The sequence below is a fragment of the Henckelia pumila genome, chromosome 3 (assembly GCF_033568475.1).
Source record: "Henckelia pumila isolate YLH828 chromosome 3, ASM3356847v2, whole genome shotgun sequence".
NCBI classification, from domain to species: domain Eukaryota; kingdom Viridiplantae; phylum Streptophyta; class Magnoliopsida; order Lamiales; family Gesneriaceae; genus Henckelia; species Henckelia pumila.
Genome location: NC_133122.1, coordinates 57,348,619 through 57,420,707, shown reverse-complemented (window position 1 = coordinate 57,420,707; position 72,089 = coordinate 57,348,619). Strand labels below are relative to the sequence as shown.

Sequence of the window (72,089 nt, the reverse complement as noted above, 5' to 3'; positions counted from 1 at the left end):
ACATATTCACCAAGCCTCTACCGGACGCTAAGTTTTCATATTTTCGAAATATTCTTGGCTTAGTAGATTTAAGTTAGTATGCATGTGTTTAGGGGGAATGATTGTCAATATGACATTAATAGATTAGCTGTTACGTTGCCATAAATATTGGCATATCATCCGCCTTTAACTAGTCTCTGACAGGCTTCGTACTAGCAGCTTGGTGCTTTGAACCAAATGACATTAATTGGGCGCCGTGATTATGCTCTTCAAAACTTTTTGAATTTCAAAAATACTTTTCATGACATCACCCTATGGCCCATAGGTTCCTATATATACTTCTTTACATTCGTATATCAATCTTTCACCTTTGCTAAAAGCTTTCATATTGTATTAAACACATCATCGAATTACTCTCTAGATTTTGCTTACTCTCTGCTCGAGTTCTTATCTACAGCTATCATGTCGATCCAGAAGACTTGCCTCGCAATCAACTTTGAATCCGTTGTTAAGGCAAACAACGCAGGAATATCTGAGGTATTCACCATGCTTGAAGCCTCTGGACTGAAAAAATTTCTGGAATGCAGCGCCATCTGCGATTTGCCTGTTTTGAAGGAGTTCTTCGCAACCGCTCAAATCGAGCATGGGACTATCAAATGCTTGATCAAGACAGAGGTCTACTCCTTCAATCAGAAGTTCTTCGCCAGCACATTTGATCTGCCCTCCAGGGGTTTGACAAAATGCACGGATCTTCCAGATGGTAACTGCTCTTATTGGTTGAAGGAGTTCTCAACTACTGATGCTCCGATCAAACTGCCGGCCCAGAAGACATCTCTCAAAGCTCCATTCAGGATACTGACTAATATCGTGGCCAAGAATCTTCTGGCCAAGGCTGGATCTTACGACAAGGTGACGCTGGAGAAATTTCAATACATGGCTTGTATTGCCTCCAAGATCAACATAAACTGGTCAGACATTCTGTTCAATATTCTATGTGAAATGATCAGGGGCAAAGGGCAATCCGAGGGATTTTCTTTGCAAATCTGCCACATCTTGGGCGTCCTTGGAGTGGACTTTTCCAAGACTGAGCCTCTGCATCCCACCAAATGGCTCAACAAGTCTACGATTCTCAAATTCCTGAACAAGAAAGAGACTGCGGTCGACACCTTGCCCTCAACCGCAAAGGTTATTGCTATCCCTCAACCGCTTTCAACGGTTCCGGTCGTGGCCAAACCAGTCCATACCAAAAAGTCTGCCAAGCGTCAACTGATCATCGAATCTGACTCTGAAGATGAATCACGTGAGAATGTTCCACTGATTCAAGCTTTCAGCAAGTCATCCCCTTCGGTCTCCAAAGCAGCTGTGTCATCCACGCCTGCAGGCGAGAAGAAGAGGCAGCACAAGAAGCTAAAGTCTCTTTCTGGACTTGCTCCTACCCTGCCAACGGTCGAGACTACTACCGTTGTTGCTTCTACTGCTCCTCGTCCTACAAAGGGTGTGATAATCCGGGAAGGTGCCTCATCAGCTCCTGAGGTCACTCTAGCTGATCCCAAAGACAAAGGGAAAGGTGTGATGATCTACACACCCAAGGCTCAACCAGCAGCTACGATAGAACTCAATATGATCATCTCTCACGTGCTCCGTACTGTCAAGCGTCATCTACAACGTTTTGACAGATGGCATCACTCCCGCACTCACTTGACACTCGCTCAAATATTTCCTAAATGGAAATCTCTAAACGTCATTGAGCAGAAGATGCTTCTATTTGCTAATACTGAAGACATCGTGGAGGCTCTGGGAAGAAGACATCTCATAGACTTGAAGCTTCGAGGAAGCCTGCTATCTCTGCTAATTAATGAGCGTGTCAAGAATTTCAAATCCAAGAGTCCTACCACTGCCGATGACTTTGTGATTTTGACTGGACTACAGGATAGTCTACGTCAAATCACTCAACTACTTCAGCACTTCCAAGCTCTCAACAATGTCAAAACACCGGCTTCAGCAGCCTGTTTACAAGCTTATGTGCTGGAAGCACAAGTGATGATGAAAACCTTTCTCACTCAAGATCAGGGTGAAGAAGACGTCTATGCTCTCCCTTCTTCAGATGGGATTCTGACTGATCTCATCACTGCTGACCTCTTTCAATCATCTGCTCTAAGATCGAATGTGGCAGCATCTTCATCGGTCGACCCCTCCTCAACCGCAGTCCAAGCAGTTACTCAACCGGAAGCAGTTGTGATTGCTCACTCCTCTCCAGTGACGACCGCTCACACTTCTCCCGGTCATTCACAAGATGTTTTAGAAGTGGTTGCACAAGAGATACCTGTCACCTCTGTGACAGAGGCTCCTTGCAGTAGTGAAGCAACAGTGCCCCCAACGGAGATATCAAGCACTATTGTATCACCTGCATCTCCAGAACAGCAAGTGACTGATGCTGTTCCAGCACTTCAACCGTCTCCATCTACTGAAAAGTTTATGAAAGATCTCATTATGGATGAACCAAGTGCTGATCCTGGTACTCCACCAACCATATTGGCTGCAGTCGAAACTATTACATCTCCAACTGTACCATTATTGGAAGGTCCATCGGGTAGCTCTCCAGCCAGTTCACCCGCACCACATCATCGTGAGTCTAGCCCGGTTTCACCAAGAAATGACCCAGAAGGGCAAATGCTTCAGACTGATGATTCTTTAATTGAAGCCATGGCCGCAGCTCTAGATCATACCTTGATAAATCGGCTTCATGAGCTCATGCAAACGGTTAGGTCCTTCTCTCAAGACATAACAAACTCATCCTTATCGGTCGATAATTCACGCCAGACGATGATTCGGCATTTCGAGACCGTGTCTCGAGATCTTGCTCGTCTGTCCACAGAGATCACTAATCATCATCGGACTCAAATCAACACGCTCTCTACCGTCTCCGAACAAGTTATCCGATCCGAAAACCGCCTTCATAAGCAGTTGAATGATCGGATGGACACTATGCAAGCCACTCTACTTGCTCAAATCGATGCAAAAATAGACACTATGCAAGCCTGCCTTGGCACTCAACTCACTGAGGTCATCCTTCGACTCAACCAAGGTGATGCCAAAAAGGGGGAAGAAGAGCAACGTAAAGCAGCAGAGGCAAGAAGACGTGAAGAAGAGTCCAGAAGAAAAGAAGAAGCCGACAGAAGAAGAAGAGAAGACGATAGGTCAGGAGGAGCCAGTTGGTTCAAAAGATGAACAACTTATTTGGTTCAAAAGATGAACAACTTATCTCTTCTTTACTTATCGCAGCTGCATCTTATTTTTTCTGTAGGTGTAATAAAAATGCTTATTGTACTTAATGAAATTCATTCTCTCAATGAAGTTCATTTTAATGCTTTCATATTGTTCTTGGAGCACTTAAGTTTTGTCATCACCAAAAAGGGGGAAATTGTTGAATCCGATATTTTGGTGATAACAAATAACAACTCATTGTATAGGAATGTGCTGCCAACCATTGTATTTCAGGAATCTACTACAACTTCTACCGAAAGCTTGTCAACAGCCTTTGCTCTCGACCGGCTGAAGTCACAAGCCTATCGACTGGCTATCAAAACCAGCAGAGGATAAATCTATCTACCGGAGGCTTGTCAACCGCCTTTGTCTCTCGACCGGTTGAAGTCACAAGCTTATCGACTGGTTATTCAAACCAGCAGAGGACAAATATCTCTACAGGTAGAATGCCAACTGCCTATCAGGATATCTCAAGACAAGTACCTGTGACAAGATGTTCTTTGCAAGATCTTTTATTAAAAGCAGAACCGGCGTGTCAGAAGATATGTTGACTCCTGCAATCGAGACAACAGGTTGCACCAAAATGGCAAAAACACAGAATGACTACAGATAAAGCATTCGACCGTTTATTCCAGTTTTGGACCCTGGAAGTTGTCTGCAGTGTACGATCTTCATGCAGAATCATCAATGCATTTATGAGCATTAAATGTGCATTCAATGCAACATCAGAACGTTCAAAATAAAGACGTTGATGATTGACCTATATAAAGGGAAGATTGCTCAAAAAAGGGTAGTAGACAAAAAAAAAAGAGACAAGCAATTCAGAAAAATCTCAATCAACTCAATCACTTGAATAATATCAGAAGTCCTCATTTGATATACTTGAGCACACTTACAAGATCATTCATTTTTGCTGCTCAAATAAACCCTCGCCTACAGTTCACATATCTGATCGTCAAGGATCATCCTAGGGTTTTCAAGCCTCTCGACCGCTCTGCAGTTTGAGAAGCTCAACTCAACTATACTCATTGTTGAAGAGAATTGAAGCTACTCTGAAAGCTTCCACCAGTCTGATAAGAACTGAGAATCTTATCTGTGTAAATCTAGGAGTTTCGGATTAGGCATTGGATAAGTCCTAAGTCTGAAGTGGGTGTATTACAAGACGTTGTAATAACCAAAGTCTTCTAGTGAATTCCTTCCTAAGTGGAAGAAGGGGAGACGTAGAAGGATTAAGCCTTCGAACTTCCATAAATCGTGTCTTAGTCTTTACTGCTATTTATCTTACATTCTGCTCATACATTGCATTATAAACTTTGCATCACTAAAACCTCTGAACTATTTCCGCACTATTTAAGTTGTTCAAACCGTTTTAGAAGTTGAGAAAACAGATTAAGTGAACTAAACCTCACTTGATCATTTTAAAGAAGAAGAAGAAAAGTTTCAGAGTGTATTCACCCCCCCTCTACCCTCTGAACCGATCCCAACACTCTTTTATTTCTATTTCTGATGACTTTTTTGTTTTTATATATAGATAGATATAGATATTGAAAAATTAAAAATTGAGTTATCAATATTACGTGCAATTTGAATAAAGATATTCTATTCTTTATTAAAGTGTTGAAATATGATTAAAAATTATTTTTTGAAAACTTGTGCTCTATATATTTTTTAATTTTATTTCATAAAATTTAACATTTGATCATATAATATTCTTGGCAGATCACAAAACTCATATGAGACGGTCTCTCAGGTCAATTTCGTAAAACGTATATCTTATTTGGTCACTCTAAAAAAATATTATTATTTAATTTTATGAAAAAAATATTATTTTCAGTATAAATATGACATAATTTTCCCGTTTCATGGATCGATATTCGACTTACAAAAGACTTACTCTTGATAAATATATGTGTATTGAGTAGGTGGGAATTTATTCCAATAATTGATCAATATAGAAATCAAGACCTTAATTACCACGTTTCATAATTTTGATGTGGAATGAGTTATGTCATATATAAATGATACTCTAATTTGCATAAATGAGAGAGAACTTTGCATTTAAAAATGGGCCAAGACTAAGATATACATGAATCATGATGAGTTATTTTTATCATCGTGTTGTTGAATACCAATGCACGTCCCAAAGTTTTCAACATGTCTAGTCATTAATTAATTCACTCATTCACGGGTATTAGATTGTTCAAATTATGTAAGATATCTTCCAATTTTTTATTGAAATTTTCTGGTCTATTTGTTTATTGCGATCGCTGTTTCATTTTTAATGTTTTTATTTGACAAGTGATTTGTACTCAAATTGATCATAATTATTTTTTTTTTCATACATTTGTATTTAGATTATGATTATTAATTGTTTTATGATAAAATTACATTATTTAGACTTTGTTAGTTTGATGATTCATATACTTTTCGTATTATGTATTAATACATATCTGACTCGTGAGATAAGAGAGTTTGCATTCTTTTTTAGTTTAAATTTGTTTTCTTTTTCAATGGCATCGTTTATGCCTTCATTTTTAGTTGAAAGTATTTCAAATTTTGATTATTTGATCAAATGATCATATCAATATTTAATAAAAAAAATTTGTTTATGACATTCTCCAAAAAAAAATTAGCCTAAGACCTTCCATTTTTCGGATACGGTCCCACTCATACGTCTAACATACACTGCAATATCAATTAGTAGAATAGTTATAGAGCTCATTGTAAAGATGAATACAAGATATAGAGTAAATATTTTCATCATTAATTTCACACCAACTCCATTATCAAATAATACATTATATTATTATTTATCTTGAAATATTTTATTTAATCGATAATTGTTTGGATACAAACTATATCGTATTTTTCCAATTAAAGCAACAACACTGACTGAGAGGATTTCTACGGATAAAACAGCAATAGCCTGCGTCGTACTCCAGGTTTTTGCAACGTCCATTACAATTTTCATACAAACTACAGGGCCCCACAGGGACTATCTCAACTTTTCGCCCACCTGCGCATTTATGCAATGTTATCACCCTTTGATCAGTATGCACACAGCAACAACAGAATATAGCGAGTCGGGAGTTTAATTCTCTATCTTTAAGACAATTTTGCCCGCCTAGGTGCTTACGGGTTGATCAAAATGTCTCTCAAGATAGAACGCTAATCACCAACTTCGGTTAGTAGCACTACAAAAACCGAAGAATCTTTTAAACACTCAAAGTGCTTAAGAAACTCAGATAAAACTCAGAAATATGAGTATGCAAGAAGAAGAGAAGAATGAAATGAGCGAGTATGAATGATCACAGACGGGGTTTATTTATAGATGTTGGAAGGATGCCTCGGACAGTCGCACCACTTCGATGCATGTATGGCCGAAAAGTTGCAATGGTTAGGACCGAAAGGACGCACTCTTTTAGTCGAAAAGACGCACTGGTTCGTACTGGCGGCGGCGCGCGTGTGGCTAATGGTTCGAACCTAGCCTAGATCGGGTCGTCACAAATTTATTGATTCGAAACTTACCTCAAATTTATACAGAAACATTTTTTCACCGTTTGGGAATATTTTAATTTGTTAATGGAAGATAAACATTTGCAAAATATTTTTACTATATTAGCACAATTTCTAGATCTGATAGAAATTTTTCAGTCAATAATTACATATATTTTATTTTTACTCTAATAATTCATAAACAATAATTTGATGTCTTTAAAATATTCTCAAAGTTCACTATTATTATTATTATTATTATTATTATTATATATATATATATATATATAATTAAGTATTGACTTTATAATGCATAAAATGTTATAAGGACTCAAAATTCTATTCTTTATTAAAGTGTTGAAATATGATTAAAAATTATTTTTTGAAAACTTGTGCTCTATATTTTTTAATTTTATTTCATAAAATTTAACATTTGATCATATAATATTCTTGGCAGATCACAAAACTCATATGAGACGGTCTCTCAGGTCAATTTCGTAAAATGTATATCTTATTTGGTCACTCCAAAAAAATATTATTATTTAATTTTATGAAAAAAATATCATTTTTATATAAATATGACAGAATTTTCTCGTTTCATGGATCAAAAGACTTACTCTTGATAAATATATGTGTATTGAGTAGGTGGGAATTTAACAATAATTGAATATAGAAATCAAGACCTTAATTACCACGTTTCACATGTGGAATGAGTTATGTCATATATAAATGATATATAATTTGCATACTAAATGAGAGAGAACTTTGAATTTAAAAATGGGCCAAGACTAAGATATACATGATGAGTTATTTTTATCATTGTGTTGTTGAATACCAATGCACGTCCCAAAGTTTTCAACATGTCTAATCATTAATTAATTCACTCATTCACGGGTATTAGATTGTTCAAATTATGTAAGATATCTTCCATTTTTTATTGAAATTTTCTAGTCTGTTTGTTTATTGCTATCGCTGTTTCATTTTTAATTTTTTTATTTGACAGTTGGAGTGATTTGTACTCAAATCGATCATAATTTTTTTTTTTCATACAATAGTATTTAGATTATGATTATTAATTTTTTTATGATAAAAATACATTATTTAGACTTCGTTAGTATGATGATTCACATTCTTTTCGTATTATGTATTAATTAATACATATCTGACTAGCTCGTGAGATCAAAGAGTTTGCATTCTTTTTTAGTTTAAATTTGTAAGGGCAAATTGCATATATCACCCTTGTGAAATTCCGTGTTAGATAATAACCCTTTGTGAAAATTTTTTAAGCTAATAACCCCCTGTGATTCTAGATTTGTAGCATACACACCATTTTCAGCTAAAAAATGACGAAAATACCCCTATATAAAATAAATGATAAATTAAATAGTTCATAAAAGTCGATGGCATTTTCGTCATTTTTTAGCCAGCAGGGGTGTGTATGCTACAAATCTAGAATCACAGGGGGTTATTAGCTTAAAAAATTTTCACAGGGGGTTATTAGCCAGCACGGGATTTCACAAGGGTGATATATGCAATTTCCCCAATTTGTTTTCTCTTTCAATGGCATCGTTTATGCCTTCATTTTTAGTTGAAATTATTTCAAATTTTGATTATTTGATCAAGTGATCGTATCGATATTTAATAAAAACAAATTTGTTTATGACATTCTCCAAAAAAATTAGCCCAAGACCTTCCATTTTTGGGAGACGGTCCCACTCATACGTCTAACATACACTGCAATATCAATTAGTAGAATAGTTATTGAGCTCATTGTAAAGATGAATACAAGATATAGAGTAAATATTTTCGTCATTAATTTCACACCAACTCCATATCAAATAATACATTATATTATTATTTATCTTGAAATATTTTATTTAATCGATAATTGTTTGGATACAAACTATATCGTATTTTGCCAATTAAAGCAACAACACTGACTGAGAGGATTTCTACGGATAAAACAGCAATAGCCTGCATCGTACTCCAGGTTCTTGCAACGTCCATTACAATTTTCATACAAACTACAGGGCCCTATAAGGACTATCTCAACTTTTCGCCCACCTGCACATTTATGCAAATCAAAATTCAAAGTACTAGAAATAGATTAGTAGTAAAATTATATATACCAAAACTCTTATTAGACGGTTTTACGGATCAATTTTTGCGAATTAGATCTTTTATTTGACTCGCAATAATTATTACTTTTACACAAAATAATATTTTATTATGAATGGATAAGGGCGAGTCGATCTCAATAATTAATTAGATCTCTGTGATCGTCTAACAAGAGTTTTGTGGATAGTATTAAAAATGTAATCAATTTAATTATTTTATCAATTAATCAAGGATTTTTCTAAACATTTACCAAGATCATCACTTCCAATATTCGAGCTCGAGATTGCCATTGATACCGTCGCCAAGCAAAAAAAGATGCCTAGAAAATGAGACCTTCTGCAGTAGTAAGCCATTTTTTTTCTCTCGATAATATTTTTGGAATCAATTGAATACGTAGTTAATTTATTGATTCGAAACTTACCTCAAATTTATACAGAAACATTTTTTTAACCGTTTGGGAAAATTTTAATTTTCTAATGGAAGATAAAGTGATAAACATTTGGAAAATATTGTTACTATATTAGCATAATTTCTAGATCAGATAGAAATTTTTCAGTCAATAATTACATATATTTTATCTTTACTCTAATAATTCATAAACAATAATTTCATGTCTTTAAAATATTCTCAAAGTTCACTATTATTATATATATGTAATTAAGTACAGACTTTACAATGCATAAAATATTACAAGGATGTTCTTTTCCAAAAAAATCAATTATAAATATGTTATTCTTCACTCTAAAAATTAGTTCACACTAAATTTTTATTATTTACTATCACACTTATTTAAAAGAACTTAAAAACTCTTAAATCTTGCAACATGTTTTGGGAGTTTATATGTTATCAGATCTTCTGTTAACCTATTGTTGGTGGTGATGCAACTAAAATATTTTAACCGTATGCAAGCGCTATATTTTGATTGTCTAGTTTTAAAAATAACAAAAAAAATTAACAAGAAAATAAAATCTTAATTAAAATAGAAAATATACAATCAATAATTACATGTGCTTTTTTTTAATATAAAAAACACTATTGTTATAAAATTATTTTTATTAACTACTCGGTGTATTATTTTTTTACCAAATAATTCAAATTAAATACTTTAAATAATATTTTTATTACGTACAATAGATCGATGCTCTAATTTTAGGACAGAGGTCAAAAGAACAAACATAGATCGATGTTCTATTTTTTATTTTTTTTTTGAACTAACGATCGATGTTCTAATTTTTCAAGCTTCTATGTTTGTTCTTTTGGTGATTTTAGTCCATTACAAAATTCAATTTTAATTTTAGGGAGTGTTTGATAGAACTTTTAATGCTTCTTAGCTTCTAGCTGATAGAAGTGTTTTTGATTGTTTGTGAATGTTAAATTTTGCTTGAGCTTAAGCTTTTACAACTTTTACAAGCTAAAATTTGATGCATTTCTTAGATTTTGATTTTTTGTTTAAGGTATAAAATTACAATTTGACATATATATTCTTAATAAACTTCTCATATTACGAGAGTGTTTGGAGAGCTTTTACTTATTTAAAAGTGATTCTAGAAGAGATTATTTTGAAATTGGTAAGAAGCTAAAGTATCACGTGTTTGAAAATAGAAGTTGAAAGCTAATACAAGCTAAAGTTTAGTGTTTGGAAAATAATTATTTTCAAGCTTAATTTTTTAACTAAATTACAACCATATATACCTTTATTTGATTATTTAATTTTTGATATTCACATTATAAAAAATGAGTTTATATATTATTTTACATTATGAATTTTACATCAAAAATATTTTATTTTTATAAGATGAATACTTTAAACAATATATAAGATTAATAAAATAAAAATATTAAAATTAAAAAATTTGTAAAAATATACAAGATATGTACAAAAATGTATGAATATACAATATATATATATATATATATTTAAATAAATGCTTGTAATAATAATGCAAAATTTTTTAAAATATTTTTTAAAAAAATACTTGTAATAATAATGTAAAATTAAAAAAAATTAAAAAAACTTGTAATAATAATGTAAAATATTAAAAAAATAATAAAAACATATGTAATATGATAAGTTTATTAAAATTAGGGGACATTGCATATATCACCTGTGACGCCCGGGGCTGAGGAGGCAGGGAGTGATCGCCGGTGCCAAGAGGTTGCACGGACAATGAGCGGCTCCTGGTAGGCTTCTAGGCGGAGGGAGACATGAATGAACCGATCCCGTGCCGGAATGAGAGGGGATTCTGAGACTGTGTAGGTATGGGACTACATAGTTGAGAAGGGCTTAAAAGATTTCATATGTACTATTCATATCAAAAAGGTGCATCTTCTTTTCGGAAGCTCATCACATAAGAACTCCAAAGTTAAGCGTGCTTGACTTGGGGAAATTATAGGATGGGTGACCCCCTTGAAAGTTTCTCAGGGTGCGTGTGAGTGAGGACAAAAGCACGCTGAAAAGACCCGTTTTGATACAGTGGGTCGTTACATCACCCCTGTGAAATCCCGTGTTTGCTGATACCCCTTGTAAAATTTTTTTGAGCTAAAAACCCCCTGTGTTTTCGGATCTGTAGCACGCGCACCCCTCCTGCTGTGTTTTGTGGCTCACGCGCCGATAGATGCGAAAATGCAAGGGTTTTTTATAAATTTGATCCAAAATACCCTTAAATCATACCCATTCAGTTCGGCCATTGAACTTGTCACCTTCATCTTCTTCGATCACGACTCCGGTAGGATGCATTTCCGACATTCCTTGCTTGCTTTAGACTCCTCTTCACCTCCCCTAAAAGCGTCGACATTTTTATCTTCATTTTTTTCCCTCAATATGTCGAGCTACAGCTCCAATCTTACGTTGGTACTCACCACGAAGCCGATTAGTTTTCCTTAATTTCCGACCAACTCCGACCACCAATCTTCCAAAGAAACCCCGATCTGTGACCCTCTTTTCCATACGAACAAAACACACACATCAATTTCCCCGATTCGTACTTCCTTTGGGAAGATAAGATATGGGCAATTTCGTCATTTTTATGGTAAAATTCTGAATGGTATGCGTGTGCTACATATCCAGAAACACAGGGGGTTTTTAGCGCGCTCAAAAATATTACACAAGGGGTTATCAGCGTACCCGGGATATCACAGGGGTGATATATGCAATTTTTTCTTAAAAATATATATGTTAACTTGTAATTTTATACCTTAAACAAAAAAACAAAAGCTAAAAAAACATCAAATTTTAGTTTCTTGCTTTTGGGTAAAAGTTGTAGAAGGTAAAAAAGAATTTAACATTCTCAAACACTCAAAAACACTTCTATGCAGCTAGAAGCTAAAAAATACTTTGTAAAAGTTCTACCAAACACTCCTTACATATGATTTTATTATTTTTTAAAAAATATTTTTTAATGTTACATTATTATTACAAGTATTTTTTATTTTTTTTTATTTTACATTATTATTACAAGCATTTTTATAAAAAAAAAATGTTTTTTAAAATTTTACATTGTTATTACAAACATTTATTTAAATAAATATATATATATATATTGCATTTTCATATATTTTTGTACATATATCTTGTATATTTATACAAATATTTTCATTTTTAATATTTTTATTAATCTTATATATTTTTTCAAGTATTCATTTTTTAAAAAATAAAATTTTTTTGATAAAAAATTCATAATTTAAAATAATATATAAACTCATTTTTTGTCCTATAATTTGCACATTTTCCATTTTTGGTCATGTTAAAAGTAAATTTAAAATTTTTGTCATTTAACTTGCATTTTTTTTTTCGTTTTTTGGTCTTATTAACATTGAATTCGCATTTTTAGTTCTTTAACTTACATGAGTTTTTCATTTTAAATCTTGTTAACACTGAATATATATTTTTAGTCCTATAACTTGCGTTTTTTTTTTTAATTTTTAGTCATGTTAACACTTATTTTTTTATTTTTTCTAAAACCCACGCATGCACGATACAAATTTGGATTTAACAGCATGCTTAAAATACAAAATATGAATGAAAAATGTATTATTAATATTAATTAATTAATGTAGCAGTAACAACCCGGTGGATATTGAGGGCCCGGAGTTTTGTGGATACAAAGTCCGCCCTAATATTAATTAATTAACGTAGCAATAACAGCCCGTTGGATATATAGGATCCGGAGTTTTGTGGATACAAAGTCCGCCCAGTGGAAAGCCAACATCCACACAAGTTTGATTGCAAATCAGGGGTGTAACACACGCACCTATATATCTTGCCAGATGTTTTACCCCACCTATATATATATATATATATATATATATATATATGTTCACACAAATCCAACATAAAAAATGTCAATAATATATATATTTTTTAATAATGATTTGTGAAATAAAATAACAAATATCGACATATAGTTGTTTTATATTACTTACTCAAGTCCTCTATTTCAATATTCGAGTTCGAGTTTGAGGTTGATATCGTCGTCTTTGCGAAGCAAAAGAGGAACCCTACTATCATGATGTTAAGAGAGTGTGTGAATTCATGAGCCATTTTTTCCGTGTGTTTTTGTTTGATTGTTAAATGTGGATGCAGCAGCTTAATTAATTAATCTATTCTTCTCAACATGCATTATTTATACTAAAGTTTTGTGTTCGAAAGCTATTCATTTTTCTGGATTGCCCTTTGTCAGATTTCTCTTTTGATAATATCAATTACGGATTTTGTAAGTTGTATTGGGAAATTTTATTTAATATAGCAAATCTTACTTTAAGATTATTGAAAATTAAAAATTTGTGGGTTTTATAACAGATTTGGAGCATAATAACACTTTTTTTTAAAATGGCGTTCGTCTTTTTAAAAAAAAAAAAAATTTGTTGAGAAAAATTATTCGCTATCTATCCAATATAAACATATATTTTAATTAAGGTGAACATTTTGAAAATATTTTTATTATATTTGCACACAATTTCTAAATCATATATAATTTTTTTGTCAATGATTACATGTACATGTTTTTATTATACTAGTAAAAGTCACGTGCGTTGCACGTGGGAACAACTTTTTATTATAGATAAATGTTGTTAAATAAATGAGTTGAGATAAGAAGAGATAAACACACAATTAGTTAATAATCTTCATGATATTTTAGTAAGTATTAAATTCAATCTAATATGATCTTTACAACATTTTTTATAAAATGAGTATGAATAATCTTTGTTTAAATATTTTATATGTTAAAAGTTTAATTGAATTTATAGACGTTATTGCAAATAATGGTTGTAACAAATACTATAATTTTGTATAAATTAGACATTGAAAAAAATATATAATTTGATGTAATGAAATATTTAATAAATAAAATTTAAGAAAAAATATAATAAATAATACATAGTGTTGAAAAATTATTTTACCACTACTAATTTTGAGAAAATAATAATAATAAAGATAATGCATTCTAAACTCTAAATTAAATTACAGCATCTTTTCTTTCTTTACATAACCAATTTTCTTCTTTCACGATTTTTTTGTTTGTCATCCATTATTTATTCTTAAAAAAATTAATTTTCTCATCATATTCGATAATAATTCTTGTGATTTTTTCTCTATCAATTATTTTTATTTTTATATATTTATTCTTTGATTCTTTTGTTAGATCATGCTGAAATAATTTTTTGCAAGAGTATAAATAATTTCATTGTCTCCAATCTCCATTCTTGTGTTATTATCTTCTATTACTTATAAGTCAATATCGTTAATAATCAATGTGTTATTGGACGTTTTTCTATTTTAATTTCATGCTAATTTGTTCGAAATCTACTATTGCAATAATTTTTGTTGCTAAATTTTTGCTCGAAGTTTGAATGCTTTTGATTAAAAATGTTAACATTTTGTCTTGTATTTCAACCGTCTTATCCATTTTGAGAATAAATGTATATATTTTTTATTTTGTGTCTCTAAAATCTTGTAGTATATTGAAGTGATGTTGTCCTATAAATAAAGAAGATTTTTATTAATAATTTGTAACAATATATAGGACCGATCGCTTGCTGCTTTATCAAAAGCTATAACTGACGGTAATAGTGCAACTCAAATCTTTTAAACCGCATAACAGCCAAGCGTCATGGTTCGATTGTTTTACCCAAGGACAACTATTGCATTCAAAAATCTTCATTGCACTCCTTGTAATCAATGAGAATCGAACTCATGATCTTAGCTCTGATATCAATTGTAGGACCGATCGCTTGTCACTTTACCAAAAACTTACAGTTTCAATGTTCATCATCTACAGTCATCCCTATTCTATAGCTATATATATTAACAGTTTAAAATAATACATTATCAATAACTCATATTACCCTATAGATATAATATTTAATATCTTTTTATTTTGGCACAATATTGATTTTGATTCTATGCAATTATTAACTCGAGTTTTCATCATTTGATTGATTAATATTGAGCAAGTATTACATGTTTGGTACCATGCATTTGTTTTATTTTCTTTCTTATGTATGTATGCTCTGAATCAATATGATTTATTATGTATTTGATAATAAGTGAGATATGTTAATCAAATTAAATAAAATATTTATTTTGTAATGTTCTAATTTAATGTGTTAATTACTTGTTTTACAAGTATTGATTTATGTAATAATAATAATAATAATAATAATAATAATAATAATAATAATAATAATAACAACAACAATAAAAATAATAATAATAACATATATAATGCATTCTAAACCTTAATTTAAATTATTAATAAATATTTTTTACACCACATGTTGAATTTTTATCTCTTTCACGATTTTTTTCTATTTATCATGCATTATTTTTTCTCTATGAAAAAGTCAATATTTTTATCATCTTTATTAATAGCAATTTATATAGTGGGTTGGCCAAACGCGAAGACCCACCCGAACCTGTTTGTGAACACGTTTGGGCGAGTCTAAACTCGTCTTTCCGGGGCAGGTTTAATACAAGGCTAAGTTTAGACCCGGTTCATTATCATCTTTTTTATTGAAGTGTTGTCGTTCTTTAAATAAAATATATTTTATAATAATTTGTAATATATATACTATTTGAAAGAAAAACTATTACATGTTTAGTTTTGGAATCAATATAATATTTAACATTGCAACTAATAAAAAAAATTTGCAATATTTTCGAAACCCTCGAGTTTCAATATTTTTTATCATTTATGGTCATCATTATTTTATATCTACATTAACAGTTTAGAATAAGACATTATCAATAACTCATGTAAGTTTATAAATATAGTATTTAATGTAGTTTACCTTGTCACAATATTGATATTGAAACATATGCAATCATTACAGCTAGTGTTTTCTATTTTTTTTTATTCTTGTGCAATTATGGTCTGTTTCCTATCATGAATTCTTCTTATTTTCTAACTCATGTATGTATGCTTTCAAACAATATTATTTATTCTGTATTTGTTAATAAGTGAGATAAGTTAATTAAATTAAATATTTATTTTGTAATTTCTTATCTTTAGTGTTGATTATTTATTTTGTGACTATTTATTTATGAAAAACAAATGTAATATAGATAATGCATTCTAAATTATCTTAATTTAAATTATTGCGCATTTATTTTTCATTTTATGTTTTGAATTTTTCTCTCTCAGTTTTTTTTCATTTACCATCCGTTTTTTATTTTTCTTTGAAAGAATCAATTATTTACTCGAGTTCCCATCATTTGGTTGATTAATATTGAGCAAGTATGATATGTTTGGTACCATGCATTTGTTTTATTTAGTTTTATATGTATGTATGCTCTGAATCGATATGATTTATTATGTATTTGCTAATAAGTGAGATATGTTAATCAAATTAAATAAAATATTTATTTTGTAATGTTTTAATTTATGTGTTAATTACTATTTTTACTAGTATTGATTTATGTAATAATAATAATAATAATAATAATAATAATAATAATAAGAACAACAACAACAACAACAACAATAATATATATAATGCATTCTAAACCTTAATTTAAATTATTAATAAATATTTTTCCTCTATATGTTGAATTTTTATCTTTTTCACGATTTTTTTTCATGTATCATGCATTATTTTTTCTCTATGAAAAAATCAATATTCTTATCATATTTATTAATAGCAATTTCTATGATGGGTCTGGTCAAACGCGAAGATCCACGCGAACCTGTTTGTGAACACGTTTGGGCGAGTATAAACTTGTCTCTCTTTTGCAGGTTTAATACAAGGTTAAGTTTAAAATCGGTCCATTATCATCCCTTATTGAAGTGTTGTCGTTCTTTAAATAAAGTATATTTTATAATAATTAGTAATATATATACTATTTGAAAGAAAAACTATTACATGTGTTAGTTATGAAATCAATATAATTTTTAACACTGCAACTAATAAAAAAATTTACAATATTTTCGAACAATGTAACCCCCGAGTTTCAATAATTTTTTCATTTATGGTCATCATTATTTTATATCTACATTAACAGTTTAGAATAAGACATATCAATAACTCATGTAAGATTATAAATATAGTATTTAATGTAGTTTACCTTGTCACAATATTGATATTGAAATCTATGCATTCATTACAGCTAGTGTTTTTTATTTTTTTTATTCTTGTGCAATTATGGTCTGTTTCCTATCTTGAATTCGTCTTATTTTCTAACTCATGTATGTATGTTTTCAAGCAATATTATTTATTCTGTATTTGTTAATAGTGAGATAAGTTAATTAAATTAAATATTTATTTTGTAATTTTTTATCTTATGTGTTGATTATTTATTTTGTGACTATTGATTTATGGAAAACAAATGTAATATAGATAATGCATTCTAAACCTTAATTTAAATTATTGTGCAATTATTTTTTCCTTTTATATTTTGAAATTTTCTCTCTCACTTTTTTTTTTTTTTCCATTTACCATCCGTTTTTTATTTCTCTATGAAAGAATCAATATACACATCATCTTAATAGAACTTTTGTGATGATGTCTTTTTCTATCAATCATTTTACATTTTACTATCGTTATTATTTTATTTTTTCGTTGGACACACTTTTTTTATTACTAAAAATTTTTAGTTACAAGAATAACAATAATTTCATCGTTCCCAACTACATTCTGATATGTATCGTCTTCTATTTACTTGTATGTCTATATCGTTAATGATTGATGTAATTGTTGGACATCCTATTTTCTTTTTAATTTATTGTTTTTCAAAATCTAATTATATCCTTTTGCTTATAATGTTTTCATTGCCAAAATTTTTGATTGAATTTTCAATGTCATTAGTTAAAAACGTTTATATTTCATCTTTTATTTCAACTTTTTTTTCTATTTTGAGAGTAAATGCATATTCTTATTTATTTTGATGTATTTAATATTCATTCATTAATTGTAAGACTATCTCATAATTTTTTTAATGGTTATAGTTTTTATGAGGAGGAAAATTAGTTAACTTTTTTTAATTTCAACTTTTGTATATATGATATGTGTGTGTTGGTGTATATATATATATATATATATATATATATATATATGGGACTTGATCCTAGGGTGCGGGAAATCTGTGCACACCCATGCTCAAAATAATTTCGATTGACTTAAAATTTTTACGGTACGATTGTTTTAAAAATACGAATCCAAAGATATATTATATGCTACAAATTTCAATATTGAGGCCGGAATCGTGAAGATGGCCGGAAATAGGGTTAAATGTGCAATTTTTGGTCATTTTTATGATTCCGGCCATCGAGATTGAAATTTGTAGAATATGATATATATTTGGATTTGTATTTTTAAAACGATCCTACCGTAAAAATTTCAAGTCAATCGAAATTATTTTGAGCATGGGTGTGCACGGATTCCCCTCACCCTAGGGTGCGGGGATCAAGTCTCATATATATATATATATATATATATATATATATATATATATATATATTAAGAACTTTAAAAATCTAATATTTTTTATATTTAAATATGAACTCATGATATAATTATCTATTTCAATAGGTCCTTACATAAATTAAAATATATAAATGTTTTTTTAAAAAATACGTTTATCTTGTCTACAAACAAATAAAAATCAAATAGCTAGTGTTTCAATCTCTTAGTATTTAATTAAGATTTTTGTTGAATTTTTTTAAAAATATTTGTGTAAAAATATTTTCACTTTATCTACAAGAAATAAAAAAATAAATTATTTTGCTATTTTAATTTTTTTGAAAACTGAATCCTTATTATCCAATGTATACACACTTTGTCAATTTTGATTTTATTATTTATCTACAAGAAAAATAGAAAATAAAGTAGTTTGGTATTTCAATTTTTTTGGAAACTGAATCCTTATCTAATATACACACACTTTGTCAATTTTAACCTTATTATAATAATCAATTTTACATATAATATAAATATTCATTTACGTTTATGCCCTAACTAAAATGTTGTTTTTACTTTCATAACCCTATATATTTTTATATGATTTTTGCTTATAATGTAAATAAAAGGACAAAGTTGTTATTTCACAATTGTAAAACTTTTACCTTTTATTCATACTTTTAAATAGGTATATAGAGATATAGATATAGATTAGCACACAATTTCTAAATCCAATTGAAATATTTATTATGCTAGCAAACAATTTCTAAAGATTAAATCGATTAAATAAATTTTGTAACATAATTGATTTTTATTAGTTATATTTAATTTGATTCTATACACAGTTCGTAACTAATAAACGAATTAAAAATCTTATCTCATCTTTTTCTTTTTCTTTTTCTTTTTTCCATTCTTTGAAATTATAAATCTTATCATCTATTAGTCATGACCTCAATTCTTCCATGTCTTTCCTATATTATGTGCAATTTGAATAAAAATATTCTATTATTTATTAAAGTGTTGACATATGATTTTTTTTAAAACTTTTGGTCTAAATATTTTTGTATTTTATTTCATAAAGATTTAATATTTGATTAGTACAATATAATTAATCGCCAGAGGTATTTTTATTGAATTGGGTGCGAGTTTATTACAATTAAACTTGGAATCAAGACCTCGCCTCGATCGTTTCATATTTTATTATCTTGATGTCGAATGAGTTATAAATAATTGAAGATATAATTTATTACATGTTTTTTCAAGTTTAATTTATTATTATTTTTATTATTACATGTTTTTTTAAAAAAACAAACATAATATTAATAATATCAAAACATGAGAGAAAAGTTTGCATTTATAAATGGGTCAAGACTGAAATAAATTACTTCTCTAGGTGCAGCCCATACGTTATGGCCATAACTGACCTGGGTCCCCAAATGTAACCGAGATATATTAGGGCATCCACAATAGTAAAAAGCTTCCGAGAGTTTTTTCGTGCTTCTTACTTCGCCACATCAACGCCAACTGTAACGACTGAAATTATTTAATTTTAATCCGAGAATATTTAATTTGAGAATATTTAGAGTTTTGATTTAAATTCTAATATTCTTAAATTATTTAGGATTGAAATTGAATGAAATGAGAGGCTGAGGATTAAATTGCAATTATTGAAGATTTGAGGGACCAAAATGCAATTTTCAGATTGTACTTGGACACTTGTCTTGCATATGAGTTTAAACGTGTATGCTACTATTGTCCATCAGAAAAATCAGAGAAGGAACCGAGAGTGCAAAGAAAGGAACCCCAAGCTTCTTCTTCATCTTCCAATTGCTATATTTTGAGTTTCGGTTATCCGATTTCGATTCCGAAAAGTGTTTTGGAATCCTCAGGAGAAGGGCTATCAATTGATGTAAGTATTCTCTTGATTTAGATGATTTCGAAATTGATATATGGGGCATCCATCAGATTTCTTATGAATTGATGTAGTTGAGTTTTATGCATTGTTATATCGAAGACGGTTCAGAGAACGGATGTTGTATCAGTTTGTTATGAATTTTCAGCAATTAATTCGAAATGTTTAGCATTTGATATGCTGGGTTTTAGTGATATACAGCTGATATATGTTGTATTTGTTTGTGAGCTTTGATATAGTTGAGTTTCGGGTTGCCGAATTTAGCCGTTACGCCGCCGAACTTATGATTTGAAGTTGTTTTGCTATTGTATATTGGACTGAGATATTGCTGAATTTTAGCTGATGTTTCCTTGGTAAATATGCTATGATTTCAGTTCATAAACAGGGGACGTCAACTCGAGAATCCCGATTTCGAACCGATAGAGATAGAAGCAAGGTTGAAGCTATTTTATAATAGAGTTGTATGGTACTTGAATGCAGATTTTGATATAGGTTTGGTGGTTGTGTTGTTCAAAGTTGGATGGCTTGGAATCACCTTGGAATAACATTTGAAAGGTAAAAGTGGACTTCTATTTGAACGGGATTAAAACTCGAGATGGTTTGTATCGAGTTTCCTAAATCACATACGTATTTGATTATTTGCTTTTATGTGTTTTATGTGAATTGGTGAATGAATATAAGATGTTAATGAATGCTATATTGATGTTATACATTACATTCATTTTGTGAGACCAATTTCTTGATTTTGAAATGAACGGAAGCGTTCGATTAGACGATTTGAGGAACTATATATGTATGGCCTGAGTGGTTGAGTTAGCCTAGCGTCTGATTTGCATGTATGGTGGCTTCAAAGTCTAGAGAAGTAAGATAAGTAGCCCCATCTCGATCGGGAGTGTCGGTGGATTAGCTATGATATCTTCTTCTCGGGATCCCAACCGATGAAATGAGAGATACGTGGAGAGTAACATGTTTTAAGACATGCATTGTATTTTATTTTCTATCATGAGTTTGATATTTATAATTTGCTATGCATATTAGTTGCTTTTACTGGGAAATATATTTCTCACCGGAGTTATCCGGCTGTTGTCGTGTTTGTATGTGTGCATGGAAACAGGTGGTTCAGGATCAGGGCAAAGACGGGCTTGACGAATCGAGATTTGAGAGATTAGCGTGATGATCCGGTGTAGATTTGAAGTTGCTGTCTTATTATGTTAGTTTCAAGGACTAGGCTTGTGTAGAACTTAGACTTGAACTTTAGTTTAGAGTGTTGCTACTTGATCTTGTAATTATACTTGAATTAGTTGTGTTACTCTTACCTTGAGATGTGGATATGATCTTGTGAATAGCTTCACTCACCTTTGTTAATGAATCTTGGAACTTGTATGATGCTTCTTGTCTTTAGTTGAGCAGATATAATGAAGCAAGGACATCATTTGACAGCAGCTGTGTGTGCAGCAGATTTCTGGCCATTTGGCCTGCGCACGAGCGAGCCCTTGCTCGCGCGCGCGCAGGCCGAGCCATGGGGTTCTGCCTCATTGAGCTGCGCACGTGCGAGGGGTGACCCCGCGCGCGCAGGTCATTTAATAAAAAAAAAAAATTAGCTTGATTTCTTTAGCTTTAATTCGTGAACATTTATTTAATATTTTGATTGAGAGATTAAGAACCGGGTCGTCACACCAACTCAAAAACATAAAACCTCATTCAATTCTTCACTATAACAAAAAACTCAAACAACGTTTTTATGGACCCACACTCTTCAAATATCTCAAATATCAATTTATTTTATATATTTATATATACATAATTTATATAAATAGTTTATTTTATAAAAATTAAATGCCATGCAATCTTCAATATATATATGTCATCATCTGAGCCCATTAACGCAACAACACCAAAAGAGTGGACTTGTGTGGATAGTACAGCAATAGCCGAAGTTGAACTTAAATGCCATGCAATCTTCATTACAAAGTGGATGAGAACTACAGAGCCCTATAGGGAGTAGTTCCATTTCTCGCCTACCTGCACATTTTATTTTATTTATTTATACAAATAAAAAATTGAATAAAATTTGATCTCTATTTATAATATATTATTATCAATGAGTTTGATTTTGTTTATTAATAAATCAAGGATTTTTCTAAAAAACTTTACCAGGATGGTCAGTATTTTTTATATTCGAACTCGAGATTGCAAGTGATACCATGGCTAAGCAAAGAAGGATCCCAAGAAAAAGAGATTTTTTGCAGTAGTAAGCCATTATTATTATTATTTTGGTCAGTTATTTGATCAAAACTTACCTTACATTTATACTGAAATATTTTTTTTACTGTGTGGATTTAATCTTTGAATAGCTGTACGTTGATCTTGAACTTTATTAATCTTCATAAGCTTTAGCTATACAGGGTTGATTTATTTCTTATTAATGGAAAATCTAACTTATTAAAAAAATAAATAAATAAAGAAAAGAAAAGAAAGGATCCCATCTAATTTCGAAGCACCTCTAAATTTGCAAACTTCATATTACGTCGATTAAAAAAATTAAATAAATTTCTCCACTTAAGATGGTTAATTAAATAAATTTTTACCTAATTTATAATTTTATGTCAAAAAATTTAAATGTTCAAAATATCAGATTTTTCTCTCCTATCAATGTATTATGTACGTAGTTTTACTTAAAAAATAAATTATTTGGTTGAGAAAAATTCTTCTATATCTGTTCAATTACAAAGTTTTTTTTTTCTTTTTCTCAAGATAAACATTTTGAATTTATTATATAAACACAATTTCAAAATAGTCCTTTTATTGTCTTACTCACATAGAATTGATAAAAATATATATAATAATAAAACTGAAATTTGATAAAATAAAGGACAAAAATTGTAAAATGACAAATTTATAGGGCCAAATATACAGTTTTACGCAAAAAAATTGTGTGCTAGAATTAAAGAAATGAGCTGGATGTCGGTGTGTGAGAGATGAAATTTAGAGGGTGTTTGGGGGAGCTTATAAGCTCTTGAAAACATCTTATAAGTTGTTTCAGAGTTTATAAGCTCTTTAAGTTTGTTTGACAAATTTTTTGTCAAACAACTTAAAAGCTGTCAAAATAAGTTGTTTGACAGCATATAAGTAGGGATGACAATGGGGCGGGTCTAAACCCGCCCCCGCATCAAACCCGCCCCAATGGGGCGGGTCTAAACCCGCCTAAGCGGGTCCACAAGAGGGTCCGGGGCGGGTCTCGGGTTTGGCCAAACCCGCCCCGCCAAAGTATTATATATATATATATATATATATATATATATATATATATATATATATATTTAAATATTCATGTATATATATAAATATAAAATATATATGTAATATTAATAATATATAATTATATTATTATACTAAATAATTAATATTTTATCCATAATTTGAATGTGTAATATTATTGGATTGAAATGAATTTATTTTATTATGATATGTTTAGTATAAAAATAAATCATTATAATGTTTTTTAGCTAATAAATATTAATTAATTGCAAGTTATTAAATTTAAACTTGTGAGAATAATTTTTTTTTTGTCTTAAATATTATAAATCTATATTTGAAATTAAATTTAATGATATTTGTAAATTTTTAAATTTTTTATTTTTTTATTTTAATAATTTTAAAATTATTTAATTTATGGCGGATCCAACGGGTCTAACCAGGATTGGACCCTCCGGGTTCGCGGGGCGGGGCGGGTCCCGAGTTTAGCCAAAGCCGCCCCAGACCCGCGCCCTTGCCATCCCTACATATAAGCTGTTTTTAAAAAAAGCAAGGGGATGATACTTTTTTAAAAAAGATCTTATTTTGATATTTTACTTCACCATATTATCTTTATATATTTTATTAAATTCTCACAACGCCCTCTGTTCATTTTTTATACATAATTTATCAATTTTTTTATAAATTAAAATTAAAAATAGTTTTATTTTTTTAATATATGTTTAATATTTTTAAAAAAATTAAAACTATTTTTAAATGTATGTTACTATTTAAATTATTTTTATAGTGTGTTACCCTTTTTTGTAATTTCAACAATAAAAGAATCTTATAATATCAAACACATCAACATCTTTAAGTTGTTTAAAATAAGTTCATCCAAACATATTAACAACTTATTTTTAAAATAAGATCTGACAGTTTATAAGATCCCAAAACAACTTATAAGCTCCTAAAGCTTATAAGCTATTTTTAATAAGTTTAGTCAAACACCCTCTTATGGATTAAGTATAATTCATACATGTAATAAAAAAATTGGGATGGATTTTGCTATTATATAACATGATTTTATATTTAATGTATCATGAGATTTTTATAAATAGAATATTTGTATTGGATTTTTGTAATGTAAGAATTAATTTGCAAATATTGATGTGATATATAGCATTACTCTTTAAAAAAAAAATCGTTATCCGCCACATTCATCCCTTAGGCACAAAATATACCAACTATTCTCCTCTATACAAAATCTGATGTTAGAAAGTCTGGTTCTTGAAAATTCCATGCATCGGAATTCTATGAAAGAGTCTCGGTTTTAACATATTAATTATTAGTAGCAAATTACAAATGTGATCGAGTGTCAAATACATGGATTAATATGATATTCTTCCCCTCCCGCAAACACAAAGTACGCAACTATGTAATTAGTATATAAATTAATATTTTGTATTCCACAGCTGGCACTCAAACGTTTAATGAATTACAAGTACACAATTTTTAATTTCAGCAGTATTATTAATTATATTATATTATATTATATGAAACCAAATAAATTAACAAAATATTTGGTATAAGCTAGTTTTGGTAGCAGTAGCAACCGGGAGGATTAAAGGGTTGGGGAGGATTGAGGATACAGGAGCCGCCCTTTTTGTATCCAACATTGATGCAATATTGATTGCAGTGGTGGATTTTAACACACGGACCCATATATATTCGCCCTTCAATGTCTTTTGACCCACCTGTCACACAAATTTAATTTAATCCAATAAATAAATAATCATATTGTTTTGAAATAATTGATCAAGGGATCATATATGATGTTTTATTCGTTACGTACCTAAATCATCATGTTCGATATTCGAGCTCGAGATCGAAACAGACGTTGTTGCGAAAAGCATGATCAGAAGCCCAAAGATCAGAGATTTTCTTACATGATGAGCCATTTTGATAAAAAAAAATTTAAAATTTTTAAACTTTCAAATTGTTGATGCTTAATAAGTCATTCACCAAGTTTTCCGCTTACCCTATTTATACTAAATTATTTTTAGGTTTTGTGTTCGATGGCTATTGATTTTGACCTTGATTGCCGCAATTTATGGTTGTAATATTGAGTAAATATTATTCATGGGACTATCTTTATTCATTTTATTGTGGGCGATTTTCAATAAAAATAATAATAAGATTTATTATTTTGGATTTACTTTTTTAGACAAAATTATAAATGTAGACAATCCGAAATTTATATTGCCCCAGATTCATAATATTTTATTTTTAAAAGTTATATGTTTTCACTTCAAAATTTAAATTTATGTTAATTATTATTATTATTATTATTATTATTATTATTATTATTATTATTATTATTTAAAACCATTACTTTCAACATGCCCAATTATGCACCTACAAAATAATTTTATTTATTTATGTATTCCTAGATATTGGAGTAAATATACGTATTAAGATGTGAATTTGAATGGTACACGGTACACACATGTAGCAACGTGGATTTCGGATTATTAAAATTTTCAATCATTACTCTACTATTTATATTTAGATGGTTGTTTTTTGGGCAAATTATTTTAAACTCCCCACTACCAAACTTTTCTTTAACTTAACTTTCTACCCATACCTTTTTTTATTTTCACTCCTTAGTGGTTCCAATATTTGAAATAAAATATAATTAAAACTAATCATTTGTACGTGGCTTTGTTATACCTATCGAACCAGTCCCGGCCATGCAAGACTATTAGTTACGCAATGTTTCCAGCCGATATACTCCAGATTAGGGTCCAACATGCTTTCGTAAGATGAATTAAATTTAAATACCTTTTTGACCATAAAGTCGTAGGGTCATACCTGCCGAGTTTTACGAAGTGCTCCTCACACTCCAACCACGCAGTCGCAACAAATGGTTTTTGCACAAGCTCCTTCAACGACACTCAGCACAGCCTTAATTCGTTTTCTACCTTAAGGCGCATGTTATATAAATTTAATTATAAAATATGAACATAAAAGAACGAAAGATTTAGGAAATTTATTCAGACATAATATTATTACATAAATCAACTCATTTGAAGAGGAGAAGACAACTTGTTTAGCTACTCATAGAAGCCTTGTTCTTGAAATACATTAAAGAAAACTTAATACAAAGAAAGAGAAATATTACAACAATTTATTTGTAAGAAAACTGAAGTGAATGATCGATATCTTCAGCTTCCTCAAATGCTTGTATTTATAGCTGTAGTTCCACTCGTTTCACCGAGAAACTTCAGAGAATCTCACAGCTGTCTTGTATTTCTTTATGCCATTATTGATGGCATCTTTTACTAGTGGAGGAGGCAGCTGTCTTGAATTTTTTATGCCATTATTGATGACATCTTTTACTAGTGAAGGAATCACATGTCTGCCACTTTTTTTTGGCTTTATTCTTCTCACATGCCTGCTTTATTGTTGTCGGGGCATCTTTTGCTTTTGAAGTAGGCCCCTGTGAAAACGCATCTTTGGTGGTCCTTGTCCACCTTTGCTTGTCTCGGAAAAATCCTTTCGATCCGTTCGGGGTCTAAAGATTTTTCCAAATTCTGGCTCCTTCTGATTTGGGCATTCTGGGTAGATATTCTCTGACCATCGTCCAATATGAGCCATGTTACAGAATTTTTGGCGAGTTTCTTTACTCCCCGGCAGCTTGTTGTTCCACAAAAGATTTTTCTTCTTTTCGAAGAGTTCTTCCGCAAATGCTGTAGTTTTTTCTGTCATTGTGATTAACAGGAACGATCCATTCACAGAATTCTGATAAAATTTGAATGAAAACTTGACTTTATCCATCTCAGTAAGACAGACCCAAATACTCCATGCCCTTCTGGTTGAGATCTCATTTTTTCCGAAAGTGGACACCAAGGGTATTTCTTCAGTTTTAGAATCTTTGATAAATTTATGACTGTTTATATCAGGTCTCCTCAGCTTGATAAAATGAAAGGGTTCGTGTGATCCTTTCACTGTTGGTTCTGGAGCTGCACTGAAAAAGTATAACTCAAGCACATCTCCTCTGGCCAAATGATCATTATTTGCCCATGTTTCTTGAACTGCTTCCTGGATCCATTTTGGTAACTGTGATATCTCCGGAAAGCTTGGTGATGTTGTATAAACTGAGGCCAAAGCCCCAAATTCATACCAGAGTTTTACATCTTTAGGATTGACATTGTTTTTTAGCCAAACCCTTGGATATATTCCTGCAACATCAACCCTGCAAGTGTTCGGGTTGATTTCACTCCTTGTATTCAATTTCTCCCACCTTTGTTGATAAACCTGGAATGGAGAAATAATAGATGGATTAGTATCAATCTTAGATTTGCCCTTGCCAGTGTTGGGCCTAAGATTGATCTTTTTCTCTTTTACCCCAGAGGCGGAGGGTTGACTTGATGAGTTATCCTCATCAATTGTTGCTTCATCCAGATCATCAAAGGCTGATGATAGATTAGCACTTGTTTCTTGAGTTTTAGATTCCTCAACATCTTGTTTCACAACCGGTGGTTGTATTTTTTGTTCTTGTAAAAGCAATGGTTTTAGCATATATTGTTTATGAGAAACCAATGGTTTCTCTATAGCCTTCATAATTGGCCCTTGAATAGCAGCCCATAGTTGTGTTTGAGCTTGCATACATCCTGTAATTCGATTAGATACTTTGATCCGATCAGCTTGTTGTAACCTGCCGGCCATTTCAGTATTAATGGCTAACTGGTTGAACTCGTTTTGAAGAAACCCAAGGTGTTCCCTAAGATGCCTCTGCATTTTCATGATGGAATCCACGTCACTGCCTTCCATATCTTGTTAAGAAATCTGCAAGAATATTTTCATGAGATTTAATAATAACAATATCATAAATATAATTTTGACATAATGTTTGCCATCTTAATAACCTAGCTTTCTCAGGTTTATATTCAATCTTATTTTTTAGAAAAGCTTTTACCTGGGTGTTATCAACCTTCAGAATGAATTTTTTAGCAATTAAAAATAATGGCCATTTTTCAAAAGCCCTTTTAACTGCATAAAATTCCTTCTCGTTGATATGCCATCTAATGACCTCAGATTCTAAAAAAAAGACCGCTACAATATCTGCATGGTATTTCCCCATCTGTAGTGATCTTGGTAAGGACTGCTGCCCCCCAATCGTCACTGGCATCCGTAAATAATACCAGATCATCTGTAGTAGCCCGTGCCCTAATTGAGTAATTAAAGGATTAATGCTAATTAATTGAATTAGGCATCGGACGGATCGGAAGCTCCGAAGGCACGATCGGAAGCTCCGAACAGGATCGGAAGCTCCGATGAGCGATCGGAGGCACCGATGTTATTACGTCAGGCATGACGTGTGGTTGGATCGGAAGCTCCGATCAGGACCGGAAGCTCCGATCACCCCTATCCGGAGTCAACAAGTGATATTTTGACACGTGGCAGATCAGGATCTTCGGAAGCTCCGATGGCAGGATCGGACGTTCCGATCGAGGTTCGGACGTTCCGATCAAGGATCGGAAGTTCCGATCGTTGTCTATAAATAGAAGGCCGAGGCTTCACTTTCATTTGCCAATTCCGAGTTCTCCTTTCCTTTCTAGTCCTTTTGGAGCTGTTCTAGTCTTCTTAGGCTTGGTCCGGAGGTCGGAGAGGCGTTCGGTAGTTGTAGCGGAGTCGTGCCCAAGTTTTGGAGGCATCGACATCAAAGGGCTAACGACGGACGAAGGTATAGCTTTTGCTTCCTATAAATATTTAGGAGTATGCAATAGCTTAGTTAAGGCTTTTAGAGCACTTTAATGATAGTAGTATCATTTGGCAGTGTAGAGCAGACTATAGGCGTGGACCTAGAGTTGGTAGAGCTTGCACTGTTTTGAGGTACGAAAGTACTGTTCGAGATATCCTGACTGAGTATGCATGTATTATATGACTGCATGATTTATATGCCATGATATTATGCTTCATTCATTTGCATCTTGTTGTATCTCCTTCGAGATGTCTGTAGTAGGGTTGTACCCTATCCTGTTAGTGGATGGACTTCCATCGATTTGGGTCCGGCGTATCCACGGTTATCTCGGTATGGGAGCCACCTCCTGAAGCGACGGCACAGCGTGCTACATACCAGGGCCCGATCTGTCTCTGTTATCTGATCCTTGACCTCGAGTCTATAGGGAGTTCACTTTGCATGCATGTATACTCATACTCTCGCACTGAGCATTTTATGCTCACGTCTCGTACTCTGTATTTTTTGGACACCCTATTCCATGAGGCAGGTTTGCGATTGGACGAGGAGGGTGGGTCCAGGAGGGGCTAGTCAGTGGTTGGCCAGCTGGAGCTTCGTCTAGGTTTTATTACTGTTGTTTGGGTTTATACAGCTATTCGATTTGGTTGTATATTATTGGATAAATTACAGATTCCTTTACTTGGGATTGTATAATGTTTATGGTTTCCGCAGTTTTATTCTGATATCTGTTTAATTAATTTAATTGCATGCATAAGTTCTGTTTAGTAGGTGATCCGGGTAAGGGTCGCTACATTTATGGTATCAGAGCATGCAAAAGAATTCTTGGGATTTAGTCTCATCTTGAGGTATTTTTGTAGATGTCAAATCGTGACGACCAAAGTTCTCATGGCAGTGTTGGTGGGCGTTGGGGTGATGCCGACCGGGAGCCTCGTCGAGAACGGCGTCATCGTCATCACGACGACGAGCGTTTCACTGTGCGTCGATTCTTAGCTATGGGTCCCAAGCCCTTAGTTGGAGGTGAGTCTCCGGAGGATGCGGAGAACTGGTTAGACCGCATGGAGACGACTTTTCAGACTTTCCAATGCACCGATGAGCAGAAGGTGGAGACCCTTGGCTATCTTCTGGATGGGCGTGCGCGCAGGTGGTGGAGGTTTACTTCTGCACCTTTTGTTGCGGCGAGAGGAGTGGCCACCTGGGCCGAGTTTCGCACAGCTTTCCAAAAGAGGTATTTTCCTCCGGCACTCCGTCAGTCGAAGGCAGGCGAGCTACTGAGTCTGCGACAGGGAGCCATGTCTATCGATGAGTATCAGCAGAGGTTCTTTGATCTGCTATCCTATTGCCCCGAGATTGCTGATAGCTCAGAGATGAAGTATAATCTGTTCCTTCAGGGCCTTAACCCTGAGATCCATGACCGTGTGGCAGTTGGTGACGACATGTCCTACGAGGGTTTGGTGAGCCGTTGTCACCAGGCGGAGGATAGCATTCGGCGGAACAGGTCTTTTCCTCAGTCGAGGCCTGCTAGTTCTTTGGGTCCCCGTGCCCAAACTTTCAAGAAGTCTGGATCTTCTTCTTCCTCTGGTTCTGGAGGTATTGTCCGTTATGGTAAGAAGGACAAGTGTGATCACTATGGAAAGAACCATCCATCCGACAAGTGCCGTAGAGCTTCTGGAGCTTGTTTCCGTTGTGGAGAGACTGGTCATATCCGGAGGGATTGTCCACTGTTTGGGGGAGGCGGTTCTGGTTCTGGTTCAGGATCGGGTTCTCAGGCCACCGTTCAGCAGAGGTCGCAGGGACAGTCTGCTGGGAGTTCTCATATGAGGCCATGAGCTTCTGGCCAGGTGTTTGCCCTGAGACATGATCAGGCTGTGGAGGAGAATGAGAAAGTCATCGCAGGTACATTTATGCTTTATGGTATACCTGCTCTTGTACTTATTGACACTGGTGCATCTCATTCCTTCATTTCTGCACGTTTTGTTAAGAGGCATAAGTTACCATGCATTGCACTAGACGTAGTGATGTCTGTTTCTACTCCGACGGGCCAATCTGCTTTGGCTAAGCGTCTAGTGATGGGTTGCCCTTTAGAGTTCGAAGGGAACGCTCTGTTAGCGAATCTCATGGTCCTGGCGATGGACGACTTTGATTGCATTCTGGGAATAGATGTGCTGACTACCTATCGAGCTTCAGTGGACTGCTATCAGATATTAGTACGCTTTCATCCGGAAGGGAGTGAGAGTTGGTTTTTCTATGGTGAGGGAGCGCGACCCCCGATGCCTTTGGTATCAGCTTTGAGAGCCTGTCGAGCTCTAGAGTCTGGTGGGGAAGGCTACCTTATCTATGCAGTTGATTTGTCCGCTGAGAGTATTGGGATAGAGAGCATTCCTGTTGTGGATGAATTTCCAGATGTGTTTCCTGATGAGATCCCGGGTTTTCCTCCTGCTAGGGAAGTCGAGTTTGGAATAGAGTTGATGCCGGGTACTTCGCCTATTTCTAGAGCACCGTATCGTCTGGCTCCGTCAGAGATGCGTGAGTTAAAGATTCAGCTACAGGATCTTTTGGACAAGGGGTACATTCGTCCTAGTGTATCTCCTTGGGGAGCTCCTGTTCTCTTCGTGAAGAAGAAGGATGGGTCGATGCGGCTGTGCATTGACTATCGGCAGCTGAATCGAGTGACTGTGAAGAACAAGTATCCGTTGCCTCGTGTTGATGACTTGTTTGACCAACTGCAGGGCACATCAATTTACTCCAAGATTGACTTGAGATCTGGGTATCATCAGTTGAGAGTCCGTGATCAGGACGTAGCCAAAACTGCATTCCGTACTCGCTATGGGCATTACGAGTTCCTAGTGATGCCATTTGGTTTGACTAATGCGCCGGCTATATTCATGGATCTGATGAACCGTGTCTTCAGGGAGTATTTGGACAAGTTTGTCGTGGTCTTCATTGACGACATCCTGGTTTATTCGCGTAATACGGAAGAGCATATTTCTCACTTGCGGTTGGTTCTACAGACTCTTCGAGATGAGCAGTTATACGCCAAGCTGAGCAAGTGTGAGTTCTGGATGGATAGAGTGGTCTTTCTTGGCCATATCATATCCAGGGAAGGGATTTCTGTTGATCCAAGCAAGATTGAAGCGGTACTTAATTGGTCGCGTCCGACGACGGTTGCTGAGATCCTTAGTTTTCTGGGTCTAGCAGGGTATTATCGTCGCTTCATTCTGAACTTCTCTCAGTTAGCTCGACCGTTGACGCAACTTACCCGCAAGGGTGTGGATTTTGAGTGGTCCTCCGAGTGTGAGGAGAATTTCCGTGAGCTTCGACGGCGGTTGACTTCTGCGCCGGTATTAGCATTATCGTCAGGATCTGGAGGGTATGTAGTTTACACGGATGCTTCTCTTCAGGGGTTAGGTTGTGTCCTGACTCAGAATGGGCATGTGATCGCATACGCTTCTAGACAGCTGAAGCTTCACGTGGACAACTACCCAGTCCATGATTTGGAGTTAGCAGCCATTGTGTTCGCTTTGAAGATCTGGCGTCATTATCTGTATGGCGAGAAATTTGAGATCTTCACCGACCATAAGAGTCTCAAGTATTTGTTCACTCAGGCGGAGTTGAACATGAGGCAGAGACGTTGGATGGACTTGATTAAGGACTATGATTGCGAGATTAAGTACCATCCGGGAGCTGCTAATCTCACCGCTGATGCTTTGAGTCGCAAGGTGCGACTATCCGCACTTCAGACTTGTTCGATGTCTAGTGCGATCAGTGACTGTTGTACTTCAGGTTTTACCTTCAAGCATAAGAAAGGTATGCAGAGTATCCAGATGTTTGCGATATTATCTGAGCCCGTCTTGTATTCGCGGATCCGAGATGCCCAGATGTCTGATTCAAAGACCCAGCGTTTAGCTCGTCTAGCTAACGAGGGTAGCTCGTCTGGATTTCATTATCAGTCAGATGGCTTTCTGTGTTTGTCTGGTAGGCTTGTGATTCCACAGGATGAAGAGTTGCGAGAGGAGATTTTATCTCAGGTACATCGCACTAAGTTGAGTATTCATCCTGGGAGCAACAAGATGTACAAGGACCTACGTACTCGTTTCTGGTGGAAGGGAATGAAACGCAGTGTTTATCAGTTTGTTTCGAGATGTTTGGTCAAGGCAGAGCACCGACGACCTGGAGGATTGCTTCACAATCTGCCTATTCCTGAATGGAAATGGGATTTTATCACTATGGACTTTGTGACCCATTTGCCGGTATCCCCGAGGAACTGTGATGCTATCTGGGTTGTGGTGGACTGACTCACCAAGTCAGCGCATTTCATTGCCTATAGCCGAGAGTACTCTGTGGATCGCATGGCACGGATGTACATTCAGGAGATCGTCCGACTTCATGGAGTGCCTGTGAGCATTGTCAGCGATCGGGACCCCAGGTTTACTTCTAGGTTCTGGGGGAGTGTTCAGCGTGCGATGGGTACTACCCTCAGTTTGAGTACAGCCTATCATCCGGAGACTGATGGTCAGTCAGAGCGCACTATCCGTACGTTAGAAGATATGCTTAGAGCGTGCATCATGGATTTTGGTTCAGCCTGGCAGGATCATTTGCCGTTGATCGAGTTCGCTTACAACAACAGCTATCATACTAGTATTGGGATGGCACCTTTTGAAGCGTTGTATGGGCGACGTTGTCGTACTCCTCTCTTCTGGGAAGAAGTGGGGGAGAGACAGGCTGAAGGACCGGAGTTTATCCAGCAGGCGATAGACATTGTTGATCAGATCAAGAAACGGATTAAGACTGCACAGGATCGTCAGGCCAGTTATGCTAATATCAAGCGTAGGCCTTTGCAGTTCGAGGTCGGGGAGAAAGTGTTTCTGAGAGTGTCACCTTTCCGCAAGATTCTCAGATTTGGCCTTAAGGGCAAGTTGTCTCCCAGATTTATCGGTCCGTTTGAGATCTTGGAGAGTATTGGCGATTTGGCTTATCGACTAGCATTGCCACCGCATCTATCCAGCATTCACGACGTGTTCCACGTATCTCTGTTGCGACGATATGTGGCGGATGAATCTCATATTCTGCAGCGATCTGAGGTTCAGGTAGACAAGGATTTGACTTATGTTGAGAAACCTCTTCGCATCCTTGATTATAAGGATAAGGTTTTACGAAACAAAGTCATTTCTTTGGTTTTAGTTCAGTGGCAGCGCCGAGGCACTGAGGAAGCTACTTGGGAGCTTGAGGACAGGATGCGTAAAGACCATCCTGAGTTGTTTTGATTTCATTCTTTAAGTTGTATTCAGTTGCAAACTCTTTAAACGTTTGATTTGAATGAAGAATATTTCTGATTTCTGTATTTGCATTCGGTACTTAAGATCTGATTTCGAGGACGAAATATCTTAAGTGGGGGAGAATGTAGTAGCCCGTGCCCTAATTAAGTAATTAAAGGATTAATGCTAATTAATTGAATTAGGCATCGGACGGATCGGAAGCTCCGAAGGCACGATCGGAAGCTCCGAACAGGATCGGAAGCTCCGATGAGCGATCGGAGGCACCGATGTTATTACGTCAGGCATGACGTGTGGTTGGATCGGAAGCTCCGATCAGGACCGGAAGCTCCGATCAGGACCGGAAGCTCCGATCACCCCTATCCGGAGTCAACAAGTGATATTTTGACACGTGGCAGATCAGGATCTTCGGAAGCTCCGATGGCAGGATCGGACGTTCCGATCGAGGTTCGGACGTTCCGATCAAGGATCGGAAGTTCCGATCGTTGTCTATAAATAGAAGGCCGAGGCTTCACTTTCATTTGCCAATTCCAAGTTCTCCTTTCCTTTCTAGTCCTTTTGGAGCTGTTCTAGTCTTCTTAGGCTTGGTCCGGAGGTCGGAGAGGCGTTCGGTAGTCGTAGCGGAGTCGTGCCCAAGTTCTGGAGGCATCGACATCAAAGGGCTAACGACGGACGAAGGTATAGCTTTTGCTTCCTATAAATATTTAGGAGTATGCAATAGCTTAGTTAAGGCTTTTAGAGCACTTTAATGATAGTAGTATCATTTGGCAGTGTAGAGCAGACTATAGGCGTGGACCTAGAGTTGGTAGAGCTTGCACTGTTTTGAGGTACGAAAGTACTGTTCGAGATATCCTGACTGAGTATGCATGTATTATATGACTGCATGATTTATATGCCATGATATTATGCTGCATTCATTTGCATCTTGCTGTATCTCCTTCGAGATGTCTGTAGTAGGGTTGTACCCTATCCTGTTAGTGGATGGACTTCCATCGATTTGGGTCCGGCATATCCACGGTTATCTCGGTATGGGAGCCACCTCCTGAAGCGACGGCACAGCGTGCTACATACCAGGGCCCGGTCTGTCTCTGTTATCTGATCCTTGACCTCGAGTCTATAGGGAGTTCACTTTGCATGCATGTATACTCATACTCTCGCACTGAGCGTTTTATGCTCACGTCTCGTACTCTGTATTTTCTGGACACCCTATTCCATGGGGCAGGTTTGCGATTGGATGAGGAGGGTGGGTCCAGGAGGGGCTAGTCAGTGGTTGGCCAGCTGGAGTTTCGTCTAGGTTTTATTACTGTTGTTTGGGTTTATACAGCTATTCGATTTGGTTGTATATTATTAGATAAATTACAGATTCCTTTACTTGGGATTGTATAATGTTTATGGTTTCCGCAGTTTTATTCTGATATCTGTTTAATTAAGTTAATTGCATGCATAAGTTCTGTTTAGTAGGTGATCCGGGTAAGGGTCGCTACATCATCTTCATCTACGAGTATAGCCATTTTTGGAAGATTCTTACATATCTATTTTAATTGGTTTACCCCTTTAGTATGGTCATCGGTCCATATAAACCTATCATCCTTTTTTAACAAAGAACTGAACACCTTTCTGTACATTGCTAGATTGTTAATGAACATCCCTGCAAAATTAACTACTCCAAGAAAACTCTGGAGTTGTTTTACATCTTTGAGTTTATCTGAAAAATTCTTTACCTTTTCCACAATATGGGGTTGTGGAATTATTCCAGTTTCATCAATCTCAATACCGAGGAATTCAATTTTTCTCGTTGCTATGACTACTTTCTTTTTAGATAAAACCAGTCCTTCTTGTTTACAAATTTTAGAGAAAATCTCTAAGTGTTTAACGTGTTCGTCTATATTTTTTGATGCTATAAGAATATCATCAATATAAACAAACATAAAGTTGAAATAATCTTTAAAAAGGTTATCCATCTTTCTTTGAAATATCTGGGGTGCATTAGCTAATCCCATAGGCATAACTTCCCAAATATAGTGTCCTTGTGGAGTAGAGAAGGCTGTGAATTTCTTACTTCCTTCTTCCATTTGAATTTGGTAAAATCCAAATTTACAATCAAATTTTGAGAACACTCTAGCATTTCGTATACAGCTAATTAGGTGTTCTCTACTCGGTATAAAGTATCCATCAAACTTCAGGATTTTATTAATACCTTGGTAGTTAATAACTAGCCTGAGTTTCCCTATTTTTATTTCACCATGATTTCTAACCAGAAAACCTGGGCTGCTATATGGTGAAACTCCTTCTTTGATTAAACCAAGGTCCAAATGTTCCTTGATAATCATTCTCATATCCCTTTGATCTGTTATGTTCATCGGGATAGGCTTATATCTGACGAATTCATACTCTTTGCCTTCCTTTAGAGTAAGACTGGCTTTGAGTTGATTTCTATCCCACCATGCCAAAGGATGCTCGTTGTAACTTTCTTTGAGCCTCTTTTTGACATCTTCAAGGGATACTTTATTCTCTAACTCTATATCTCTGTGATTTAGAGTTACCTTGAGAAGCTCCATATCCTCTGTTTGGAGTTCTTGTTCTGTTGTTATTTTCAACATGGTTTCTCCAAACCTTCTTGGATCTTTCATTTTTGGGTGAAAAAGTTGTCCTTTATCACCACGCTGGCTGCGAAATATTATCGGCAATTGTCGATAAAAAGCAACCTTGAGTCTTTGAACGATAATTTTATGATCATAAATTGTAGTGAACATAAGTCTTCTTGACTCATTGTCTTGTGTGTACTTCTTAAACATTTGTAAGAAGTTATTTTCTAACAGGATATTAGCTCCTGTATCATGGAAATAGATTGGTGGTGTTTTTACCTTGTACCAATGTGTTTGACCTGCACCTCCCATGAGGATCTCTGCTTGTTTTATTCCTTTGCAAAGAATTAAAATTCTTCGAGAGAAATCTCGTCCAGCAATTTTTGGCAATTTCTCTTCACATTATTCAGGGAAGACTCCTCTTTTTGCTGTACAAATTTCTGCTCCCGAGTCAATATAAGCTGCAAAATACTCAGCCTTATATTGTTCATATAACATCCCTATCGGAATGTATATGGAAAAAGGACTTGTTGTCATTTTTTAAAGGGATTACTAAATGGCCCCGCCATTTTTAACAGACTGTGTTGTAACTCAGTAATCCGATTAAGACTATTTACCTTTAGTTTCCCTAAGGCCTCAGAAGGTAGAGTATGGTTACTCCTTTCTACTTCTTCAATGCGTTCTAGTAAATCATGTTCATGACTTACTAATTTCAACTGTTGCTTCTTCCTCTGTCTGTGAACAGAGTTCTCGAATCTGATTAAGAGATTGTCCCTTATCCAATTCTCTTGGTTTTCCATTTCGTAGAATTCTTATTGAATCCTCCAAGTCTTTTCTTTTGCCATGAACTCTATTCTTTTTTCAAGGCGTTTTCATGGTTTATGGTCCTCCAGGAATTCTAGACCAAGAATGAGTTGATCCATTTTTTTTCCTGGAATTCCCCAGATTTGAACTTCCAATTCTCCAATATTTATCACTCCTTGGTAAGTTCCTTTTTCCTGTTGTTCCAAATAGTAAATCGAGTTACAAGGGAACAAGTTCCGATGACTTGTAATTTCGAATACTATTTTTACTTCTTTCCATCCTTCTAGAGATCTAAGTTTTTCTATTATAGAAAACTTTTTTTCTTTTGGTGGAATTTCTTGAATAGGAGATTTGTCCCATCTCCTGCTTGTCATTCTGTCTCCTTGGAAAGATAACCTTCGGGGTTCTATTTTAAGGTCTCTGTATAGAACCGGTCTGTCTTGAATTTGAATGTATGTTTCCTGAATTAAAGGAAACTCGATTCTTTCCGGGTATATTGCTTGAGCAACTTTCCCAAAGATCTTTGGAATTTCAATGAACTCATTTCTAATAAATAATTCAGAATGGTGAGTATTAGAAAGAGCATATGAAATTTGATACGTAATAGAATATGGCTTATTACCTTCCTTTATTAGTCTTTTTTTCTTGAAATTTTGATGCAAAGTCAAGGCTCGACTAAAATCTCTATCAGCTAAATTGTAGGCTATTCTTGGATAAATAACTCCCACAATTTTTCCTGCATATAAATATCCCAAGATAGTTCCTAGAACCGCATCTTCTATATTCCACATTATTTTATCGCATACTACGATATCTATGGGTGAATCTATTTCCTCTTTAAAAGTAGCCTTGATCATAATCTGGATTGCTCCAATATGAATCCAAGACATTGTCTTTGCTACTTCTGCTTTTAATTTCTGTAATTCTTCTCGAATTTCTTCAAAGGGAATTAACTGCATTTCAATTTGATTACTGGTTAATTCCATAGGGATAACCATTTTCCTTCTGGATACCTTATAAATCAAATTATGTCTTCTTTGTCTTAGCCCTAGGTTTCCTAAAACTCTTTCAACTTGTTCTGCCGAAAATCCTTGGTACTTCTGTAATGTTGGATTTTCTCTCATAATCCTTTGGACCATATTATGAGATATCGTGGTTTGACTAAAGAACCCAGCCAAACTTTCATGTGTTTCATGGCGAAACACTTCCTCTTTACTCTGATTCTGATTCTGATTCATCTTCAGAAACTTCTCGACTAAACAATATCTCTTCTTCGTATATGCTTTCATCTGAGGGGATATCCTCAAATTGATATAGTTGGACTAGATCTTGAAAGAAGACCGCATCATCCATATCTGGTGTTGCTTCAAAGAGTTTAACTCTTTTTTTCTCGTTTTCTGGACAATTTGTAGATATATGTCCTCTTGCTCCACATGTCCAGCAGTTGCAATCCTTGAAACTTTCACTTGCTCTTGTATGAGTTCTTCTGAAAGTTCTTCTTGATGGTGTTCTTCCCCTGCTTTGTGATGAGCCTGTTGCTGGGGATGTTCTTGTAGGTCCACTTCTTCTACCTGATCTATAGGATCTGGCCTTTTGTTTGGACCAAAATGTTTTTGGTTTCCAAGAAATTTTCATTCTTTTATTATAGGGATTATTTCTGAATTTCTTCCTTTTAAATTCATGTGATCTGTTTCCAATGACCATTGGAAGATCATTTTCTCTATAACACAAAGGTGTACGCTTATCTATACCCCTTATTTTCTTGTAGTTCTTCTGTAATGCTGCCATATGACACCATTCTGCTAAGGAGGCACGTCTTGCCAATGTATCAAGATTGCCTGGAACATATTCTTTAATCAGCATTTCTCTCTAGGAACTTGGCATTTTTGCAAAAAATAGCTGAATAGCTATATTTTCCTCGACTCCCGAATTTCATCTGTATTTAGTGAATAACATAATGTATTCATCAACTAAGCAGATATCATGTAACTCGAGGCTATAAAGAGCTTGAGTATATCTTCTCTTTTTCTCTGTATCTTGATTATTGAAATAGTCTACCCCTATGAATTGTGCTTTAAATAGGGTGACCATTCTTTCTCCAATCTCGCTGAGGGATTCTCCTGCTAAGATTTATTCCTTAGTTTCTTGCATAGTCATCTCCCATGCGATCTTAACAGATCCCATTAGACTCATTCTAGAAGTTTAATGAATCCTTTTTTATTGAGATCTAGTGTCCCTGCTGCTATTCTCATAGCTGACGTCCAATCATCTATAAGATCTTCTCTGTTTTTAAAGTCCAAAACATCAAGGTTTAACATAACCCCGTAAGGATGTATTGGATCTAAAACAGTTTTTCCATAAGGAGTTTGATGGAGTGGATTTTACTCCTTCTCGATCTGGTTCCTGCTGGATGTGAATTTTTTCCAACTTGAAACTCACTATGTGGTTCTTCTGTTTTAACCACATATCTTGGGGGATTCCCTATGGGTTGTTCACCCTCAGGGAAATTCATTTTTAGATCTACTACTTTGAGATTCGCAAAAGAATCCGCAAGATCTTGTAGATCCTCGAGATTTAATCTTTCTAAAGTAGTCATCAGATAGTGTTTTTCTCTGATACTGCTTTTATAAGATTAATCATCATTTCATCATTGGTTAAAGGTTTTTGGACCATTTTGGTTTTACCTTTCTGATGTAACAAAGGTTCAGTACCAAATGAAAGTGGTAACCTTCCTCCTGTATTTTCTTTTCTAGAACCCAAAGTGTGTTCTAGATTTATGATTTTATATTGAAGATCCTTTAGGTTTCCAAGAATTTCTTTTTGTTTCTTAAGGATTTCTTCAATTTGCCGAGGTATTTCATACAGCTGATTGCTGTAATATTGTACCGTCTTTTGAATTTCTCTAAGATCTCCGGAGAGTTTAGAGAAACTGGGGTAATCTCTAAAAATTGAGAGTTAGAAATCATTTTTCTTTATCTCTTCAAAATTAAGAGCATTAATCACAACCTGTTGTAAGTAATCTATTGTGAATAGATTAACTTGTTTATAGGATTTCATATGAATAAAATCCTCTTTATTCAAACCTTCGTTTGAAGTGAACATCTTTTAAAAAAAATCTTCTCCTTAACAAAGAAAAGCATGAATTAACGAATAATATTATGTCTGAATAATTAACCTAAGGCTTTGATACCATTTTTACGGATAATTCTTTGTACCATGAATAAACACAAAATCTTCAGATTTTAGCATAAAGTCTTTAGATTTTAAGCATAAAAAAGCATAAATCCAGTACATGAATTAAACAATTAAATATTCAAGTTTTGTGGTCCTAGGGAGCTATTGCAAAGAATCTTATGGGTAGGGAGCTAGGGCAAAGTCAAGTTTGGGTTTGGGGATTTATCACCAATTTGCTCTTGTTTTTTTTATAATAATTAGACGGTTGTTATTTTGACTTTAATTAATAAAATTTGTCATTGGGTTGATTTTTTTTATTCTTTTTTTTGGAAAATCAGATTGAGTACATTGGAAATTATCACAACCCATTTCCCGAATCCCAACATTGGGTTAATTAAAAAATTTTCAATTAATTGATGAAGATTGAGATGAAATAATGATTATATACTAATTTAATTATCAATAAAATCAAAATTATTAATTAGAAAAATTAGTCATATTATATATGGTCTACTATTTTTTAGCCATTATATTTTATTTTATTTATTAAAATGACATTCGCTATTTTTGTTTGTATTTTTAAAATTTTAAATTAGATAATTATCAGTCTTAAACTTTTGAATATCTAATTCATCATGTTGTAAACATAACATGATCAAATTAATTAACATAAAATAATTTATGTATATACGCAATGACAAGAGACACTAGTTTCTTATTAGTCATAAAAGATATGAGTAACACTCCTGTGAGACGAGTCAATCTTATCCATATTTATAATAATAATAAGTAATATGGCATAAATTGCAATACTTTTTAATGGCTAACCCATTTAAGAGACCGGAATTTTTGCCATAAAACAATAGGATACAAATCTTTATGGATATCATCTTGATCACAATCTTTTCAAATCTAAATAAATAAAGATCATCAAATATTTGCTAATTTGTGTAGCAGTAACAACCGGAAGGAGATATGGGGAACGGAGCGTCGATACACGCGCCACCCCTTTGAAATCCATGCTGGATGCAAGTTTTGTAGCAGTCTCGAGATCTAAAACATGGACCTATATATACCTGCTCTTCATCTGTCCCACAGATTTAATACATGAAATCGTGATTTTATTTATTTTTCTCTAAAAAAATTTAAACAAATTATTACTTACCAGAACCAGCATTTTCGATATTCGAGTTTGAAATCGAAAACGACGCTGATGCGAAACATAGGAGAAGCCCGAGAATTAGAGATTTCCTGAGATTACAAGTCATTTTTATATTGTATGTATACGTCAAATACCAACTCTTATTGTTCCCAAAGTTTTCCACATGCATAATTTATTTATACTAAATTATTATTATAATTATTATTTTTGAAAAATTTATTATTAACATTCATTGCCACAGTTACTTCTCGCCTCTCGGTGATTATGAGTACCGGAGATTGGATTTTTCATAAACAGATTGAAGCACATTTAAATAGACAATTTTAATATCAATTTTCTTAAACATTAGAGAAAATTTTTTGATCGTTAAACATTAGAGAAAATTGATTCTCCGAAAAACTGTAAAATATCTGAAATTAGTATACAATAAATTAATAACCCTTTAAAGAATCGAGCCACTTTTTTTAATTTTATTTTAAACAACCCGAGCCACTTTTTAAAAAATTAACAATTTCAATAATTAATAAGATAATATTTTTTCAGAAGATTCTTAACAAATCTATCATTCCATTAAAATCATAAAATAACAAACATAACTGCGATGCCTTTTCTTTCTTTGGAATTTAAATAATTAAATCTGATGGATTTCAGTATCAATCTCATTAATAATGATTATAAAATTAAATTATATTACATTAGTAATAGAAATTTTATTATTTTAATGTTAATAAAGAACATTAGATTATGTTTCGAAAAATAAATTTTATTTTGGAAAACAATTGTCTCAACATTTTGATTGGGTAAATGAATAATTTTTTTTATTTCTTAAGTACCTTCGAGAGCTAATTTATTTATAATATCTATAGAATCCATGACAATTTTTGAAGTATATAGCTTCGAAAGTTAATTTATTTATAATATTATTGTAATCCAGGACATAATTTAAATAAAAAATTGATATATTATCTCTACAAATTGAAAATTCAAAAATCTACATATTACCTTAGCAAATTACATACCAAAATAATCACAAATTCTTTATTCTTTATTTTGTATCGAACATATGTATTATATGTTCCACGATCGACGTAATGTCCTTTACGCATTTATCCCCTACATGTTATTGCTACTAGTCAAACGCACATTCATGAATCGTAATTTATACAAAGGGCAAAATAGAAAACAAACAATTGCCAAGTACAATGATTGTAACAAGATTAAAAATAAGCGGGCTTTAATTAACGCTATGATTGGAAAAAAAAAAATTCTTTTTAAGCGAATTTTTTTAAAAAAAAATTGATGTTGGGAAAAAATAATTATTTATGAAATTTTCCAACTTATTAACTGCAAATGTCCGATTATTTTAATTTATTATAATAATTTCCAATATACTCAATCTGATTTCACACACACACACACAAAAAAAAAAAATCAACCCAATATAAATAATTTTATTAATTAGAGTCAAAATAACAGCCATCTAATTCTATATATTACAGTAATGTTTGAAATTTTTTAACAATCCGAATCCACCTTGCTACATGTGTATATAACATTATATTTACTCCATGATCTTGGAATAAACAAATAAGATTCTTTTGTAGGTGCTAAGGCAACAAAAAAACCCCATAAAAATAAATACCCAGTCCAAATCAATATTGAATCCCGTAAAATATAAATCTATATGACCTTTAAGGGAGAATTACAATTTTGGTCCTATTTTGCACATTTTCCATTTTTGGTCATGTTAAAAATAATTTTGTAATTTTAGTCCCGTAACTTGTATTCTCTTTTCATTTTTGGTCCTATTAACATTAATTCGCATTTTTAGTCCTGTAACTTTCATGAATTTTTCACTTTAAGTCCTGTTAACATTGAATTTACAATTTTAGTCATGTAACTTGCATTTTTTTTCATTTTTAGTCCTAATTGCATTGAATTTTCATTTTTTTGTCTTGTAACTTCTATATATTTTTTCTTAGTCATATTATCGATGAATTTATATTTTTAATTTCATAAATTTCATACTTTTTATATTTTTATTTATAATATATTATGATTTACATATTTTAAAGCTTTTAAAATTTAAATGAATTAAATAACATAAATTCAACTAAAATTATTCAAAACAATTTTACACTAAATATCATCTTATAAAATACATAATATAAATTAAACTATTAATCTAATGTGAATCATGTTTATATGGTTCGATTTCAGATTATATATATAAAAACTAAACCGAAAAATGATTCATATTAGATTAATAGTTTTATTTATATTATGTATTTATAAGAATATATTTAGTGTAAAAAATTTTTGAATAATTTTTAGTTGAATTTTTGTTGATTCATTTAAATTTTGAAAGTTTTAAAATATGTAAATCATAATATATTATGAATAAAAATATAAAAAAATATGAAATTTATTGAATTAAAAATATAAATTCATCGATAATATGACTAAAAATAAAAATATATGAAAGTTACAAGATAAAAAAAATGAAAATTATATGTAAACTTGACTAAAAATGAAAAAAATGCAAGTTACAGGACTAAAATTGTAAATTCAGTGTTAACAAGACTTAAAATGAAAATTAATGAAATTTACAGGACTAAAAATACGAATTCAATGTTAATAGGACCAAAAATAAAAAAGAATGCAAGTTATAGAACTAAAATTGCAAATTTACTTTTAACAGGACCAAAAATAAAAAAATGTGCAAATTTCAGAACCAAAAGTGTATTTTTCCCTGACCTTTAATTTAAGCATCGACTCCCCTAGCTACACTACATGTTGTTAGCATCCTAGCTAGCACTAAAATGCAAACAGCGAAAAAATAACTCTCAAGTACAATGGTTGTAACTAAGATTTAAATTAAGTGAGCTTTGATTAATGCTATGTATGATTGAAAAAAAAATTGTTAGTTTTAAGTGTAAATTTATCAAGTTTACGTTGGGAAAATTAATTATTTATTAAACTTGCCAACTTATTAACTGTAATGTCCGATTCGCATTTACTTACTTTCTCTAGGACAAAAATACAGATAGTGGATTGAAGAATTATGACGCGAAGTGAAGATCAGCTGGACTCAGACAAGTCTAGACCATTCCCATATAATACATAAATACACACATCTATATGTGATAAAATATGTCAAAATCATATATTCAATAAATGAGTGTCATTTGAACGAAGTTCTAGATATATAATTAACATATCAAAACAATACTATACACGGGCCTATAAAGTTTGAAGTCCTGGGAAAAACTTTTCTTCATAAAACTTAAGGTGGCTAGCTATTTTGTTTCGAAAGTATATAAAAATATAGTTGTAATAATCAAAACATTGAAATGGTAATATATATAAAATTGTTATAAAAATATAAATCTTAGAAACTCAAATGTAGAAAACAATCATCTTCCTCCATCTACGCAAACCTTGTCTACGGTGTGATATATGTTTTTAGGCGATCGATGAGAAAAATTGAAGAGTTAAAGAATTATTTATAATGTATTTTAATGAACTTTTATAACAATTTGTACATAGTAATCATTTTAACGGATACAAAATAATTGATATAAGATCCCAATTGTATACCTGTGATACGGGATACATATATATATCGGATCTCTATGTATACGTGTATCAATCAATATTCCATATACGGTACTCTATCTCTTTCAAATAATTCATTCAGCTGCCTGCAAATGCAATTAATTTTACTCAGTTCGGTGATGGCCACAGCCACTTGGCTGGCAGATGGTGAGTTCCTGCCATCATATTAATTATTCGTATTATTATTTTTCTAGACGATAAATAATGACTATGCACAGAGACACGGGATAATTTTTGAGATATATTTAAAAATAAAAATTTATCAATATTCGTGGGGTTTATTAAAAAAATAGTAGTATTCATATGTATTAAAAACTGTATGTAATATGTATCGAGACAATGCATGTACAAGTAGTATCTCACATACATGGAGACACTAATGTGGGAATTCAAAATCTTGACAAATCTACCTACACAATACTATCATTCATTTTTTAAATTTTTTTTAATAATTTCATGCATATTTTTACCTGATAAAGATAGCAGGCATGCCCACACTTGAGGAATGGGGGTTTTATTACATGACACTATAATAGCATATATGCAATAAATAAAAAGCTAGCTAGGGGCAATAGACAAGTCATGTGCATACACTAAAATTTTGAATATGCTAATTATATGTAAACCTCTCCTTACATAATTAGGTCACGGGCAAGGAATTCGTACAAGTGGTCCTCTATCTAGCTATAGTACTCCCACATTTACTCACACACTAATCTACCTTTCTATATTTAAAAAAAATAAAAAAATCCAAACCTTGAAATTATAATGTAAAAATTTCCATCAACCAGCTAGAAGAATATATATAACATTGGGAGATGATTTAGTTTAAATATATAATTTAATTTTTTTTAAAAAAAATAAAATTGTAAATGATGTTCCTAGCTAGGGTTGGGACCAGGCTAAGTCCCTGTTCAGGGTTTATCCGTGCATGCATGAAGAGGGGCACGTTAAATGCACCTCAGTCCCCTACAAGGAAAATGGAGAAGTAAATTACAAGAGAACACAAAATCCATGAGATCTTTGCATTTAAATTCATGCATTCATTTCTCTCAACTACTTGCTGTACCTTTTGCTCCATCGTTATTATATTTAAAGAGGGCGATCTAATACATCTTTTTCAAGCTTCCAGTTAGAATTGGAGAGCTCGAAAACTACGGGCCAGTGGGGTTTTTCATTATTATTAGTGAGAAATAATTAAAGAGAGATCAATGGCGAGTTGGGGTACTTTCGTGTTTCTTGTAGTTCTTTGTGTTGGCGTAGCAGCAGCAGCAGCAAGGGTTTTGCCTGGTGACGTTAGTGGCCTTAATGATCAAAAGAACTTCAACTCCGGCGTGGGCGGCTACAGCGGCATCGGGGCTAATGGGATACCGTACGGTGGTTTTGGCGGTGGAGCAGGAGGCGGCTTTGGGGGGGTTAATGGAGGCGTTATTGGTTACATTGGGACAGGCGGGGGCGGTGGTCTTGGCGGAGCGGGAGGAGTCGGTGGTCTGGGTGGTGTAGGAGGTGCCGGTGGTCTTGGTGGATTAGGCGGCGCCGGTGGATTGGGTGGATTTGGTGGCGGCATTGGAGGTGGTGCCGGCGGTGGCGTTGGCGGTGGCGTCTTGCCACATCCTTGAAGTTGCTATAAATCAGTTGGAGTGCATGCATGAATTTGGTGCTGGCGTCTAGTTATATATATTATGTTTTTAAGGTAGTTAATTATCTGAATATGGTGTGATTTTCATCTTTTTATTTGGCTATTATGCTTGTTATAATCATGCATGTCTTTGGTTGTTTTTTAAAGTTTTATTTCGAGTCTTCCTTCAAAAAATTTCTAGTGTCGTATTAAATATCGTGTAATTATAATGATGTGAACCCTCCTATAGTACATGAAGACATCATCTCATGTTTATTTACTATTTTGTTATTGGTTTAGTGTTTCGCTATGCTATATGGTTGAGACATGCAGAAGCACTTTTATCCATGAAAAGACCCAAAAGATCCAAATTATAGTTACAAAATCGGAATAGAAAATGACAATAATAAAGGTTTAAGATATATAAAATTATAAAAAAAATGATTTAAAAAAATAGAGAGAGCTAGAAATGAGAAAATTTTACATAAATATAAACGAACAACTACTTTTGAGTTTTGTCTCTCAAGTTAAACTAGGTATTGAAAAAAAAAAAAGGAGAGAAAAAAAAGGAGGATGAACATATATTTCTTGATTAATAATTTAATATCGAGTCTCCAAGCAGATTTCGGTTACTCGACTTAAAAAAATCATTTCTCAAGAAACTCATATTGTTAAATCAACGTAATAATATTGAGTTATTTATTTATTTTTACCAAATTTGACAGATGAATAAGTTCTAATAGCTTATAAGTTCGTAAAACAACTTTTAAACACTCGGAGCTTATAAGCTCTTTTTAATAAATTTAGTCAAACACCTTCTAACTTATAGTTGGTTTTCATGAACCTATGGTAAAACACCAAACCTTGTATGTTTTTTATTGAGTATACCATTGTTTCTTTCCTTAAAACTTCTATTGACGAAAACCTCAACTTTTTTTTTCCTGACCTCTCCCATTTCTCTAGAGAATTATGTCACTCACCCCACGAAAATGTATCGTAATAATTATAACAATGATTTATTATACGAGGTATGGATATTAAATACCACATGACCTTACTTTTTGAAGAAAACACATAAAATACATGATTACATAAACCAACGAATGTTATTCAATGATCATGAAGAATAATTTGAAATATTTATTTTATTTTATGACAATAAAAGGACTAAATTAAATCAATCATGATCAATATAAACCAACGAATGTAATTATAATTAGATTCCCAAACCTCAAAACGTGGTCATATATTGTTGTGAAAGTGAAACGAGCGAAAATCAAATCGAGAATATCGAATTCTTTACAGGCACAAATGGGCACTGGGACTCCGAATAATCGTGTTGGTTGCCACACACCTAATAACAATCTTCACTATTTTTCTTTTGAGTGAAAAATAGATACAAACCTACTTTCAAAAAAATTAAATTAAATCAAGTAAAACAAAATGCCCCCACCGTTTCCTAGAAAATTTCAAACAAATATACACACACGCACAAAACACACACAGTTACAAAAGCTGCATCCAAGCCAAAAGCAGCTATCATTGGTTACCATCAATAGGAGTGCCAGTTCTCGCCTGCGATATCCGGTTCGCGTAAATGGTTACAAGTCGTAGTTGTGTGCTGTTGAGCCCCTCCAAGTACGGCAAAAATGGTTTCCCAAGCATGATGTATATGTCCACCAAACAGAAAACAACAGTCTGCAATCCCATGGATAAAACATATCAATTACGGAACGAACACACACACACAATGCCAAATTAGTCGGACCATATCTGATCTCACCAGAAAATCCACAAAAAACAAAGAAATGAAAAAATGACATTTATGTTCCCAAAAAAATAAATAAATAAATAAATGCATTTTCATCTTAAGTAAAAAATTTGGGAGTTAAGACAAGTTTTTTTAATTGAAAAAAATATAAGAGTCTTAAGTGTTAGCTATCAAGTTTTTGATAAACCACAAGTTGACGGCTACCTTGCGGACATCTGCACTCTGGCTCCCAAATGCATCGAAAAGAGCTGGCAAAAATGATGGAAGTTGACCCATAAGTTCATCCTGGGAGAGCCTACCAACAAGCTGCAGATACAAATTATGCGGTATGATCATCCACAAATTATGGTCAAGAGGTCCTTTTCACAGATGTTTAGACGCAACATATTTGTGCAAATGATTAAAGCATTCAAATGCAGTGTTGATTGTGGATATTGATTGACCTACGAAAAATGAGACCGGATATTGTTTTGACAGCTAAACGATATCCTCAGAGTTTTTACCTTTGTCAAACAGTTAATGCATGTAACAAGAATTCTCTCATCTTCGGTAACGAGCAAAGGAACAATAACCTGCAACATCCATGGATCAAAAAATTTTAAAAAATGCCTATGAAAAATGTAAAATATATATAAAAGAAAAAGTTCAAATGAATCTAAAGTGTAAGATCAAAAGGTAGCACTCACACTTAAACACCTAAATGGATCATACTGAGACAGAATTATAGCCAAACAATGCTCCGATTCATTTGATACCTGAATTGTAAGCTGACACCATACGACGAAGTAAAAACAGCAGAGAGAAACTGAAATAACTTGAGGAAAGAAAACATACTTTCAGAACACTGTCTTTTGTTGCATGAAGCAGCTTTTCAATAACAATCTCGACAGAATCCTCCATAGAATCTTTCTATAGTTAAGAACAAGAATCTTCATAAGAAAAAGTGAAATTGCCGCAGAAGGGAAGACATTAGGTTTATATCATTACAAGCGTAGAAATATAGATGTCAAACCTGATTCTTCAACATTTCACAAACAAGAGAGAGAGTCAACTCGCGTACAATTGGATCAGAATCATCCAGCACTTCAAGTACAGCAGTCAAAATCTGATTGAAGTACTGCACTAGGTGATATTAACATAAGAAAGGATCAAATTTAAAAAAAAAACAAACAAAAGAAAAGAAAAGAACCACAATATTTCAGCGTCACAAATAATTTCATTACCGCATCCACTTTAAAACTCTATCAAGACAACAAATTAACCACCAAAAGAAACCGCATTATTAATGTGAAATGACAAAGGAGAAACGACTATAAACTAAAACAATGTGAATATGATGATGATCGATCCGCCTAGGGGTGCAAACGAACCGAACCTGTTCGTGAGCTTTACGAGCCCGCTCGATAAATATTTGATTCGTATTCGAGCTTATCGAACTCGAGCCGAATTCGAACATGTTCGAACATTTTTTCGAGCCGAGCTCGAGCCGAAATTACTCTGTTCGATAGTTCGCGAATAATTCGCGAGCCTTAATATTTAATTAATATAATATAGTTATATAATAATATATATACATTTCGAGCTTTCGAACCATAATATCCGAATAGTTCACGAATAGGTTCGAATATTTTGAACCGAACTCGAACTTCATTTCGAGCCGAACTCGAGCCAAAATATTTGAAATTATCGAACTTCGAATCGAGCTCGAATTATCGAGCCGAATTCGAACCTTAAAATTTTACCATTATTCGGCTCGATTCGATTCGTTTGCACCCCTAGATCCGCCTGGCCCTGGCAGAAGAGAAGTTTGACCCAATATTACCCTAGACAAAGTTTGAGGATTGAAAGATCGAATTATGTGGATAATAACTTGCACAATATTATCTTAGACAAAAAATTTCGGAAAAAAACACATAAGTCAGCATGAAAAGTCAAAAGAAACATTTCATTGCCAACAAACAGGAGTTGGATGGATAAAATTGGATAACTTCAATATGCTGAAATAAATCAACAATTATATTCCAGCTCAAATGAAGTACAGAAGGAAAACAAAAGGATAAAGAAGGAACCAAGTCTCGCAAATAATCTCCACTACTTCCTCATGAACCCAAATTGATCATATTTTACACATAGAAATGAACAAGGAATGAAGGAACTGTTCGAGCATTTAAAGTTTGACTTTCAGCAGTACCTTGCTCCAAATAGTGTGGTCATTTGATACAGATACTTCAACCAACTGTTGAAGTGCATCACGCTTCTTTGCTGTAGGACTTTCATCATTGCCATTACAAATCTAGCCAAAAAGTGGGAAATAAGGAATAAAAAAAAGGGACTGACTTACAATTAGGTTTTTGCAATATAAATAGCAATAGATACATAAACATGGTGACCGAAAGCTAGTCAGTGAAAAATGTGGGTAGATTCAAAAATCAAAACTCACCAAATGAAGGATCCGGGGAATGCTTGGTCCCAGTTCTGAGGAAGAATTCAGTTTTAAAACCGAAAACTTAGGATTATTCGGTGTAAATTCAGGTGAAAGAGCACTATCAACCCCATAATCCGCAGACTTTGGCGGAAAATCCGATCCGCTAAGTCGATTGATATCCAAGGATGAAGCTGAAAAAATCTCAGTATTTGAATGGTTGTCTATTGCGCAAGTTCTAGCTTTATCACGGTCCGTGTTAGAGGCATATTTCAAATTTTTGCAATTTGAAGGGGAGACTTCAGAATACGAATTAGTTTCCAGAACATCATGACGCAAGTTCTCTTGAATATCATCAGATTTTAAGTTGCCAATAGATCCTGTGATGTACTGTGCATCTTGAAGAGAATTCCACTTCCTACCACCATCGCTATCAACAGAACCAGAAGAATACCTTCCTAATAGATGACTCTTCTTTGATGCTCCATTGTACCCCTCTTCAGAAGAAGTTCCAATCAGATCAGATGGATCGTAAGAGGACTTGCCACGTTTCTCTTTCTTACTTTGCAGAAAATTCACCAGGTCTACTTCAATGCGAGGAGTATGCTGCTTGAGGGCTCGTCTCAAAGAATTCTGTTCTTCGACGGATAAGCTAAGGATAAAATTTATCACTGCTATTGAATCAAAATACGTATAAACAGATATTATACATGTGATGGCAGCTTCTTTCAGTTTGGTATTTTTGTCATGAACCAGGGGCATTAATTTTGCAAGCCATAACTTAAGGATGCCACTATTTGCAGAGCCTTCAGAATTCGATGCATGCTTGTTAAATGAACCAATAGCAAACTCAATTACAGCTAATTTTGCCTTTGGAGAGCGTTGTTCATCCAATGATCGGAGAAAAGCTGGCAGAAGTGCATCAGTACCATATGTTTTGCCCACAAGATCTAATGTAGTTGAGCAAGGTTGCCTAACTAATTCCTTTGGATCAATCAGCCGTGAGAAAACATGGGGTAGAATCCTCTCCAAGTAATTTTCAAATGGCTTTCGGCATGCTGGAATAAGATCGGCAAGTGTTGAAAGGGCGGCTTGTGCGACTTTATGATGGGGATCATCCAAATGTTGGAAAAATAGCTTCATGACCTTCTCAAAATACTGCATTATTTCTTGAATGCCTCTCGTGCCCTGCTGTAGCAGAGAGTGGATATAATTAAATGCAGCGACCCGAGCATTCCAATCTGAATTAGAACTAAGACCCTCGCTTAGAGCATCATTAAGGGAAACTGGACCATCTGCATAACTTGAGACATCTCCCAGTGGTAGCTGGCTGTCATCAAAGCTCCTTCTCCTCCCTGTGGGCGTCCGTCCAACTGCATTCTTCCTTAAAAGTGGACGCTGAAAATGTGGTACATGGCTATTATGGGAATCCCTATAATTGTCATCTTTATGAGATGCCTCAAAGTATTGCCTATCAATATGGGAATTCATATATCTTCTCGAATCCTTAAATTCTGTATATTCTTCACTAAAACCTCTTTCCGGTGCCTTTTCAAATGTTCTCTTGGATGGGTAAGATGAATGCATAGACAAAGATTCACTTCCCAAGCTACTATGATATGAAAATTTACCCGAATCTTTAGAAGTCTGAATTTGAGTGATGATATCTGACAACGCCAAACCCCCATTGCGATTATTACCTTTAGAAATACCAGAAATTGTGTCTACAAAAGAACTTGTTTGACTATTTGAAGCTGGAACAGCAAGGGGAAATGGTGGATCACGAGACGATGGCGGGTCAACTCCTGCACTAGGAGCAATAATATAAATAACTATCCTTGAATAGCAATTTAAGTATTGAGGCATTTTATCAACCAAACTGTCATTCAAAAAAACATTTATAATTATAAGAATCGGGCATTTGGTTGACTTATGGCAACATAATCAACCAAGCACTGCCAACACCAATCAAAATCATTAACTGATAGTAGAAAGCATTTTGAATACCTAAGTCCAAACTAGAGGATCTGCTTTTGCCTGATACATCCAAGCCCCTCAACATACTTTCTATAGCAGTGACCTTCTGCTTGCTCGAGTGCAGCACACTTTCAAGCGTACGGTCCATTCCTTTACCCAGAGACTTTGATTGTGAGAGCAGTAATCCGGATGTAACTGATATCCCTGAAGATATACTTGTACTTCTATCCATTGCAACTATGGCAGAAGTCCCATAACCAGGAATGTTCGAAGGGACGGACGACTGAGGAGTGTAGGACATGTTCATACTCCTTTCGCGAATGGAAGGAGAAGCATGCCTTCTGTGCATTCCACCATCCTCATCAGTCAACACCTAGGAAAATATTCTCTATAAGTTCATAAAGTTGGTAGTATGAAGAGGATGCATGTTGAAATCATTCAATAGAAGAGTGCGTACCCTTTGAACTACCGGATCAAAAGACGAAAACAACCGCCGTGAGCGCTCAGGCCAGGTTTTAGCAAACATTCTATAACAGGTCCTGGCAGTAGATCGCACCTGTTGAGTTTAAATGTATCAAGTTACGAAGATTACACAAAGAAAGATACGTGAATAAACTATTGAACAGAAAACCCCAAAGATAAGCCCAAATATCCATTCAACAAAGTATTAATGTCAACAGTGTAGGTAAGCCGACACTGTCCATGAGAAACAGATAAAGAATTCACAGATAAAACATCAATACCTCACTCATTGCATCAGCAACACAACATCTGATGAGGTCTTCATAGAGGTCAGCCGATCGTTGTATTTCGGGAGCATCAGCCCAACATTCAACGATTAGAAGCGCATATTCGCAACACCTTTTTTGAAAACAAAAGCTACAATTAAACCACAAGGTATTGCAGCCCAGTAGCTTAAAGAGTTATAGAAACACCTCGCACGAAGTATAGCACTGCGGTCATTCTTTGCAGAGTCAACTATCCGAGGAAGCACACGCGAAGCTTTGCAATTGCGCAACATCTGGGGAAAAGGTCGCAAATTACAAAAGGCGTACAAGATGTAAAAATATTGAGCTAACTAAGAGACAAATTATACCGTTTTAATACAGTTATCTGCAGATTCGGCAATAACAAGCACTGTTATCACAACAAGCTTGAAAAGGACCTATGTTGCAAAGCAGAGGTGAGAAACAAGAAAATTATAGCATCAAACTAGGCAACAAAACACAACTTCTTGTCTCACCGGAATAAAAACCTCGGCACATCCCTCAAAGTCTCCCAAGAGATCTTTTGATAAGAAGTTTAATAAATGGCAGGCCTAGCAAAGTAAACAAGAAACAAGAATTGCAGATGATAACTCCAGTGAACAACAAAAACAATTACAATGGCCTACATACCATTAATGGACCAGTAATAGAAAGGTAGTTTCAGCACAACAAAGCCTCAAGACAATCAAGAAAACTCAGTTTTCTAATTATATACTCACACCAACATCTAGAAACCTTACGCAACAATAAACCTCCAATCAGGCAATCACATAAGGCAGCCATCGCTAACTCAACATACATTAAGGATAAGGCTAATGAAGAAAATTCCACAATGCAAACGACAACGGAGTTCTCTCTATGGCAATTTAAGTAAGTCATTCTCAGAGGCACAAGTTAAGTAATAATCCACGTTGTCTCACCTGCTTCACAATGCTAGATCGCCTATCAGATAATTGTGTGCTCAAAGGACCAACCAATTGCTTGAGAAGTCCATGGAAACAAGGGTAATCGACTGCACCTGAAAGGCAGAACCGAATCAAATATTTTCATTACCAAATACAGTTGAAATAATTGATAAAGCTCATAAATCTGGCCATCAAGAAGCATACATGTATACCATCCAAAATATAAAATAAATTTCTTTTTTCAAGGAATATAACTTTACTTGCAAAATAATATCAGTTGTCACTTAAATACCTAGCAGTTGCTTTTATATTCATAATATTACACGATTACATCAAGATAAAGGCTAACAAGTTTGATCATTTTGCCATGCTATTCACTACGCAAAAATACCGTAAACACCTCCTTTTCAGCTATCATAGAAAGGGAAGTCAACCTCAAATTTTGTGTACTCAACTCACCTCCAATTACAAGACCTTCAACTCTCTGCATGGCTGCAATCCTCATTGACCAATCTTTATCCGGCACAAGGGTCGAAGCAATCTTCTCAAACTCCCTGATGAGCTCCTTTTCTGAATACACTGTAATTGGTTCAACAGGTTTCTCGGTGATATCTCCATCAGCTGCTCAGGGCAAAGAATACAAGAAGTTAGCAAGCGTAATACTAAGCGACAATCAGCAATTGGAATTACAAGAGTCAATTGCCATTTGCCAATAATTTTAGAGCAAATGATTTTTTTTAACTTCTTTAAATAAAAAATGAGCAGAGCAATCTAATGAACATGTATAACTATACTTCTACAATTATATCAGCAGTAATAAGATCAATCTTGCCCAAAACAAATAATTCTGACAAGTGTAAAGCATCTTAACAACTTGAAGTCCAAAGTGAACTTTAATATGTTTGAAGGCGACTAGGCGAGTGACTCAAGGGGTAAGATTACAAGACAAGACAATTACAAAGAATAATTGCTAGACTTTGAAACATATTTTATGATAATCATGTCTATACAATCCCGCATCTGTACTAACCTCCAAATAGAGAAAGCCCACGAGTTGAGCTTTTGGACTTCGGACTGCTTTTTTTCGGATTAAAGCTAGCTGACTTAGTCTCATTAGAAGGGTAATTGCTACCGATTGCATCTGAAGAGCGAACCTTCGGCTCAATTTTTTCTAATCTGGAATTAATATCTTTTAACTGCATCCATGATCATGTAAAAAAATGCTTGAGAAAAATAACTCCATTGAGAGTTGATTATATGTTCTCAAATTCAAATTACTACACTGTGTCAATTGTAAGAAAAAAACATTAAGCTTCATTTCTTAACAAGTGCAGTGCACATGTTCATAACAAAGAGTTTAGTGATTACCAATGTTGTAGATAAATGATGCCTGTGAAGTTCCTCAAGAAACTGTGTCCCAGCCTGAGTATACATCTCCTGAGGAAGACGACATGAAAAAATGAAAGACAGAAGGTAAAACAATTCTTGACAGACTATATAAGTATTGCAATGCTTAATCTCATCTTATTCCATTCAAATGAAAATAACTAAATAGATTTAGCCATATAATAGTGTGTGGAGCAAGCAGAAATCATTAATCACTGATTTTGTTTACCTCGATACAAGTTGTGGCCGATTCTCTTACACCAGGATTTGTATCATTCAACATTTGCAAAATCTAACATCCAAGAAGACAATAAATAAAGCCGCACATTCTAACTCACATTTGTATCATTTTTGGTTCCTCCTTGACTTAAAAGTTGACACGCGAAACAACAAAAAAAGATGAAAGAGAACAACATACAGATGGAAGAATAGCACGTTGAAGGGGAAGTTCTGTAGACACAAAGAGACCGATCGCAGATGTGACAGTACGAGCAAACTCTTCTCTAACTCTCCAGCTTTTGTGAGTCCAAGCATAAGATCCAGCTCTTTCAACAATGATTGTAGGGGAAGACACCTTCACAATATCAATATTTAACCTTCTGAGCATAAATGTAGAAGTGATAAACACTAAAATTCAGTCTAGCTACTATAATCTTGAAGAAACTTCACGGAATCAAAGGACTAAAGTCTAAACTATCTATTTGACCCAATCAAGAAACAATTAGCTCAGCAGCAACATAAAATCTGAAATTATTTAAGAGCTGCGCACTTGACACCACTACAAGTTTGAGGAAACATTACATTAAAAAACTGTCAAAGACCAGAGCCAGTAAATTTTTGCTGTTGCTCATTTCAACTATTGTAAGAAGGAAGCGCAAACTGAATTAAATGATCACCATCTCTTGATTTTTCCATTCTCAACAGTTAAATCACACAGCATTTTGGAACCTGAGCATGATGAAGAGCATGGGCCACAAAGAATTCCACGTGAAGTGCATCGTTATTTGTGGAGGATAAATACGACTGTAGAACTTGGCTCAAGAAAAAGTGATATCATATCCACAGCTGAGTTGAGCGGGCTCAAGGAAATTATAAAGTTGCTATTACAACACATCCATAGTTAAAAATAAAGGCGGTAGATAAACTGAGAAAGCTGATCAGCTTAAGTATAGAGATATAATAATAACACAGGTTTTATGCTTATATGTACATTTTTTGAGGAAAAGATCGATTGACTCAATTTTATCTTCACACTTCTGAACATAAAAATCTTGAAAAAGGGTAGTAGAAGTTTTGAATTGTACAAAATTTTATGGGCCTTGCAATGGAGATCTAGCAGAAGCAATGGAACATAAGGATCAATAAGAAAGAAGATGTCTGATAGCATGACAATGGAGAGAGAGAGAGAGAGAGAGAGAGAGAGAATATATCTTTGGGTTAGTTATGATAAGTCGAAATCAAACAATCTAGTTAGTTCAGAAATATGTCCACAGATCAACAAGGAAAGGACGTTTTTGGGTTTTAGAAGATTGATTGGAGGCAAGGAATAATGCACTATGTAGCAAGTAGCTGTATAGATGGCCTTTAGAGGAGATATCAATGTTGCATAAGGCCATAGTAGGTAAATATGGGTATAGTTTTGGGGGATGAGAGTCTAAGAAATGTCCAAGAATTAAAAGATGCCTATCGGATGTTGATTTGTATTATCTGTAAGATGGATTCAAAGGATGTCTAATCCTCCCTCATACTCTCCTAAGATCTACTTTCCACCCAGCTGCCCTCTCTCATTCTTTTCTTGAGCGGGCGACAAGTCTATCGTTAAATGAAAATTTTAGTCATATAGGCAATTAAGCATTGCAAATTGCAGTACAGACCGACATGAAAAATGATCAAGTGTAAAAGCCAAAAGGCAAACGAAATCTGAGAAATCAGAAGGATAGTACTAGGATAGTACTTCAGAATCATATGAAGGAAATGATCCTTATCAATTCAATCTTTCTAGAAGTAAGGTGGGATTTGACTTCTGAGAATATATATATATATATCGGTACACGAAAAATGCCTGCTAGATTAGTGCACAAGAAACTGTAAGTGGATGCACTGAGCATGTATGTTATCGGTATGACATAAACTCCAGATAAAATCCTTCAATATGTACTGGGCCACTGGCACCATAGACAAAAGACAACAGACATTGGTTGAGTGTTTAATAGAATAATCTTTCCTTAATTCACCTAGCATAACATGTCGTGGTGTTGGGCAATGGGTTAGAGGCACATTAAACAAAGTGAAAACCAGTTCAACGTGAAATTTTAATACAAATGCAAATCAAAGCCCATCAGGCTATCAGCAAAGTGAATTTGAAGTTTGAACACTACGTATCTAATAGTAAACTTTCAGAACTCTCAATCCTACATTTGGAATTAATGCAAAAAAAAAAATTAAGAACTGTATGATTCAAAAAGGAAAATTATCTCGGCATTTGATTAGAATAACAGATGGGAAAAACATTCATTGTCCTGCCACTATAATGCACCCTGCATTCTTATCATATTGGAGATTATGATCGAATAAGTTCAAATAACAGAGTTAAAAAAGAAAACCATGCGGAAAGAAGAATCACAACCAATAAGTGTTGCCAGTGAACGAACCAATAATCGGACAACATACCTCCATGAGAGTAAGCAAAAGCCTCCTCGCAGCATCCCTAACAGGCTGCTTGGAATCGCCCAATCTCTCGACCACAGCGGGTACAAGAGCATTAAAGTGAAGCTTCAAGTGCTCGCCGGAGAGCACGGCAGCTGAGTCTAGTGCCTGCAGAGCACCCTGAGACACTCTGAAATTGTTGTCCTTCAAGAGATCTAAGCATACGTCGACAAGCGACGCCACCTCCGTCGCCGAATAAGTCTTCCTCGATGCTTCGAGTAGTTCGTGGAGACGCTCGACGCCAGCCATCCTCTCCTTGGTGTCCTTCGCACGCGCCAACTCCAATGCCTCCTCCATGTCGGCGGCGGCGGCAGGGGTATTCCGGGAATTCGCCGCGATCTGGAAGGCTGAGGATCAGATCTTCGGGGGGAGAGCAGAGTTAGAGTGAGAAAAAGGGAAATGTGACGAAGAAAAGGGAGAGGAGAAGTTCGCTAGATCGACGGGTCCAAAATAAATCGTCTGTGGCAGCTGCGGTTCAAATTCTTTTACTGCGGTTTATTATTTATTATTATATTCTTCTTTCTTTTCTTTTCTTTTTCTTTTTTTTTCCCTCTAAAATTTATGATTTCCTTTTTCTTTCTTTCTTTCTTTCTTTCTTTTTTTTTTGAAAATTGAAAACTTTTGTTTACCAAATACATTATGAGAATGTTTGCAAACGATAACTAAATATTTTCAAGAGTTTATGTTTAAAAATTGCATTCAAAAGAAACATTTAAAATAAATTCTTGCAAAAACTACTTAAAAACAATAATATCATAAAATATAAAAATAAATATATTGAATTAGTAAATATCAATTAAAGAAATGCGATGGACAAATATCACGAATCTATAGTAGACAAATTCTATGAATTTTTCCTAGTTCTATACTTCTATATAGTGTGAAACTAGTTTGTTACATCATACATATATATATAATGAGCATCATACTATTACTTCACAAGAGCAGAAGTAATTAATTAATTAATTTTTAAAAAATAGTATTGATTGTGTTATATTTTATTTTAAACTGTCTTTGCGAGATCCTTTCAAACAAGAAACGTAAGAGAAATATAGAGAACTCGCTCATATTTTTTTTAATATTATACAATTATATTTACTTAGTGAATTACAACACACCCCAAAATAAAACATAAAATAAAATAATAATAATAATAATAATAATAATAATAATAATAAATAAATAAATAACAGGGTACAAACATTTTGATCCAAGTTTCAATATTTATTTTCATACTTTTTCATAAAATAACATGAGTCAACCGATCATTATAGTTATCGTTAATTCAAGATTTTTGGCAAGATTAAAAAACCCAAAAGGCCAAAACTCAAAGTAAGTATCTATTTTAAGTATGCGTGTATACATCTATAGAACTTTTTTTTCTATATTTTCTTTAACTAGTATGAGCATATATATATTCCCCATTTATAAGCAAACATTTCCAATAAATGAAGCATAATTAAAACAAATATTCACAACAGGAAAAAAAATAGTCGACAATGACTGTATTTCCGCCCCCCACTATTATTGAGGTTGTTAGAAACTTAGAATTCTTACATTATTTATTTATTTATTTATTTATTTCATAATTAAGCGGATATTATACATTAATGATAGAGACACTACCGACACCATTTTTTTTCTTTGAAATTTTAATGAAATCTTCAATTGGGAACAAAACCAATATTCTTTAAATGCGTGGAGTCAATTTTTAGTGGGGGTTTGCATGTATATATTTAGGTAACGTGTATGATAAATATTTGGTTTATTGCAGCAAATTTGAGTTGACAATAACACACCAACCGCAACATGGATAATGGATTACACTGCACAAACACATGATGTCGGGATTTTTTTCCCCAATTATTTTGATATATTTTTTTTAAAGAATTTTCAATAATAAAATCTACTTTCATGTTTTCTTGCACTGAACTATTGAGTTTATCGGGGAATTTTATTTATTCTTAAAATTCAATTGGTTTGCAGAAATAGAGATAACCACCATTGGTTTTTTTCTTTTTTCACTTTCTGATTTTCTTTTTATTATTTAAAATCGTTTCCCTTCGTATACATGGATCGCATGCGCTCGATATCTACAAAATAATACCAAAGTTATCCCACCTAATTATTCTTTTCATGAAACGTAACAATTACAAACTAACACATGATATATATGGAATAAAATAGTATGATGAGGGATACAAATTCAATTTTAACCCAGATAGAAATACTAATAAATCTTGCATTTAGAGAATGTTTGCAATAGATTGTGCTTTTGTAGAAGTGATTAATTTATACATTATAAAAAAGTTAAGAAAAATCAAAAATTGGTAGTCTTTGAAAACAAATGTGAATCTAAAAATTAAAGTTTTGTAGTGTTTGATAAATAAGTGATTAGAATGATTTTAACAAAGACTTTCTTATTAGAATCACTTTTGGAGAATCATAATCACCACATTACTAACTTTTGGATTTCAATTAAGTTAAGCATAAGCTAACACATAATCTAGGCTTAAAAAACACACAAAAATAATTTTTTTAAGCCAAAAGCTAACAATCACTTTTTTTTAGTGATTGCAAACACCTTCTTAATATAATTTGTGTAAATGCTTATTACACTATTCAAACCCATCCTATATATATCATCAAATTAATCCCATCCACAAGAATTAAGAAAAGTGTTGAATTATCGTATAATAAATTAAACTAATGTTAGATATATATTTTTTTTATATTCATGGCCATATGATTAGCATATATAATAGAATAAGTAATGAAATAGAAATAACACTAACTTTATGACAAAGCCAGACCACCAACCCGCTTGGGACAAGCCCATGGAACCACTAAAGTTAATATATACTTTCAATTAATCAATCATTACGTTGGTTATTTAATTGATGTTTATATGCAAAATGGATGCTTAGCAGCTTGCTGCAACTTGACCTTTAAAATGGTTAAATATATATGGAAAATTGCTTTTTTTGTCCAGAAAAGTTTACCACTTTGCGATTTTGGTCCTTTATGTTTTCATATTTCAGTTTTAGTCCGCTATTTTTATTATTTTTGGTAATTTTAGTCTTTTTTCTGATGTAGCGTTGATGTGGCACCAATGCAGTGCTGGGGAAATTCTTAGCCGGCAGATGGGCAGTGCCCAATCTGCCGGATCCAATGACCCCAGGCCATTTTGCACATCACATCATAGTGATGTGTCAAGGCCCGGGGCCATTGGATTGCCCTCCGGGCACTACCCCGGAGGGCAGCATAGACATTCCCGCAGTGCTGATGTGGAGCTGATGTGTATAGTGTCACGTAAGCATTTTTGAAGAAAAAAGATTGAAATTGCCAAAAATTGGAATATACATAACTAAAACTGAAATATGAAAACATAGAGGACCGAAATCGCAAAGTGACAAACATATAGGATCAAAATTGCAGTTTTTCCAATAATGTTAAATTAAATATTTGAATAATTGTACGTAACACACACACACATATATATATATACAGAGTTCTTTTATGGTGCCCAACAACTATGCTCAAATCCGTGCCCACCATGTATAAGTCAACTCACCAATTGGGTTGGTCAATTCAACTATTGTACATGGTGGGTACGGAGTTATGCATAGTTGTTGGGTACCATAAAAGAACTCTATATATATATATATACACACACACATACACACACACATAAATTGTTGTTGAAAAAAACCATAATTAATCAATGATAAAAATATAGATTGGCGGCATAATATAATTAATAACTTAATCGTTCAAATTAAGTCAATCTGATCATTAATGCCAACTTAGCTAGGGAATATAGTTCACATCGCAAACAAACACAAAGTGATATTGTTAAAACAAGAAATGAATCCCAAAACAATAGAGAAAAATTATTTGTAGTTTATTATTATGGATGGAATGAATGAAGATTATTTATTAACTAAGGCTGCATGGAATCGAGCATCATGATGGTGCTGAGGTTCATTGGCGACATGTATTGCTCGGAGCCATTGAATATGGTCCGAACGATGATCTTGTTGGCCTTTTCGGAGGGGTGGAAGGCATCCCAGAACGCGAATGCGTCTCGGTTCGGGCACAGGTTGGACGCAGGCGTGCACAGTCCCAGGCCATTATAGGGCCCTTGTCCGCAACAAGCCACCTTCGCCGTCACGAAACCTGCACTCCAAATCCAAGAAAATTATACCGACATAACGTTGAATATTACTCATATATCGGGCCCCATGCATGCTAACAATTCAGTTAAAAAAAAAAGTTATAAGAAGGAAAAGAAAAGAGAACAAAATACTAATTTGGAGCTAGCTAGAAGGGTTACTCATCTCACTAGCCAAATAAGTTAAATCAAAATCATCATGTGATAAATTTGGCTAATATTATATTAATGATATTCCAACCTGCATGTGCATGTTATAACTCAAACTCCACTTCATTAATGTATGAAATGTATTCATAAAATAAGGTGCATGTAACATAAAATGGAATGCAAATGACATTATATGCATGCCAACATGCACGGAAGAATCAAAAAAATATTAATAAACGATGCATATATTATTGGCAATATATTTAAGTGATGGATTAATTATTAGGTAGCATATATAGACTTACCAAAGGCTTCGGGGTTGTGAATGAAATCGTTTTGGATTTCCTTAGCATTAACAGCTATAAATATGCCCGAACCCACTTCTTGATTAAGGGTGTCGATCATTGGGAGGAGCAAACTGTTAAATATCTCGGCGGCGCGTTGAGGCTCCTCCGCACACTGGTCGTCGGTGCTCCTGGAGGCGCGCTCGGCCGGTACGCAGCCGAGCGGCCCCATCCCCGTCACCAAAACTCTCCTGGCTCCCAAATCGTAGAGCCTTTGTAAAATCTTCTTGTAGTCGGAGATGAGGAGATGAGTAAAATCTTGGAGATTGTACTGAAGTGCTCTAAGAGTGATTGGGGTCAAGAAATAGTTATTAACAAAATCATTGCCACCAAGTGTTATCAGAACTAAAGCTTTGTTAACAAGATTTTTGGCCTCTTCTTCCCCTATTAGTGACGTCACTCGCTGCTGGTACTTTTGGAAATAGTCCAGTTGCCCGTTCATTCTTATGATGTTTATCTGCAATTTTCAAAATTTGAATTTTACAGTTTCCTAGCTAGCAGCTTTTCAAATATATAGTCAGTTAATTCTGGGAAATTAATATTTAGTTTTTTTTAATATTAAGTCATTTTACTGCATGCATGATATATATATATATATATTATATATATATATATATATTAGCAACTTGCACGCATTAAGTGCTAAATAATTTGTTTTTATAATAAAACTATATTTCAATTGATTGTATTATATATTAAATACAAAAATTGAGGTGAAAAGAAAAGAAATAGTTAAATGAAATAAATAAATAAATCATAATGGAGGGAAAAAATTGAGATAGAGGAGGGAACAAATTTTATTTTATTTTTTTCAATTTGTTGGCATACCAAGAGACCATAAGACCTTCTTACTTAATATATAGGTATAGATATATAAAAACGACTATAAATAATTCAAAATCCAATGCATGTAATTTGATTATGGTACACCCATTTTCCGAATCGGCTTCTTTTCCTTAAGAGTTATGGTATATAATCAGTGTTACACATCTCTTCCTAAATTACAAAACTACCCTAAATACATTTTAATTTTCAAAAAGTTATTTAGAGTAGTTTTATAATCTTCGGTCCCGTGTGTAACCCTCATTGTAACATTTCGTACATGTTCTAAATCTAAAATTTGCTCCTTTAATTTGATTTTTTTAAAAAAAATTGATCTCTATAATAGTTCATGTTAATTTGGATCCAAACAACGTTAATTAACTGGCTAGGTGATTTGTATGCAAAGATATAGGTGGTAATGCATTCTGTAAAGTTTCTTACAAACTGAAACCCGGTATCGTCGAGAATTCCGATTCCGGCGGAGGCAAAGTTAGCTCCGACCAAAAGCTTTTCCCCAGTTAACTCAGGGCTCAAATATGGGAGTGTTGTTTCCGCACCAAGCTCCTGACCTAATTATAATAAGATGACCAACTAGTTAATCGAAAAAAGTCATAAATCACTCGTTTTAATTTTCCGTAAATTAAAAATAAAAAATAAATTATATAAAAAAATGCGAGAAAAATGCATGCATTCAATCAGCACGTGTGCATATGTATACTTATGAGATCAGGGAGATTGTATCCGTTGGAGAAACGGCCGGTGGGACGGTGATTCGGGTAGTCGATGCCGTATGGCGGCGAGTCCGCCCGGGCCGTGGTGGCTAAATAGTTGTTGTTGCCGTTGTCCACCAAGGAATCCCCGAATACAAAGAAAGCACGCGAACCCTCCACCGACGGCACGACGGCTGCCGCCGTGGTGAGAGCTAGAGCAACAGCAAAAATGGCGTATGAAGAAGACATGACTAGATCACTAGCAAATTACTATATTCTTTTGAGTTATAATTAGTTTGGTTGATAAATGAAATATGTATGGTGGTGAATATATATATAAGGGGAAGTTGATTAATTAATGTTTTTGTTGAAACCCTAATAAATGGAAGATGCCAGCAGCATCAGAGTGAGTGCAAAAGTGGAACTAGCTAAGCAAAAGACAAGCCTGATTTTGAATTAAAGCAGCTGTAATTATAAGTTGTTTCAAAAACTGCAAGTTTTTAAGGTAGTCAACGTATACGACGGACAATTGCAAGAAGAGTCAAACTAATTAATTAATATTATATATATATATAATTCACAACAAAAAGTTATAATTTGCTGTGAAAAAGTAAAAATTTACGGTAAAAAGTAAATACTCTAAAACTCAAAATTTATCAAACTCTACACTTTATAATATTTTTCTCTCAACTCAATTGTATTTTTCATCATAAATGAAGACCTATTTATAGATCCACATTTGAGATTAGTCCAAAAATAAATACATCATCATCTACATCATCACACACTAATTTTCCACATTTTACAACTCAATATTCAACATTCAACATTCAATATTCAACATAATATTAATAATAATAATATTTTTCAACACTCCCCCTTGTGATGATGATCGTGATATGATGACTGTCTTCATTACGTGTTTTATACTGCCTCGTTAAAAACATTACTAGGAAAAACTCAGTGGGATAAAAACCATAGTAAGGGAAAAAGAGTGCAGCCACGTAAACTCCCCCTCATGTTAACATGAGTGATTCTTCACATATTCCGCAGATTGCGCATCCCAATGTTGTATATATGCTTTCTGAATATCGTCGTGGGAATTGCCTTTGTGAAGAGATCTGATGAGTTCTCACTTGATTGAATATAACAGATATTAATATCTTTATTCTTCTCAAGCTCTTGAGTGTAGGCAAAGAACTTTGGGGGTATATGTTTTGTTCTGTCACTTTTGATGTATCCTTCTTTCATTTGAGCAATACATGCAGCATTGTCTTCATACAACGTCACATGCTTCTTGTCTATTGATAATCCACAAGAAGTTTGGATATGTTGTGTCATTGATTTTAGCCAAACGCATTCACGGCTTGCTTCATGTAGCGCAATAATCTCAGCGTGATTTGATGAAGTTGTTACGAGTGTTTGTTTCTGTGAACGCCAAGAAATTGCGGTGCCTCCACGAGTAAATACATATCCGGTTTGAGAACGTGTCTTATGTGGATCAGATAAATATCCAGCATCAGCATAACCAATGATACTTTGATTGGTGTCTTTTGAGTACAAAAGTCCCAAATCTGTTGTTCCTCGTAGATAACGAAATATATGTTTAATTCCGTTCCAGTGCCTCTTTGTTGGATATGAACTGAATCTTGCCAATAAATTTACAGCAAAAGATATATCAGGTCTAGTGCAATTTGCAAGATACATAAGGGCACCAATGGCACTTAGATATGGTACTTCTGGACCAAGAATAACTTCATCATCTCCACATGGACGAAATGGATCCTTTTCTATGTTTAATGATCTTACAACCATTGGAGTACTTAATGGATTTGATTTATCCATATTAAAACGTTTAAGGATCTTTTCTGTATAATTTGCCTTGTGAACAAAAATTCCACATTCTTTTTGTTCGATTTGCAAATCCAGACAATACTTGGTTTTTCCAAGATTCTTCATTTCGAATTCTTCCTTCAAGTACATCATAACTTCTTGAATTTCTTTATTCGTTCCAATGATGTTTAAATCATCAACATATACAACAATAATTACACATCCGGATGTTGTTTTTTTGATGAAAACACAAGGGCATATTGGATCATTTACATATCCCTTTTTCATCAAGTGCTCACTTAGCCGATTATACCACATTCGGCCAGATTGCTTTAACCCATATAATGATCTTTGCAATTTTACAAAATAAAATTCTCTGGGTTTTGAACTTTGTGCTTCAGGCATCTTAAATCCTTCAGGAATTTTCATGTATATATCACTATCAAGTAATCCGTATAAGTAAGCTGTAACAACATCCATAAGACACATTTCCAAATTTTCAGACACTGCCAAACTAATCAAATATCGAAACGTAATTGCATCCATAACAGGAAAATACGTTTCTTCATAATCAATTTCAGGCCTTTGAGAAAAACCTTGTGCAACAAGTCTAGCTTTATATCTGACTATTTCATTTTTCTCATTTCGCTTTCGAATAAAAACCTATTTGTTTCCAACAGGTTTTACACCTTCAGGTGTGAGGACTATAGGTCCAAAAACATTGCGTTTATTCAGCGAATCCAATTCAACCTGGATGGCATCTTTCCATTTGACCCAATCATGACGAGTTTTACATTCACCAAAAGATTTTGGTTCATGATCCTCATTTTCATTTACGATGTCACAAGCCACATTATAAGAAAATATCTCATCAATATCTTCTATGTCTTTTCGGTTCCATATTTTTCCAGTATTAATATAATTGATAGAGATTTCACGATTCTCGTCAGTTTGTGGTTCTGACAGAATATTTTCATCATCAGGTGATTCTTCTGGAACACCATTTTCTATTTTATGATCGTCGTATTTCTCTATGCCTTTTCTTTTCCGAGGATTTTTATCCTTGGAACCGACTGGTCTTCCACGCTTCAAGCGTTTTATGACATCATGAGTGTCTTCAATTTGTTTCTTTGGAATTTTAATTCGAGCAGGGGCATTTACAGCATGTATATATGATTTTGTTACCCCTTTTGTGTCTGCAAATGCATCTGGCATTTGATTTGCAATTCTTTGCATGTGCACAATTTGCTGTACATCTTTCTCACATTGTTTGGTCCTTGGATCCAAATGTAACAATGATGGTACATACCATGTGATTTCTTTTTCGATGAGTTTCTTTTCTCCCCCTAACACTGGGAAGATTTCTTCATTAAAATGACAATCAGCAAAGCGTGCTGTAAACACATCGCCTGTCTGAGGCTCAAGATATTGAATGATTGATGGACTATCATAACCAATATAAATATCGATTTTTCTTTGTGGACCCATTTTTGATCATTGAGGTGGTGCAATAGGCACATACACCATACATCCAAAAATTCTCAGATGAGAGATATTTGGTTCTTTACCAAATGCAAGTTGCAATGGGGATAATTTATGATATGCACTTGGTCTGATGCGAATTAATGCCGCAGCATGTAAAATTGCATGTCCCCATATAGAAATAGAGAGTTTTGTTTTCATAATCATTGGTCTAGCAATCAGTTGTAAACGTTTAATCAATGATTCAGCTAATCCATTTTGCGTATGAACATGAGCTACAGGATGTTCAACAGTGATTCTCATTGACATACAATAATCATTGAAAGTCTGGGATGTAAATTCTCCAGCATTATCAAGTCTTATTTTTTTGATTGTATAATCGGGAAATTGATTTCGCAATTTTATTATTTGAGCCATCAATCTTGCAAATGCCACATTCCGAGTTGACAATAAGCATACATGTGACCATCTGCTAGAGGCATCGATCAATACCATAAAGTATCGAAATGGTCCACATGGTGGATGAATTGGCCCACAAATATCACCCTGAATACGTTCAAGAAATATGGGTGATTCAGTTTGGATTTTAGCTGGCGATGGTCTTATAATAATTTTTTCAAGAGAACATGCTTTACATTGAAACTTATTATTCTGAAAGATCTTCTGGTCTTTCAATGGATGACCATGCGTATTTTCAATAATTTTTCGCATCATTATTGAACCAGGATGTCCCAATCGATCATGCCAATTTGTTAATATTGAAGAACTATTAACCACCATATTTGATTCGATTGGCCTTATATGTGTATAATGCAATCCAATAGGGAGCATTGATAATTTTTCAACCACATATTTCTTTCCTGATTTATATGTGGTAAGATACGTATATTTCTGATTTCCATCAGTTATCGTCTCAGTATCATACCCATGAGAGTATATGTCGTTAAAACTCAACAAATTTCTTTTCGATTGTGGTGAACATAAAGCATCATTTATCAGAAATTTTGTACCATTAGGTAACAAAAAATGTGCTTTTCCACAACCTTCAATCAAGTCTACAGGACCTGATATGGTATTCACCATTGTTTTTGTTGGTTTTATTTCCAAGAAATATCTTTTATCTCGCAGAATAGTGTGTGTTGTATCACTATCTGGTATGCAAATTTCCATGATATTATTTCCATGTTTGCTCATAGCATTTTCCATATCAAACTTCACAAAAAAATGCAATAAAGAAAAATTAAGTACAATACAAATGCAAAATATAACATGCTTTATAATACAAGAATGCATGAAAAATACAAATTTGTTACAATGTAGTCCCACCAATATTTTAATCAATGTCTTCAAAATCATTCAAAAAATCTGCAGCATTGAAACTAGTTGAACCAATTAAACGGTCACTATCTTCAACAAAATTTGTCTCTTTTCCTTTCCCCTTTGTCGATTCTTTATAGAGCTTACATAGGTGCTCAGGGGTTCGAAAAATATGTGACCAATTTCCTGGAGTGTCACATCTATAACAAACACTCTCAGATCTTTTTGAGTGATTTTCATTTTCACTCGTATTTTCATGCTGCCTTTTTGGTGGGTGATTCGTGACGTTCTTTTGAGATGAGTTATTGAAATAACTACCTCGATTATTTTCATATCCACGGCCACGACCACGACCGCGATAATTTTTACGTCCACGTCCACGTCCACGCCCATTTCCTCGACCTCGTCCACGACCAAAATCTGGTCTATGCCTTTGATTTTGGTTTTCATTTTTTATTACGACATTTGCTTCAGGAAATGCCGTTGATCCAGTGGGTCGGGATTGATGATTTCTTACTAACAATTCGTTGTTCTTTTCCGTCACAAGAAGACATGCGATTAGTTCGGAATATCTCGAAAATCCACGCACTCTATACTGTTGTTGTAGAGTTATATTCGATGCGTGAAAAGTGGAAAATGTTTTCTCAAGCATTTCCATCTCTGTAACTTCAAGTCCACAGAATTTTAATTGCGAGACTATTCGATACATCGCAGAATTATAATCACTGACTTTTTTAAAGTATTGGAATCTCAACGTATTCCATTCATCATGGGCGGTCGGAAGTATCACTTCCCTTATATGCTCAAATCTTTCTTTCAGCCCTTTCCATAAAGTCATTGGGTCTTTTTCTGTGAGATACTCACATTTCAACCCTTCATCAAGATGTCGGCGCAAGAAAATCATAGTTTTTGCTTTATCTTGTGAGGTTGATATATTATTTTCTTTGATGCTTTCACTTAGACCCAATGACTCAAGATGCATCTCAACATCAAGAGTCCATGGCATATAATTTTTTCCAGTGATATCGAGTGCAACGAATTCAAGCTTTGCCAAATTTGACATGGTGGTACTAGAAAAATAACAATGCATTTTATTAGTTAATTTCAATTAGTATGATAATACAAAATAATGAAAGGACGAAAATTACAAGTGCGTATATAAATAGATAAAAAATCTGTGGTGGAAAATCGCCGGTGAGTACAAAACTTGTGAGCATGATGATCATAGTCGTTATGAAAAATAGCCTTAGAAAGGTCAAAAACTCCATCTTCTTCTTTTTCGAAAAAAAAACCGAGGAGAAAATATTTTGAGAGAAAGAGTGAATTTGATGTGATTGAAAATGAGTTTGAGTGAACATATTTATAGGGCAAAAATTTAGCCGTTTGTTACCGTTTGTGACCGTTGAGGGTAAGAAAAAATGATTATGTGTTG

At 33.9% G+C, this 72,089-nt stretch overlaps 3 protein-coding genes across 7 annotated transcripts; 1 reads left to right on the top strand and 2 right to left on the bottom strand.

Moving 5' to 3' along the window:
* The first annotated feature begins 47,354 nt into the window (after positions 1-47,354).
* LOC140893028 (uncharacterized) lies at positions 47,355-48,171 on the top strand. The gene has a single exon (XM_073302100.1). It carries the CDS (start codon positions 47,485-47,487, stop codon positions 47,890-47,892), a length of 408 nt encoding a protein of 135 aa, XP_073158201.1. The 5' UTR covers positions 47,355-47,484; the 3' UTR covers positions 47,893-48,171.
* Positions 48,172-49,107: 936 nt separating this feature from the next.
* LOC140886391 (CLIP-associated protein) lies at positions 49,108-60,278 on the bottom strand. Of its 5 annotated transcripts, XM_073292948.1 has the most exons (21): positions 59,790-60,278; positions 57,538-57,693; positions 57,349-57,411; positions 57,102-57,170; positions 56,764-56,929; positions 56,193-56,354; positions 55,749-55,846; positions 55,305-55,379; positions 55,158-55,226; positions 54,997-55,082; positions 54,805-54,922; positions 54,519-54,617; positions 54,092-54,434; positions 52,103-53,889; positions 51,854-51,955; positions 50,675-50,779; positions 50,497-50,571; positions 50,349-50,417; positions 50,166-50,234; positions 49,867-49,968; positions 49,108-49,589 (listed from the first exon to the last, which is right to left on the bottom strand). In XM_073292948.1, the coding sequence occupies exons 1-21, from the start codon at positions 60,120-60,122 to the stop codon at positions 49,431-49,433; spliced, it is 4,305 nt and encodes a 1,434-aa protein (XP_073149049.1). In that variant the 5' UTR covers positions 60,123-60,278; the 3' UTR covers positions 49,108-49,430. The 5 variants fall into 5 exon arrangements, 2 of the variants coding, with proteins under 2 accessions (XP_073149049.1, XP_073149050.1); XR_012151538.1 differs by lacking the exons at positions 49,108-49,589; positions 49,867-49,968 and having other exon boundaries at positions 50,497-50,591; XM_073292949.1 differs by lacking the exons at positions 49,108-49,589; positions 49,867-49,968; positions 50,166-50,234 and having other exon boundaries at positions 50,369-50,591.
* A 3,490-nt stretch (positions 60,279-63,768) lies between these two features.
* On the bottom strand, positions 63,769-66,274 carry LOC140888774 (GDSL esterase/lipase At5g33370-like). The gene is made up of 4 exons (XM_073296473.1): positions 66,034-66,274; positions 65,757-65,884; positions 64,455-64,950; positions 63,769-64,004 (listed from the first exon to the last, which is right to left on the bottom strand). Exons 1-4 carry the CDS (start codon positions 66,272-66,274, stop codon positions 63,769-63,771), a joined length of 1,101 nt encoding a protein of 366 aa, XP_073152574.1.
* Between the last annotated feature and the right edge of the window lie 5,815 nt (positions 66,275-72,089).

Coding starts and splice junctions, on each gene's coding strand:
- LOC140893028 (XM_073302100.1), top strand. CDS start 47,485: ATGGCGAGTTGGGGTACTTTCGTGTTTCTTGTAGTTCTTTGTGTTGGC.
- LOC140886391 (XM_073292948.1), bottom strand. CDS start 60,122: ATGGAGGAGGCATTGGAGTTGGCGCGTGCGAAGGACACCAAGGAGAGG. Junction 57,412..57,537: donor AACGTGCTATTCTTCCATCT/GTATGTTGTTCT, acceptor CTTGGATGTTAG/ATTTTGCAAATGTTGAATGA. Junction 54,923..54,996: donor AGTGCTATACTTCGTGCGAG/GTGTTTCTATAA, acceptor TTTTCAAAAAAG/GTGTTGCGAATATGCGCTTC.
- LOC140888774 (XM_073296473.1), bottom strand. CDS start 66,274: ATGTCTTCTTCATACGCCATTTTTGCTGTTGCTCTAGCTCTCACCACG. Junction 65,885..66,033: donor CAATCTCCCTGATCTCATAA/GTATACATATGC, acceptor TATTATAATTAG/GTCAGGAGCTTGGTGCGGAA. Junction 64,951..65,756: donor ACGATACCGGGTTTCAGTTT/GTAAGAAACTTT, acceptor TGAAAATTGCAG/ATAAACATCATAAGAATGAA.